This window comes from Paramormyrops kingsleyae, chromosome 14 (genome assembly GCF_048594095.1).
Source record: "Paramormyrops kingsleyae isolate MSU_618 chromosome 14, PKINGS_0.4, whole genome shotgun sequence".
Taxonomy (NCBI): domain Eukaryota; kingdom Metazoa; phylum Chordata; class Actinopteri; order Osteoglossiformes; family Mormyridae; genus Paramormyrops; species Paramormyrops kingsleyae.
The window spans coordinates 21,442,849-21,503,796 of NC_132810.1; the positions used below are offsets into that span (position 1 = coordinate 21,442,849).

Consider the following 60,948-nt stretch of genomic DNA (forward strand, 5'->3'; position numbering starts at 1 on the left):
TTGGTTTTATCATGTTGCAGTCTATTAGGCAACATTCCGCATAAGATGGGCTTAGATTTGGAAATACATTACATCTACATTTCAGTGGTAACCGATAAGGTGATGATGATCATCATCTTTCTTTATTATGGTTAGCACTACCTCAACTAAAGCGGCGTCTCTTCGGAGCTGTCATTTTCTTAAATGAGCCGTGGCAATGTTTCAAATGAGCTTCTAACCTAGACAAACGCCTTTATTTTCAAAGCGATCACCTTGTACCCAAACCATTTGAAACTAAGGAGCCATTTGTCCTACGATTACATACAACAAGCTCTTCGGCGCCGCGTTTGCGGGACTCATGTTTCGCGCTGTAGGGGATTTTAAAAAAGTGACGTGAGTGGCAGTGTGTGTGTGTGTGTGCGGGAGGCAGAGCGGCAGAGAGATGCGACAGAGTTGCGAAATTGCAGGCGCGGCTCGAAATGGCTGTTATTTCAAATAGCGTACCATATTTTAAACTAATCGGTTAACCGGTTTCAACCGGCTACTGAGGCTCGGTGGTCGGTCAAGAAATTTTTTAGTTTTCGCCATCCCTAGCCAGAATAATCACATCTGAGGTGGCTCCCCTTCACTGCCAAGCTTAATGTCAACTACATACGTGTCAGTGTGTCATGGACAGCAAGATGGAGTTGGCAAAAAGGGAATTTCCCCATGGGGATCAATAAAAGTGTCATTATTATGATTATTATTATTATTGTACTAGAAAACTTATACTGTAATGAGTTGATGTGACTCAGAGACTGCCCCCACCCTGAATTTCCACCCCAAAGCACAAATTAACAGGAACAAGGTAAGTGGTCATATATCAGATTTCACGTTTCTCTCACTTTGGTGCTAGACCAAGATGCCCCCAGAAATGACAATCGTTCTTATCCACCAATATTTCCATCATTTATGCAGTATAGGGTTATAGACATTCTAGAAGTAGTGGTTCTCAACCTTCTTTGCACTGTGACCGATTTTTACCATGCCAGCTCAGTCACAACTCTGTATCAAGTATAGGTTTAAATTAACGCTATGATCAGTGCAGTGCACTCTGCAGCTTACACCAATCAACGCCTGTTGCACAAATCTGATTGGATGTGCCAGTGAATTTTAAATTTAGCATCTGCGGTTTGGCTTCTTGGATTGGTTGAGTGTTCACTAGTTTCGTGTTAAGCATTTGCAGACCCGAGACCCGTTTATATAAGTTAACTCTAGGATCGGGGCTGGGAAATCTGATCGTGGATCAGCCTAGGAGCTTGCTGGTTTTAAAATACTTACATTTCCAATTCTGCCACGTGCCCCTTTCAGAAATTGCTGGGTCGTGACACATGGGTTGAGAATCGCTGTTCTATAATATATCTCTGGAAGAACAGGGCAGCGGACATCCTGGAAGGTTGCTTGACCATCACAAAGCACAAGAAAAAATATGCAAACTACAGGCACAGAGCTGTAGTTGGGGGTTTGGTAGGTAGGACTCCACCCTGGAGATATGAGGTATCTGTGTTACCATCTGCACCACACTTAAACTAAATTATTAAATGTTTAACCATGGTTAGAATATAACTGAACAGATACATCACAACTATTCAAAACTTAAATTTAAACAAAATTAAACGATTTACCATGGCTAGAATATAATTGAATAGATACAACATAAACAGCTTTTCCAAACTTAAACTAAACTTAAAAGAAATTGTCTACCATGGCTGGAGTATAAATGAACAGATATGATGCAAATGACTATTACAATTAACCATCTGCTCATCCATCCAGCTGCTTATCTCGAGCAGGGTTGCTAATATATGACGATTACAGCCAAGTTTAGTTCACTATATTGCTATAATATATTTTTGTCTTGCTTCACCAGCGAATATGCGTAAAAAATGCCACTCAGCTTCAGTAACAGGAAGCGGTCAGGTGATGGCCAGGATACTCCCTTTCCTTCCTGTGTCCTCGAAGCCTTTAACAGGCTACTTCACTGGATAGTTTAAGGAGATAAAATGCATTCTTTGTGACCGTTAAATGTGAATAACGAGTAACAGCATAATTAAAATTTATTTTCAACGATTAGACATACTTTTTTTTCTGTGCCGCAGACCATAATAACGGAATATAAAATATATACAGCGAATGCAGTAATTTATACTAATTAAAATATACAGAATCAACATAAAAACTGAAACAGATACAACAGTCAATTAAAAATCTGTCTCGTATATGCCACTGATGTTTTACTTTTTCGATACTTTTCAATCTTGTGAGAAACGCAGGTCATCGGGATAAACCAAATTTTACCGGTCACTTTAGTTGCACTATTTACGTCACTCGGGAGATAACGACTAGTACAATTATTGCCCACCGTAGTATAATCACTTCTCTACCATCACCATTATTGTAAAACAATAAAAAATACAAACTGGTCAGTTTGCCACAGGTACTTACTGCTGAAGGTATCCGGGCTAATTAAATCGTGGCTGTAATTAGCAATGTGGTGCCCCATACACATTTCGCCTCGCGCCTTCTGCCCCCTCAGAAGATGGCGCATACGTTTTGTGGTTTGCTATCTATTTGTTAGTTTGTTTAGACAAATGGATTTATCACGATTTCAAAATGTACAACTGTTTATGCAAAAGGAATAATGTGCAAATACAGAATAATCAAGTCCAGCGTTACAAAAGCTTCACACACAGGCTTGTCTTCCAGCTGGCTTTACCTCGTTTACGCTGTACTACAGCGACACCTATTGTTCTTCTCCGGTACTCTCCTCCAAGCATACGCAACGAAATTTGTGTGTCGAGCCCCTACAATTAGCCCCTTTTTATCCATTTAGGAGATACGTTTATCCAAAGTAGGGTCAGCCAGTTGCTAGATCAGTTCTAAACTGGATTACACATTATTTATATTGAACATCATTTAAATGTGATTTGTAGGCATCAGCTTGCATATCGTCCATTTCAAAGTAGAAAAAACTTAATTCAGAATATAATTGTGTAAACGTCTGATGAATGAGTATGACACATTTCCTTTTCGGGGATTTATGGAATAGAGGAGGTGTTTAAGCGGGTGGATATATTTATCACTTCTGTTTATTTGTTTGCCTGCATGTGGGGGACATCCAGTGCCCGATGTTCTAACCTCATGAATCAACGGCAGGCGCTCTGTGATTGTATAAACGCTTATGGAAGATGCATGCACTTCCCCCTGACTGATATACAGTGTGTATATACAAGTAATTGATTGCCTCTATTCATGCTGGTTAAACAAATAACATGCTTAGATTTTACAAGTGCAACAATCTTGGCTCTTATTCGTGTAGCCTCTTGAGATCCAGGGGAGAAATAAATCATATTGATTTAAAAATTTTGATTTGAAAGGAAGAGGAGGTTATCAAGGTCACATCTGCAGACATGTAACTTCATATTAAAGCTCTAACTGTCCTCTTTAAGAAACAACAGGAATTTACAGAGTGGCATGTACAGTATGAGATATGAGCAAAAACATAATGTCCTCTACAGGGGACAAAGATGAATTGCTGGACCTCAGGAGGTTATTGTTCAGTGCCCAGTGTGTTGGAGTAGAGTGTGTAACTGATTTCTAAAGAAACACTCCAGTTAATACTCAGGTAGTTATAGTTATTTATTCTGGTTTGCTGTTCTTTTGATAACCTCATTTATTTTTACTGCTGCTTGTGGTTCAGTCGCAGGTGACTGGAAACTGGAGGCCTTACAGGAATACAAAGAATATATTATTAAATGTTTGTACACTGCCTTGTGTAGAAGGGAAAAACATTTTGTGGGTGCAAAGGTCTGAGTGCAGGGGCCCTGAGGGTGTTGTGTGGCTCCGTGGGTTTGGTTGCTGATCAGAGGGTCATTAGTTCAAATCCTGGGGTCAGCGGAGTAGTTCCACCCTTTTAGTAAGGTACTTGACCCCCAGGGACTCTAAGGAGTGTCCGGTATTTTGTTCTTTCATGTATCTGATAATTAAATGTAGATGCATTCTTTGTGGAGTGAAGGTTGCAAGCAGAGTGTGAATTACCCCTCCATAATTGGGGGGTACTGCCTTCATAACACTTCTATGACCATTAGGGTCCGCTACCGTATCAATACGAATAGTCGCCACCAGGATCAATGTTAAGAGTGTAAGATGCGCTAGGGGGGGTATTTATTAACATGTATGCAACACACGGTCATGGTCTGGACATGCGACACAATGAGAATCAATACAGAAGATCTCATTATCCTTATCCCTATACAAAAGAATTTGGTTTTGATAACTCCCAGGAATTATCCTAGGAGAAGTATACTAGTAAAAGTAATAAGCCTATACATTTACAAACAGCCTGGTCTGGTCCAGCAGTCTGGTGTTATTCCTGCCCTCTCAGTCCCCCCAGCTCCAACAGCCTTCAGAAATAAATATTTGCCTATTAGGCTAATATCTGTCTTGATGATACAGTAGATCTTAAAGTACAGCCTAATTTCTAACTCACCTCTTGGTCCTGCACACTGTCCTCATCCTGCCATCTTCCTGCTGCCTGCTCACTGTCCTGCACACTGTCCTGATCCTGCCATCTCCCTGCTGCCTGCACACTGTCCTGCACACTGTCCTCATCCTGCCATCTTCCTGCTGCCTGCTCACTGTCCTGCACACTGTCCTCATCCTGCCATCTTCCTGCTGCCTGCTCACTGTCCTGCACACTGTCCTCATCCTGCCATCTCCCTGCTGCCTGCTCACTGTCCTCATCCTGCCATCTTCCTGCTGCCTGCTCACTGTCCTGCACACTGTCCTCATCCTGCCATCTCCCTGCTGCCTGCTCACTGTCCTGCACACTGTCCTCATCCTGCCATCTACCTGCTGCCTGCTCACTGTCCTGCACACTGTCCTCATCCTGCCATCTCCCTGCTGCCTGCTCACTGTCCTGCACACTGTCCTCATCCTGCCATCTACCTGCTGCCTGCTCACTGTCCTGCACACTGTCCTCATCCTGCCATCTCCCTGCTGCCTGCACACTGTCCTCATCCTGCCATCTCCCTGCTGCCTGCTCACTGTCCTCATCCTGCCATCTTCCTGCTGCCTGCTCACTGTCCTGCACACTGTCCTCATCCTGCCATCTCCCTGCTGCCTGCTCACTGTCCTGCACACTGTCCTCATCCTGCCATCTCCCTGCTGCCTGCTCACTGTCCTACACACTGTCCTCATCCTGCCATCTCCCTGCTGCCTGCTCACTGTCCTGCACACTGTCCTCATCCTGCCATCTTCCTGCTGCCTGCTCACTGTCCTGCACACTGTCCTCATCCTGCCATCTTCCTGCTGTCTGCTCACTGTCCTTCACACTGTCCTCATCCTGCCATCTTCCTGCTGCCTGCTCACTGTCCTGCACACTGTCCTCATCCTGCCATCTTCCTGCTGTCTGCTCACTGTCCTTCACACTGTCCTCATCCTGCCATCTCCCTGCTGCCTGCTCACTGTCCTTCACACTGTCCTCATCCTGCCATCTTCCTGCTGCCTGCTCACTGTCCTGCACACTGTCCTCATCCTGCCATCTTCCTGCTGTCTGCTCACTGTCCTTCACACTGTCCTCATCCTGCCATCTCCCTGCTGCCTGCTCACTGTCCTTCACACTGTCCTCATCCTGCCATCTTCCTGCTGCCTGCGCGCTGTCCTGCACACTGTCCTCATCCTGCCATCTCCCTGCTGCCTGCTCACTGTCCTGCACACTGTCCTCATCCTGCCATCTTCCTGCTGCCTGCTCACTGTCCTGCACACTGTCCTCATCCTGCCATCTTCCTGCTGTCTGCTCACTGTCCTTCACACTGTCCTCATCCTGCCATCTCCCTGCTGCCTGCTCACTGTCCTTCACACTGTCCTCATCCTGCCATCTTCCTGCTGCCTGCGCGCTGTCCTGCACACTGTCCTCATCCTGCCATCTCCCTGCTGCCTGCACACTGTCCTCATCCTGCCATCTCCCTGCTGCCTGCGCGCTGTCCTGCACACTGTCCTCATCCTGCCATCTTCCTGCTGCCTGCGCGCTGTCCTGCACACTGTCCTCATCCTGCCATCTCCCTGCTGCCTGCTCCTGTGCCTCTCCTGCCTTCTGCTGTCCACCACTTTCCTTCATACACATTAACAGTTTGCAAAACTGCACCTAAACTTTTTGTGTAATGTTCTGTAGCTCTTAACACTAATATTTCCTACTTGTTCTTCTTTTACCACCAAAAAAGTGTCTGATGTCTCCATCTTTCCTTTTCCTCATAGTGTGTCTGTGAATAAAATCTAATCTATATTTAACAAAACAGTATCTGGGTTATCAGATGAAGCTTCTAAAAATGTCTATAAATATGAAATTGTGGAATGCCGAATCAATACCACTAAAATTCAAATAATAGGGCTTATTATTTGCTAGCTAGTTTTTTTTACGTTGCCCCTATAGGTTTCACTTATAGTAATGTTTTTTCAGAGCATAACGTTAGACTTTCTTATGCGTTAACATTAGCCTAATAAACATTAAAGTGGCGAATTAATTTCAGAAAGGCACAATTTATTCGTGATAAAATGAGAATGGAAACATAGGGAGTTCATCTCCTTGGAAAATGACCATGATCGATTTTATCTCACCAAATAAGCCTGATTTAAATAGAGAACTTAGCTTATCTTGCTAGTTAATGTAACTAACGTTGACTGTACCAGTGTTCTGTCGAGTTGAGCTACTTTGTCGAGGTAAGCTATATGGTTAGGGCTATCAATTAGCACTACGGTAGCTTACCTCGACAAAGTAGCTCAACTCGACAGAATCGCATGTCCAGAACATGACCGTGTGTTGCATACATGTTAGTAAATACCCCCCTAGCGCATCTTGCACTCTTAACATTGATCCTGGTGTCGACTATTCGTATTGACGCGGTAGCGGACCATAATGGTCATAGAAGTGTTATGAAGGCAGCATTGGCGGAGCGGGGGGGTGGCTTACTGGGCTTAAGCCCGGGTTGTTGTTTCAGAAGCCCAGGGTCTTTTGGAGTGTAATTTATTTCATAGTTAGATGCCTGACTGACAACTGTATAAAACAAAAACTACACACAATATTCGAAGCACATAGCGCACAGTCGTAAATTCCCCATAATTTTGGTATGATCCGAGCTCAGGCACTTGGCGACTGAGCACAGCACTTACGCATGTGAGCGAGGGGGGAGAAGCTGCTGCCTGCGATTTTGCTGTAGGAGAAGTGCAGACAGGCAGACAGAGGAGAGCTTAAGTTTGACCAGGTACCAAAGCAAATCATTCGTACTGTACAAATAGCTAATGTAAATATGACGCTGACAAAAGATTGATATCAAACTGATCACTTGACCCATATTACGTTACTTGCTCTTCGAGTGAATCAAGAAATGGCGAAATGAAAAGCCGAACAACAATGCTGTTTTTTTAGAGAGTCTTAGGTTACATGTGTGTTTATTTCATATTTTCAGTTGTTACCCTCCACGGCTAAATAAAGCACTCTAAATCGGTTTCAGTTATGTACTGGTGTACACAACAATGGACATAAGGGGCTTCTTTCACAGAAAAAAACTCAGGTAAATGTTATTTTATATATTATGCTTTGTATGTTGTTCAATATATTTCTATGCAAAAAAAGAGGAATTTCAATACACAGCGGTATATTCACAGTTGAAACCAAATATTTACATACACTTTAGGGAAAAAACATAAAAACATTTTTTTTTACTGTTAAACATCAATTTAGAGTAAACTTTTTTGTTTTATATAAATAAATATTGAAATATCTTTTGAATTAGTTAAATGTCAGAATAAAGAGAGAGAGAGAGAGATGTCTATTTTTTATCACTTTCATCAAATTTAGGAGTATATATACACTAAGTGTATTGTGTCTTTAAGAAAACTCCAGACGATTCCATTCTGAGCTTAAGAAGCTTCTGATAGGTTAGGCAGAGTCACAGCCTAATAAATCTTCAACTTCACAGCACGTTTTTGCAGTCATTTCTAACTAATGGGAGTTTGGCCCATCCTCTTGGGAAGATTTCATAATAAGGGTGTCGGAAACACAGAGGAAATATCTTCTTTAAAAACATTACTACACTTTTCTATAGATGACAATTCCTAATCTGCAATCACAGTGTTGCTTTTCCTTTTTTATTGGTTATAACTGTCAAAGAACTTGGTTCCCTGAAGGTTTTCTACTATACCATTCTGGACTTAATATATCTTATGGAGTTTGGCCTGTTGCTGCAGCAGGTGATTATTGCACATTACTGGACATAATCTGTCTGGAAATGGTATCAGGATTCCCTGAGAGTGTAATAGCAAGACTGATTCATAGGTTTTCTATGGATGTGACGCAACAAAAACCAAGGCAGGTCTATACCAGTCAAGGACCTGGAAGGTTTGCAACAGATACTGAAATAAAATGTGCCTATAGGAAACAGTACTGTAATATTGCATTCTCAGCTCTTTTAAGAAAGACACATAGATGACTGATGGATTTTGATAACCTTGACTAACATGAAATAGTGATTTCCATTGTAGGGTCTATTAGTTACAATACTATGCAACATCATTGCCTGGCATTTTGGAAACCATTTACAGAGGTCAGTATAGCAACCAGCAAAAACCTGCAGAACCAGTCTGAGGTGTAGGGAAGAGCACTAGGGCCACCTAAAAGGACAAAAAATAAAACATTTTATGATTAAAGTCAAAAGTTTTGAGATCAAAGTCGAAAAGTTTAAGATTAAAGCTGAAATAAACTTTTGAGAAAAAAGTTGAATGTTGAAAGTTGAAAGCTCACCACTAACACATAATTGCACTGGTATACATTTATTAGAAGCTCCACAACCAATAAATATTCAATATTGTCTGGTGTGTTGTTAGATGTTTTTAATCTTCCGAGGTTAAATCAATGACTTCCTCTCCTGCAGCTCTGAAGACCCATTTGCTTCAATCCCAAACACACCCACACCTTTACTACCACTTTTGTGCTTATCTTCTTATCATTTCTTGTGTCCATTTAACAAAAAAGCTCTGAACACTATACAGTATTTATGACAGTATTATATATTTTGTACTGTACAATCCAAAGGCGCATGTTTCTTAGTTTTTAATATGATTTTACACTGCACTGTTGCCTTGTCAAACAATGAGCAAACAAAAGACAATAAACTGTCAAAAAATATCACCAGATTCATGCACCATCAGTATCACGTGCTTTGAAGTCACTGTTGCTCAGTGCTATATATATATATATATATATATATATATATATATATATATATATAGCAATAATTAATAAAACGTAGTAAGTAACAATATCCATATTATGATGTGCATATACGAGAATGGTGCTATTTTTGGAAAAGTGTGAAAATCATAATTTTCAGTGTAAACAATTGTATACATAGTTTCCAGCTTCTGGTGAAATACCTCTCAGGAGTGTTGTACGTGGTTTAGCAAGAGCACGGCATGATGATCTGTGTTGGGTGTGTTAGGGAACAGTAAGAGGGAAAAACAAGTTTTAAAAAATGGGGAAGCGTCCAGTTACAAAATAAAAACGAACTGATTTGTGTATAACGTTAAAACGAGGGATCAGTATCTATTATTACCCCTCGAAGCCCCAGTAACAAAACCTCAATGATACTTATTCTTCCACAGTAATACAGCTTTGTTCCTCATGCTTGCTCCATGAAAGATACATGTGGTCAGGAAGAAAATCCGTTAAACAATTTCTATAAGTATTTGTCAGAGCAATAATCACTTATTCAATTGAAACTGCAGGGCAGATTATCATTCCTTTTACCCTTGGGTGTATAGCTCAGCATCAACATGTCATAAACGAGTCATTCAAACATGAAAGCTTTAAGTCTTTGGTAAAAATGGGAATCCTGTCTGTCCTCATTGCTTAATTGAACGGGAAGTGAATAACTGTGAAATTATTTTTGACGCATTGTAATAACCAATATCGTAACAAAATGTTCACTTGACTGTTTGTTTATGTGATGTACTTCCTGTTAACTAGTATATAATTTTAGAAAGCAACAAACAATTAACATAAAAATATAGTGAACTCTTCACCTTGTCTGAAGTCTATTGACAAGCAATGTCTAACATATCTACACATATCTCCCACACAGATATTTATTTTTACTAAGTGTCTTATTTTTTTGACTGACTCATTCAGTTCTGTTTTTTTTTTTTTTTTTTTTTTTGCCATTTTGCTATTAATTGCAATTGTAATCACTGGCTCTCAATGGGATACTAATGTCACGCCCGGTGTTCGTCCGATCCTCGTGTGTGCCACGTCCCCCTCGTTACCTCGTGTTAATTCCGATCGTACTGTATATATTCACCTGTTGCCTGTTAACTTGTTCAACTTGTCCTGTGTATTTAGTCTGCGTCTAAGTCAGTATTCCCCAGATCTGTCATTGATGTTCGTCGCTGTTAGCCCCGTTCGTCTAAATAAACCCTTTATTTTTGGATTCTGGTCTGCCTGCCCTGTCATTCCCCGCTTCCTGCATGCTCGCCGGATAGCGGTCACGACAACTAAACACAAATGTTTGGTGTTTTATGTTATTGCAAAGGCGTTACTAATTAAACAGTACGAAATGATGCTTGTCAATGAACCTTTTAGATCAGAACAGCTCTTCAAGAACTTAATTTGGGTTACAGTTTATTAATACTTGAAATTAATGTTTTACTTTAAAACTCCTGGTTGTTTCTAATGTGATATATAGTTTTTGTAAATTAATGAAGTCATGATTTTTGTTATAAACCGAATATATATTGGCAGTATTTTTTACTAAATTAAGCAAGCGTCTTTCCGTGAGCACTGCTGGATTCAACTTTTCAGTTTAACTGAGATAATATGTATTGCTTTTTTCGGTAACACGTTACTTGAAGCAGTCTACATAGGGGTGATATGTAATCGTCATAAGAATGACATGACACCTGTCAAGCACCTTAATTGACAACATCACTGTTGTCATAATGTGTCATTCGGTTTTTGGAACTGAATGACACATTATGACAACAGTCATAAACATCAATTATGTGTCATTAATGTGCATGACACGTGTCATGTCATTCTTATGATGGTTACTTGTCACCCTTATGTAGTGTTGCCTTTTTTCATTTTTTATTTACCTGTATCAATCCATCCATCTCACAACCATGTATTTTGGACATAAACATTCACCAGTCACTTTATTAGGAGCACCAATACTCCGGGTCACCTGAGCATGGCAGTCTGAATTCTTCATGGCACGTGCCCAAGAAAGTCCCGGAAACATTGCTTACACCAGAGATTCTGACATGACTGCATCACATCATCTCTGCAGATTTGCAAGCAGCACATGTAGTCACGCTGCGAATCTTCCTTTCCACCGTATCCTAAAGGCTCCATTGTATTCCGATCGAGTGACTGAATGACTGTGGAGGCGACTGCAGTACACTGAACTCATTGCATTGTTGACATATACAGAACCATTCTGAGAGGACTTGTGCATTGTGAAATGGTGTATTGTCCTACTGGACATAATGATTAGATCATGGGTTAACTGCAGTAGGGATGAACATGGTCAGCAATAATACTCAGGCTGTAGCATATAAATGATGCTCAGCTGATATTTGGTTTTGATATTGGTATTGACTGGTGAGTCCATGAGATTTAATTTCTGATTTTAATTTTTTCTCACTTTTATTTTCATTTTCTAATTTGTTAAGTATACTATGCCTATTTTCTGTCACTTTGCCTTTCTATTGCTGTTGTAACACTCAAATTTCCCTCCCTCCCTCCCTATCTATCTATCTATCTATCTATCTATCTATTTAAACACTTTACTTTAAAAACAGCCACTTAACTATTAATAAACTGTTAGTAATCATTTGATAACATTAATATATATAAGGATTTATTCACAAATTTAGAAATGTACTACAATTACATTTTGCAACTGGCATTTACAAAACAGCTTGGAAATATGCATAAAGACAATGTGTTATTAAGCATGCCTGTCTTGCCCAGGTCCTTAGTTTGTTACTTAGTGTTTTGTTTACTTTATTCTTATTTATCCCAGTTTGTTTTTGACCCCTCGTGGCCTGTTTTGTGATTTTTCCCAATGTGTGTTTTAGTTTCTTTAATAAACCCTTTTGTCTTGGAGCCGTAAGTGTATCATTGCCGTTTCCCCGCCTGCGTTATGTCCTGCCGTGACGTCATAATTGAACGTTCACAAGCTCTTTAGTAAATACTTTCTGAGAGACAGATACTAGGTATCTTTGTAATATATTTCTAAATTTAATGTCAAGAGAATCTTCTTATTTACTAAAACAGTGGCAAGATACGGTATGGAATTGGCTAATGTATGAAACTGATCACGTTTGTTAATTATTGTAAGTTATATGAAGATCAGATGACATTTTATGACTAATCAGAAAACTAAGTAATTCCAAAGCGTTTACATATTTATTTTTGCCACTTTATATTATCAAATGATTAGTAACAGTTAATAGGAAAGGTGCAGATCTTTAAGGCCAATGTATAACTAATTCCTTTGTATGCTTACTAATGTGTTTTTAGTTACAAGTAATTTACAAGTACTATTCTTTGTGAGACAGGGGAAAGATATCTTTTAAGATATTTAAGATATCTACTTAAATTTGTTTTTAAGTGAATATTTTTATTTAATCATCAATCCATTTTCTATACCCGCATACCCCGTGCAAATGATTAGGAACAGTTTATAAATAGCTAAGAACCATACCTTAAACTATAGGTTTTACCATATGCACAAATAAATACACAAATACAAATTTGCAATTTACAGTTAAAACCAATTGGCTAGGCCATAGCTATTTTTAACCTTCCCGTCTTAGGTAGCACAGGAAACAATTACTGATTACTTCAGTAAGATCCTTGTGCTGAAACTGTAAAGCTGTAATTGAGTAAGACTAGAGATTTGACACAATTGCACAGTATAAACACTAAGGCTGACGTAAAAAAAACCTGATACATCATCTGAGAGGCGGAGCAAGTTCTGCAAGCTAAAGTCTGTTTGTCAAAGGTGCTATAAAACACTCCCTCAAGCTCAGGTGGAGCTTCAGACAAGGACACGGGAGTGAGGAGCTTTTCCTTTTGTTTTTCCTTAAGGTTTGAAGGAATCCGAACTGCGGTCCATTTTTTTGAAATCAGAAAACCAAACTTGTACAAAATGTAAGTATATGTAACAATAGGAAAACCTCTGTTTGTGATTTCCCATATTTTTTGTAAAAAGTAAAATATTATACACCTTTGCAGGTCTTGATAAAAGGAAATTAATTTAATATGCGTTTAGAAAATAGTTTTATCAAATGTTTATTTTGAAAAATAGTAGAATTTGTATTTGCCTGTGATCGTTTCAGATAGATAGTTTAATATTTAACATTTAGTGCATTTACATGTACTAAATGAAAATTGTCTATAGCTAAATTGCACTTGAATTGTTAGTGTGACCCATTTTTGAATATTTTCAACAGAATTTGTATGCAAAGATGCCTCCCCCCGGTGTGTGTTTGAACATAATCAAGGACCGGAACCAGGAGCGTGGGATGGGCACTGTGACTGACCCTTTGAAATTTCGTGGCCAAGACTTCTACTGGCTACGGGACCAGTTTCTGAAGAACAGACAGAGGTTTATTGACAGCACATTTCCCCCAGACAGTAGAATCATTGGCCCTAAACTGTTGTCATCCAAGATGATGGCAAAAGTAGAATGGAAAAGACCACATGTAAGTAAAGTCTTTCTTAGAAATGTCTGATATCATCTGTTTCAAGAGTAAGAACTGTAGCAACAGACCAGACGGTACACTGGAAGTTCATTAGCTATAATAGTAAGGAGGACACAATAAAATACTGGTGATTTTGCTTTTAATTCCAAAGAAAAATAATGTGGACATCAGAGGTGGATGGTCCATAGAGCTGGTGGTCCTAGTGCCTCCTCTGTTTTAGAGATGTCCACAACTTTGAATAACTCATTGCTAGCAGGTTATTGTCATTTAAAATCACGTTATTTCTTTTCTTTGGAAAAAAAAAACATTATTGTAATATTGTAAAACTGATTATCTTACTGCCTCATTGCTTTAGCTACCCACCACCACAGTTTGACATTGTACCAAATGGAAATCATGAAATTATTAAATCAGTTTTATTTTAGACAACTAAATAAACATTGAGTCACAACATCATCTCTCTGCTTAAACAAATATCTGACTTAATTTCCTGTTTATAAACTACAACCAATTTAGCACAATGTTCTAACGGGTACAATGTCTGGAAGTATTCTGAGTAACACAACTGTATGCTAGCCGGTGCTCTAATAAAAATAGAAATTTTAAGATGTGAGTATGATGTTAATCAAAGAGATCATGTACTGTCAAATGCTATAGCTGTTTGTCTTAACTGTACAGCAATTTGTATTTTTATTTAGATTCTTACTGATAAAAAGCGTTGATTCTTTCAGAAAATGGTAGCATCTCCATGCTTATTTGTGGATGGAGTTTCAAGATTTGACATCGCTCAAGGATGTTTGGGTAATAAGATTTTGCTATTATTATTATTATTCAGTGGAATGAGCGCAGTAGAAATTAGTATTTCACCAGTAGTAATAATTAGAATTAATATAGACTACAGTTACTTATCTATAAATAACAATACACTAATTAATTCCTCTTCCTGGCACTCTATCAGTATAGGGTCACACTGAGCATATATGTATCAATTAGGGGTTTGTATCTCCTCCCAGGAATCTGTTCCCTCCCAACCACCAGATATATAAGCAAAATAAGCTTATAAATTTGAAAACCTCCCCCCACGAAACTTGCTGTACTCCCCATATTCATGTCTAGCTACAGGATTGGCATAACAAACAACGCTTTGATTGAATGCTTATGTATTTTCTAACGAACATCCTTTGGGCCTCTGTTTGTTTGCAGGTGACTGCTGGTTTCTGGCGTCTGTCGGAGCGCTAACATGTCAACCGCAGATGCTGCAACAGGTGGTGCCGAATGACCAAGGATTTCAGAGAGATTATGCTGGGATATTTCACTTCAGGGTAACAGGCTTAAAGCCGTACTGTTTGCACATATTACTGCAAGATGATCTTATTAAAAGCAATGTCCATCATGTCTATTATTACTCACATTTTTATTCAGTTCTGGAGATTTGGAGCGTGGGTGGATGTCGTGATCGACGATAAGCTGCCAACAATTGATGGAAATTTAATCTTTGTTCATCCAACAACTAAAAATGAGTTCTGGGCTGCCTTGCTAGAAAAGGCCTACGCCAAGTAGGTCACCTTGGATTCCGTACCACTCGAATGCCTGGTGTTTCTATATCACAGAAAGCAACCCTTAGTCTAATGAAAAAACAATTGGCACTGGCTAAATACTGGCTAAATACTGGCTAACCTTTCAATTTGCATGTATTTGTCTCAGAGTGTGTGGGTCATACTCAGACCTGAAAGCTGGGAATGTGTCAGAAGCCATGATGGACTTCACTGGAGGGATCCATGTGATGTATAATCTGAAGGAAGCACCCCCAAATCTTTGGGATCTCATGAACAGGGCTGTGAAATTTAAGTCCCTAATGGGGTGTGGGACTGCTCAAGGGGTGAGTGTTCAAGTGCAGCTATTTTTTTCTTATTTGTCTCTGTTATAAATGCAGGATCACACCCAACCTGCCATGTTTAGAATTCAAAGGTGAAATGCTCTCCTCCGGTTTGGAAAAGCATGCTCATTTTATTTTGATACATTGTATAAAATCATGTTATTGATTTCAGGCAACTCCTGAAAATGTGGAATTACCCAATGGGATAGTGCAGGGTCATGCCTATGCTATCACTGGAGTTGTGAAGGTATGTTGGTATTAAAAATGCAGGAAAAATGAACAACTTATAAATAGATATTAATGATTTATTGGTAACACTTTACTTGATGTGGCACACAGATACTTAGTACAAATAATGAACAAATCATGAACAAATATAGTGACTACTTGAGATTAATGATGCATCACGGTTTATTAATGATGAATTAACATCAGACCGGTAACTAAGACTTACTTTGTGATTAATCAATACATAAGTAATAGTATATTACTGTATTAGTACCCAAGTCGTACACAACGCGGAATCGCATTTGTATTTCTGCGACTTTCTTTCGGACAAAAAAGCACTACGCGAAATACGACGCGATATGGCCTTAGCGAGAAACTACTCGCACGCAAGACCAGCTATCGAAATGGATACGATTTGTTAACGAATTGGTTCTAGATCTTTTCTCGGAATCTCCCGGAACCCTGACAGCTGACAGCTGCTCCGTGACACCAGCCCTCCTTCTCCAAACATTCCAGATTAGCTCTGGGGCCGGTAGCATATTGGACAACTTAACTATGACACCTGACGTTTCATTTCTCCTTAGCTGACGGATTTATTTAAGGGTGTTGCACAGAATTCCTTAAAATGTTTCCTTAGTTAAGGAAAAACCTTAAGGGACTTACTGCATTTAAAGAGATTTTACAGTAGCAGAATTATACCGTTTCCATGGAGCCTGGTTGGTCGATTGCACTCTCGCGCGCGCTCTGTTAAACACAATGTCCGTGAGGGAGTCGCTATCAGCATGCGGGAGACTCCCGTAACTTCTCTGAAAGGTAGAATGTCTGAAATGTGAAAGAGTCGAGCTTTTTTGTACATCCACGCATTGCACACGTCAAAGTTTTAGATTCTAAAAATCTAAAAACATCTGGCAACTTATAATATGAAAACATCAACGTTTTATAATTCACTTACATTTGCTTCGGTCTTCTAGACTGTACTCATGTTAACTTCGTTTGGCGTACTGTAAGTTACTAAGTTTTAGAATCGCATTCCTCTAACCCTGTGTTTCCCATTGGATATTGTGATTTTAGTGAACATGAGGTTTTTCCGGGAAAGCGTTAGTCGCTTTATAGCAGGACTATACACACAAAGATGTGGTGGCTTAGTTGGTAGCATTATAGCCTCACGTAGTTACTGGCCCGGCTCGTTATGTGTGCACTTCCTCCTCATTGTCTGTGTGTTTGCGTGTGCACTCTTCTTGTACAAATGGGTGGATATATCACATGTCTAACAAATGCAGGTCATGAGCCATGGGAGACCTGTGAATCTGGTTCGAATCTGGAATCCATGGGGTAGAGGAGAATGGAATGGAGACTGGAGTGACGAGTGAGTATGTGTATATGTGTATATATAAATATAAAATAAGATAGAACTATGACATATAATATTATATAATAATAATTATTGTGGTATGTGGATATAGATAAACTAGGCATACAGTGGTATGTATTTAATTTTAGCTTGGACGATGAGCACCATGCTGTCATAGGATTATTAATGTCAATATCTAATTATCTAATATTATTAGTTTCTTTGATTATTTAAATTCATAATTGCACAAAAATGATGCAACGCTTATTTTTTTAATTCATAATTGCACAAAAATGATGCAAATAATAGATCCTTATAGTTGTAGCAAAAAGTGCATTCTGTATTTTGTAAATCAGATCTTCATCGTGGAATACAGTTACTGTAGAAAATAAGATGAGCTGCTTGCAGATCTGTAAGGATGGAGAATTCTGGTAAGACTTTCTGAAAGAAAATGGCACTGATCTAAAAGAAAATGACACTGATCTAAAAATCTAATTGTGTAATATGCCTCTACATACATGTGTCAACAATCACTTTTTCATTAAAAGTTATAATCTAAATTTTAAAAAAGGAGAAACTCAATTAACAATGAATTATTTTGTTACCTGTTACCTGAACAGATGAATGAGATGGTTGTACGTTTTCCAGGATGTCTATGAAGGATTTTACAATGAACTTTGAAGAGGTGGATATTTGCTGTCGCACTCCGGAGTTTCTTGACGATTCTCCCAGTCAGTGGGGTTCCTCCTGTCACTCGGGCAAATGGGTTGCTGGGATGACAGCAGGTGGATGCATAAAGTTTAGAGGTATCTGATATGAACACATTGCTCAACTCAACTTACTTGCCTTCTCGAAAAACCAAAACAACCACTGATGTTTACATTGAGATTATGCCAGGAAAATGAACATTGCATGACAATTGATTTATTTAGTCTCATAATAATAGCAAGGATATGAAGGTTTCTCAATTATGGTGAAAATCATAATCACAATTAATTTGGTTAATATTCAGATCGCGATTATTTAATATGATTACTTATTGACATTGGAAATATAGTGCATTTATTGAAAAAATGGATTTCATTCAACTCAAAAATATAATTAAACTGAGAAACAAATAAAAGGGGCTTAGAAAGGGGGGGGGGCGTTGGATTTATAGCAAAACAATAAGACAAAACAGGAACATCATTGGGAATGAAATGACACAATAATCATTTTATCTAAATTATTTTGTTTGAGAATAGTTGGAAGCCAAAATTGTAATGTAAATTCAATTAATTGGCCAGCTCTAAAGGACATACACATTTGATCTAGTTGTTTCTGGGCATTTCCTAAAATATTATCTTCAAATGCTGTACAGAGACATTCTGGATGAATCCGCAGTATCAAGTCAGAGTGACATCTGGAACCAAGGGCAGTGATCATCCTGGCTCCACCAACATGGTGGTATCTCTCCTGCAGAAACCAGACAATGGGAGTCGGTCCCTTTCACCCAATCATTATATTGGTTTCACTTTGTTTGCGGTTAGTAATTTTCTTCCTTGCAAAGTTTAATTTTACTCCTAGCGCCATGAATTATTAGCAGACAAAAATGTGCTTAACTTTTATACCAAAGTAATTTGTGCTTCAGGTACTATGATGTAGTTCGTCATAGCTTGTATTATGGCAATTTATTTTTGAAGGATGTAAAATTAAAGAAAATCATTATGTGCTTTCATTATTGTGCTGATGCTCTAATTTTACACTGACACCATTGTAATATCTGTTTATTGTACAGGTACCACCAGAGGTAAGTAAGCTTTTTTGTCATGTTGGCAAAATGTTTCCATGTTTATACTACAAGTACATGTGTCACCTAACTTATGTTTGTATGTTATACATACTATACATTTTTATTTACCTTCCAGTTGCGGGACGCCAAAGGGAAATTTTCAGCATCATTCTTCAACAGCAGCAGCCCAATATCAGTAACGAAACCTTTCATGAATGTTCGAGAAACTACCCAAGTCTTCTATTTACCTCCCGGGGAGTATGTTATTGTGCCCTCGACGTACAACCCAGAAGAAACTGCTTCCTTCCTCTTGATGATTTTCTCAAAGATGCAGACCTCTGTTGGGTGAGTTTCCTTTTGTGACTCATTTGCATTTAAATTGCATCCATTAAGAAACGGTAATAATTTGGTTTAGGTCTACACCATAATGAAGGTGTACAGTATATCATGACAACTACTGGGCTGCACTTTGTGATTAAGCAAATAATAAATATACTAAAATACTATAATAAAAATACTGTGTCAGTTGGACTTCATTGAAAGTATGACTAAACATGAAAGATTAAATTCTCCATGGACTTTGGATTTGTTTCATTTACAAAGAATATATTGCGCTTATTTTATAATTGATACTGCATAATAGATAGCACACATAGAGATATTATTGTTTTACAAAGATTGCCTTAACTCGTATCAAGCTCGCTTAATTGGATATTGATAACAGTGAGACATTTATCATCCTTGAGACAAAGAAAACCTCTGTTGCCGCTTGTCAAAAACAGAATCAGTTTATGGCTGTGAAAAATGCGTTAATCAGGGTTTTTTGCAAATAAATAACAATTGCTCTAATGGTATCCAGAATGTTTCAAAGATTTTTTTTTTTTTTTAGTGACAGCTCAGCTGAGAACAACATGACCATCAACAAGGTACAGCTCAGCGCTCCGTCTTTTTATGGGAGTTCTGGCTACACAGTAGAAATGTGTCAGATTTATGCTGCGCTGCATCAGTTAATCCACTGTCAAACATGCTCCCGCTGAGCCTGGGGCATGAGGCTTACCTGCCTACTGCTTGCCATGTCATGTGGCTTTAATGTGGCTAGACCAGTTTGGTGGTGACTATGCCAAATCCCAGATTACTGTCCAAGGGCAAACTGCCAGGTTGTCAGGCGCTAATTCACTTGGGCCAAAAGTTCTAGGGGCAAATGGAACTTCTCCAGTTTTATATGTAGGCTGGCTGATACACCTGAGCATGTCTTTATAGAACAACATGCAGGCTAACCAGATTCACAAAGGGAGATTCAGTCGGCCAGAGGGAGAGTGGTTCACTGCCTTGCTTTTTAACTTAATAATTTCCAGGAACTTGAGATCTATTGCATGAGTTGGACAGAAGGTGTAGATGAACAGCAGAGTTCAAAGCAGTAGAAGGAGGTTTATTAAGAGAAATGCCACATTAATAAAGGCCAGCTGGTTTTCATTAACTGAGAAATTTGTGGACACAGATCCTTGATGATTGATTGACATGGAATTACGAAATCAGTGAATCCCAGTCAACCCACTGATTTATAGTACCTAGTGTTTCCTGACAGTTCTGTATAAATTCTACCTGCCGTATAACTGAAACTTAAGATTTCTAATTTTTTTCAGAAAATCTATTCCAGCTATGCCCCAACTGAGCACGAATCAGTGTTTGCTCAATACTCTGATAAGGTACTTTATTTAAGTCCACAAGCATGCAATTAGATTGTGTGAAAGGTATTCAAACATACAATGTAAATAAATATAGCTTATATATAAAAATCAAACTTTGCTTTTTGTTCTTTGATTGAACAAGCTCAAGGAAGTTGATGCGGAACAACTACAGAAACTTCTGAATGAGAATGTGGTCACAGGTACGATCTTAATCTATTACGGCAAATGGCAGGGCTATTAAAGTACAGCTCCAGAGAGCTAAGTACAGTAGGATTTACTTTCAGCCAGTTACTCAAACCATGGCTTTTTTTGTCTGTTAGGACCCTGTCTAGGCTCTTAATTATGTTTTGAATGATCGAAGACTTGGGTCTGCAGGACCACAAGTGAACAACCATGAATTTATCATTGTGACATTTTCCCCTAGAAAAGGGGCTTCAGAACCAGAGTAAATCAGAAAAATATCAAGTGAAGCTTTTTGTATAGTAATATATTTTTGTATAATAGTAATTGTGTCTCTGATCTGGGTGTAGCGTACCCTGTGGGGTTATGCTGTATTGTACTTTAAGAAACATACTATGGCAGCGAAGATACGTTGTTAAAGTAATCATGATACAATGCTTTATTTTTTCCAGACATGTCATCAGGTGGCTTTGGTTTGGAAATGTGCAGAAGTATTGTAGCGATGATGGATGTATCCTTTATCTCTGTAGTATGAAAACATCCATAGCTTCTAATCTCTCTTCCTATTCTTTGCTTTTTAGCTAGCTACTTATTTATAACTGAATTCTAATTATTATACTGATTTTTTCATACTGTAAGAATTAACCCGTGCACTCATTAAATAATATTTTTAAGTGTGGGCCTGCAGATTTTTTCCTGGCTTTCAAACCACTATGCCAAGCTTGTTGGGAATATTCCCTTAACTGGTTCGTCCACAGCTTTCAGTCACTGGAACACTGAAAAACGCAGAGTTCTCACGTTTGTGGAAACGTGTTCAGGCTTACAGGGTATATAATCCTCCATAGAGCCACATATCTCACACAAACACCAACCTTGCATTTTGCATGCACGGCTGCTATTTATAAATATTTTTAATGCTTCACAGGACGTTTTCATCAGGAAGGATGTTTCTCGTACTGGAAAGTTGTCCTTGCAAGAACTGCGGAGTGCAATTCAAGCCGCAGGTGCCTCCGACATCTAATCGAATTGAGGCTGTGTTTAATTTTCAGGAAATATGCTTATGTTTCTTGTTTTTAAATTTTTTTTTAAAGACATGGTACTTTATTTGCCTTTATATGAGTACAGGCTGGGGTCAGAGTGCAGAGACAGCCACAGGCCCTGGGCACAAGCCCAACCACTTCATATAGTGTGACCTGAAACTGCTAGAGAACCTCCTATAATTCCAATTACTTTCTGACTTGAAGGCCATCGTAGGCGGAGTTTGATGTTTGCATCTTGTTTACCTTATGATTTAACGCACGCATCTGATGCATACATAAGCTATTATTTTGTCTACCTATAGGGTACCAACAAACCTCTAATGCAAAGACGCAAAGTGCCAGCACAGAGCACAATTATAACCTCACTACACCCTCGATTTACTGACCTTTGATGGTAAACTATTGCATTCAAACAACTAACCAAAACAGACAACTGCTAAATCCATTCAATTTGTTAGCTATACAGGTAAAACACTTACATCGCAATTTAGCCAATGCAGGAGGGGTCGTCTTTTTCCAGACAGGCATAGGTGTCCAAATTGCCAATTAATTGCAATTTTGATTCAGGCGATTGGCCCCCCCAAACTCTGCCCATGAAAGCCATTTGTTTGTAGTTTGCTTGTGTCAACACCCTGTGCTTTTTACACTAGCATTTCTGCCTTGCTTTGCCAGGCGTCACCGTGAGCGATGACCTGCTGAACCTGGTGGCCTTGCGCCATGGCAGCTCTTCCAGGGAAATCACTATGGAGAGCTTCATCTTCCTCATGCTGCGTCTGGACAGCTTGAACAGTGAGTTCCTCCTCAGAACTGCTACATATGCATTTCCCCCCATTATTTACTCTTGTTACTTCTTTAATATAAATACTAGGCCCCAGCCAGGAAATTTTATGGCCAAGATCAGCACATTTTATCATTGCTCTGGGGGAACTTCGATAAAGGATGACACAGTTCAAGTCTTATCCTGATAATTTTATCACTGACATTTCAAGAAGAGAAGAAATAATAGGTAGCATATTGAACTGTTCAAGCAGTCTGACTTTCTCAGCCCCGTCTGGTCTCTGTCTAACATCCATCATTTGAGAAACTTCCAGTGATTAGCAATATCAAGTGTTTAGTTGTGGCACTTTCGCAACCAAGTACTGTGGTCACTTAGTTCAAAATGACAAACAATCAAACTGACACGCGTGCCACGTATTTGCGCGTTTCTCTATGCAAAGCAATGCAGGGTTGCCGACTTTAGTCAGCTTACTGGAGTGAGATTTTCAATTCGAGACAAGTCACACACATGCACACGCATTTACATGTATGTAACAATTTTATCACCTTGTTATTAGTCTGTAACGTTTGCAAACTACCCCAATGCTGTTGATGCAGCTAATTTTAGGTTTGTAATGGAATAATACAGTTTTGCTGTAAGATTTCTTGCGTGAGAGTCTGAAAGCCTGAGTGCCACGGAAGATGCGTGAGAGTTGGCAACCCTGCAATTGTGGTCTATTGTGTGTGTGTGTGTGTATGTGGGGGGTGGGGACTTGCTGGATGACATTTTGAAGCGTTGTTGTAAAATCTTCAACACAAAAGTGTTTTGTTTCCGAGTAGCCCAATCTTAGACTAGACAAATTGTTTTGCTTCTGACCGGTACAGCAGCTAAGCAACCCACCAGGAATTCTCCCGAGTCTGATAAATCCTGTTGGCACATTACAGCCTTTTTGCATAATTGTATTTATTTCTGGTACAAAGACCTAATTTCTAATGTTTATTATTTAAATATGTCACTGACTATTTTTTGTCCCATTGTCTTTCTGTTTCTTGCCGTAAAGCCCGAATCTCCCTCTAGTGATTGATAAAGTTTTTTCTGTTTTTCCATTAATCACTATCACAAGGGCACAATGGTTACAGCGGTTAAGTTATGACCAGTTTTGGAGGTTAAATATGTAAAGGATAATGGACTCCAAGCCATGCATTGTAAGTTTTTAAACACACTGCTGTGTAGCCAAAGAAATGTAAATATAAATACTGAGCTATTGTCTTATTAATTTACCTTTCTGTACCTCCACGTATTCAGCTCCATCATGGGTAAAATTTACCAATTATTAAAACCAGACTAGCGTACCATCTTGTTTAGGCAGGTTAAACAGAACTGTAAAGTATGACTGGACTACAAGTGCATTACATCAGTAAATAATTTTGATAATTAATCACTGATCACAGGTCCTGGTCACCAGAAGTGTTGTCTATGAGACCTTAACCATTTTCTTGGTTTTTCATTTTTGTTAAATAACATTAGTTAGAATCAAAGATCGTAATCGTGCATTAATTTACTACTGTGGTTTACCTAGCTGGCCCTGTGTACATGGATACAGAAAATTACTCAACACCCTTCTGATTCGAGAGTTTGACCACATGGTGGTATAAATCGATTTTTATCCACTAGACATTATAGGATGGCAAGTGTCAAATAAATGGAGTTTTAGAAACTGCCATTTTATGGCACAAAAATGAATGCACAGAACTACTAATGCTTAGTAGATACTAGTACTTGCATTTATGCGTGTAATTTTGGTGAATATGACATAATATGTGGAATCATTTTCTCACAGAAATATTCAAGAACCTGTCAGATGGGAAAGGCATGTACCTCAAAGAAAAAGAGGTAATGGTATTTTGGGGGGCTTAGTAGTTGGCAGTATTGGTTACAAAGATGGGTAGGTTAATGGAAATTTCTGCTAAACTATAACCAATTTTTTTCTCTATTTTCAGTGGCTGTATCTCAACATCTACTCCTGAGCAGTATTTTATAAGGCAGACAGTGTGGAATTAAGGTCTAAGTGAAGAGCAAATTTCCAAAACTCATTCAGTCCACAGGATATATATTGGAGGAAATGTAATGAAAGTTCTGTTTTCTTCTTGAAGTTGGATTAGTGAGTTAGTGAGTTTTGGTTCTCAATATTGATAAGGAAGCCTGACTTTAGGTCATTAGTGATCTCAATTCAAAAACTACAAAAATTGATATTGAATTTTGGAAATTTACTCTTCAATTAAAAACTCATGTTTTTATTATTGTTATCGTGACTAATTATTGTGCTATTGTATTAATTTGTATAAATGTAATGTTTCAGTTTAATGGGATGTTATTTGTGAGAAGACAGATGATATCATCCATCTCTAAACTGTCTGTCCTGGCCAGGTTTGCCAAGATAAAATTACTTTTTGATATATAAACTTAATATTATTTCCACTGATGACAGATGACATAATCTATTTTTAAATTGCCTGTCCTGGTCTGGGATGTCAAGACATAATTACTTTTTTACATCTTAATGTGTTTTTCAGATTCTGTGTACTTTGATAGTCTGTTCAATGTTTGGATGATTTTTTAAATAAACTTCACAACAATCAACAATCCTCCTCACTGTAGGCATTTCTGTCTGATACTCTGTGGTTGCAAACAGCAATTGAGCATATATGTTATGCTTTATGTGCTTTATGAAGACGGTAATTGCAGTATAACCATCCCGGGAGGGTATATCCCAGGGCACACGGCCTAACTACAGACAACACAGGGACACCGAATCACGGATTGGGAGAGCATGGGGGGGTCATGAGGTCGCTGGAAAGGGGCGTGTGGCTCCCGATATCTTTGTAAGTGGATGAAAGTCCAAGCCTTTGAATCCTGGCTCTCCCTGTCTTGCTGTATGGCTGTGAGACATGAACGCTGTCCAGTGAGCTGAGACAAAGACTGGACTCCTTTGGTACCGTGTCTCTTCAGAGAATCCTGAGGTACTGCTGGTTTGACTTTGTGTTGAACAAGCGGTTACTACAGGAGTCCCGAATGAGGCACATTACCTGCATTGTGAGGGAGCTTCAGTTACGGCACTACAGACATGTGGCTTGATTGCCTGTGATCCAGGGAGTCCTTATTGCTGAGGACCCAAGCGGCTGGACCAGGCCAAGGGGACACCCACGTAACCTCAGGCTGCAGCAGATAGATGGCTATTTCCGGAGGGTGGGACTGGACCACATGTTGGCCTGGAGGGTTGCCAGCCAGGGTCTCTGAGGTGGGCAACACATGCTGCTCAACCTGACTTGACCTGTTGAATTAGTTTGAAAAGAGGCTTCTAAAGAAACGCATCATATTTATCCAATGATCTAAAGAAACGCATCACATTTATCCAATAATCTAAAGAAACGCATCACATTTATCCAATGATCTAAAGAAACGCATCACATTTATCCAATTTATTAAACAAGTTTGGGCTTATTTTGTAAATTCCATACAACCATGGTCGTGTATGCGAGACAGAAGATGATAAATGTGAACGTGTGTTGGAGGGGCCTCATGCCTCATCCATCCCTAGCAGTGTTTACCGGATCCTGTTGCTGTGGTTTTCCTCCAGATCTACAGACTTTTTCAGAGGGACTGTTCAAGAACACTGCCGTGATGTTTTCATCTGACAGACGCCGGACATGGACTGAAGTGTTAGACCTGCAGATCTGTTATCTGTTAGTAGACAGTGTATGAACTGGCTCCTTTTGAACTAATTTGTTTTGAGGGGTTGACGGATTCCTTGCTTTATTAACCATGTAATGTGTTTAATTAATGATGAATGGAGGGGTCATGGGAAATTATGTATTTTTAATACGGTAATATGGTGCCATCAGGTTTTTTTTTGTTGTTGTAAGCAAAGACAGTTTTCTAGAATATCTTTAGGATGGTGTAGAAAATAAGAATACATTATCTTTGTGGAGGGTCTCAGACAGGTTAAGACACTGGCACAAACACATTTTCACAGATCAAAGAGCACTCATCATTTTCATTTTCTCTTGATCCATATAGCTATTATACTTTGAAGTTAATCACTGCAGAACTCAATTGCCTCCAAAGTTGGTCGTTACCAATTAAATCCAACAACTACTGTATATCCCATGGTACTTTATGATTTCATAAGATAATTTTAATGAAATACGCAATTAATATGTTTTGCTTTTACAGGGCAGTTCTGCCTAAAGCTGTTGAGTCAATCACTGCAACCATAAGAATGAACCGAAAATCTGAACACCGAACAACAACAACGTTAGCAACTTACAGAGTTTGAACCATACAATTGAGCAAAAAGTTACTACTGAAAGCTTTGGGAAACAGAGGGTTAGTAAGATATGCACTATTGTTTCTAGGGGAGAATTCTTTTGCATACTGCAGTGAGATGAATAAAATGCATAGAAATGAAAACAGTGCAAATACAAAGTGCCAAGACAACGCAAACAATATTGCGTAACATTGTTTCTCTTGGGCTGAAAAAGCCCTACCCGAGGAGAGGAATGCCCGTCATTCCCGCCCAAAAGGGATTTAACTTAATCTGCAAAGAACAGGCATTAAGAGCAACAATAAAGGCAATAATTGCCTCCTCGTGTCACCCATGTCACAGCAGAGTGTGACTGGAATGGAGAGAATTTCCAGATTCATAAGTTCATCTCGAATGACAGTTTATATCCAGGGGTGCTTTAATGAATGTTTGTACCTGGCCTGTATTTTCACATATGGACCAATATACAATTTAATGCGGACCACGCAACTGATTCCTCCGAACATTTTTTAAAATCTTAGCATCGCAACCCCCCCCCCCCCCAACGGCCACACTGATTACTTTTTGAAACAGAACAATAGTTAATGTAGCTTCGTAAAGAACTTGGCTACATCTGTATATCACCCAGACACATTTGTAGATCTATCACAAATCACAGGTCAAACTGTCACTCAGTGGGGCAATAACTTAAATACAAACTAAGTAAAACTTTTAAGTGTTATTTGCATTTGAGCGGCATGAAAACACCATTCAACTGATCAGAGTAATCCACACATGAAAATAAGTTAAGCTATTAACTGAAAGTAGTAACAACCTAAGGACGAACTGTGTTTTATAGCAGCCAAACAATAACGAACAAAAACCATTCCAGCGTGTCCCGCATCCAGTGTTGGCCTGAGGATCAACAGGAAGCACTCAGGGAGATCCTGGAGGGTCAAAGTGGCAATAAAAATGACCCATTTATATTTATTTTTCATAATAGGGAGGACATGGAAACCTTCCTCTCTAATTGTGTTGATGGGATGGGTCTTAAACTTCATGCCATGTTTGCGTAATACGAATTGTTTTCCTCATTCTTTTATTCTGTTCATTATACTGCTTTTTCCGCATTCGTTCTAATTTATTTATACATCAATACACTACCTACAAATGAAATGTTGTTTGCCAAATTATGTATAGTGATTTATTTATGTAGGAAATACTTCTGTTATTCTAAGATAATGTATGTGGAGAAAAGGTGTGAGAGAAGCATAATTTTTAAATTTAAGGCCAGGACTTTGAAAAAGGCCCGGTTGATTGTGTGTGACCCTAGCCATCCCTTATCGAGGGAGTTCATGCTGCTTCCATCTGGCCGGAGATATAAATTACCAAACTGTAGGACAAATAGGTTTAAAAATTCTTTTATTCCAAGTGCCATTGGTTTGGTAAATTAACGTGACCTTTTACTGTAAAAATGTTCTCTGTTGTCTGTTTATTAAGTGTTGCTGGCTGTAAAACAAATTGCCCCCCAGGGGATAACAATAAAGTTCAACAACAACAGTGTTTCATAACGTTTGTTTTGTTTAGTCCATCATCTGTGCTCTAGCTCAGCTGACAGGTGTGTCCACACAGGAAGCAGAGAACTTGCTTGCTAGTCTTCAGCACAGCAGAAGGTAAGAGTTGCAGGAAAAGACCTGCAAGGTTAAATGGTGCCTGTAACATTGTTAACTGTGTACTTTTTTTTGTCTGTTCTAGTGAAATTGAAGACTTTGACCCGAGAATAACCTGTCAAATGAAAAAGGACGGTATGTTGTAGGACTGTACATTTTTGTTATTGCTTTTCACTTTTCTAAGTGTTTTTTTTCTTGTCTCAAATGAGAATTTTTACTTTACACTATTTGCAATAATAATTTATATATAAAGCAAGTACTGACTACCCTCATAGTGTTTTTGTTCTTCACTTATTCTTCACTTTCCACAACTGCACACAACCTGAAGATAAATTGACCTTGAACTCACCACTGCTAATGCTATCTGCACACTGACCTAATATTTTATTATTTTCTTGTATTGCTTTTGTATTTGCATTTCCAGTATTTCTTCTCTCATTGTTTCATTCCTTATATACATCTGAGCTATATATAATGCACCATTTCAGGTTGACACAGTGATAATTTTGTTTTGCTCACACTATGAAGATCTTGATAACTTCTCAAAACATAATAAGCATATTTAGGGAGGGCCACAGTTCAGGACTGTTTCTAAGAAGCAGTACTGACAGTGAGTCTTTTAAGCATGGACACTCAGTGTAAGACAAAATATATGGGAAATGTATTGTTAGTTAAATATACACAGCATACAAAACACTATGGACAGTATTTAAATATTGAAGACACAGCCCACAAATGGATCAACATCCACTTTTCAGTCTGTTTATTGGGAATACTGCAGTTGAACTTATTTCCCACTGGGTTCTCAAGTCCGTGGAAATGCAGGCCGGCTCTTGCTGGTTCCCAACTTCAGCACCAGCCCCAGTGCCAGCACTGGTACCAGTGGAGTGGAAAAGGGGCCAAAGATATCTATGGCTGTGTGTCTCAGTGGATCTGTGATGTCACTTCCTGCGTGTCAGTGGACGTGACTCTCAGTGGATCTGCAGCCAGACTGTATTGGCCGATACGGGTGAATCTGTGAACATACCTGAATATTAATGGCAGTTACGATTGCACTTGTAAAAATGGATATAAGATGGTTGATGGAAAATGTCAAGATAGAGATGAATGCATTGAACACAATTGCCCTCAGCAATGTTTAAATTCAGAAGGGTCTTTCTTGTGTTACTGCGTTGTAGGCTATAATAGGTCAAGTAACGGGCTGAGCTGTGTGGATATTGATGAGTGCATTAACAGTCCTTGCGAAGGAAACTGCATTAATACAATTGGTAGTTATAAATGCTTTTGCGAAGGGAATTATAAACTGGCAACCAACGGAATCACCTGCATACCTCTTCAAGGCTTGAACACGATTCCCACGAAAATGTCCCCAGCAGGGGAGAAAGAAAGTCAAGATAGTAAGAGTGTGAATTTAAATGTTACAACAGACCATGAGTTATTTAAAGACACACATTCTTTTGGCATGTACGACGAATCTACGACTATTAGATACGAAGTGAAATCCAGTTACACAGCTAATAACAGTTTGTTCTCACCGACGCTGGAAGCACCCTATTCAAACAGAAGTGTACTGGGGAAAAACTCGTTTACTGATACGTGGATGTTTGTGAGCATTATGAGCTCAGTCGCTGGGCTTGTAATATTAATCATTGTCATTTTGATTGTCGTAGCCTGCTTTTATAATTGTGAGAAAAGCAAAAAGAAGAAAAACCTAACCCCAGATAACTATTGCTGGGTGTCATTCGACTGACAAAAACACACAGTAATAAAAAAACAAGGTACACAACGGAAATGCCAGCCAGTGACAGAATTTGTCCTGTTAATTCATGTTTAAATCAAAATTATCAAATTGGGTTACAAAGGGAAATAATTCTGACTGAATCATTGCTGAAGTGCTGTTAAATATTTTGTGCATTTTTGTATTATGTCATCACAGTGTCATCTGCATATTAAACCATGTTCTGTATGATCACAATAGGTCTTCTATATCTGGTTCGCTCTAATGTCACTTTTCATATCGGTAATATCGATGTCCATCGAAAAACAAAAGTTAACACTTCTGTAAGGACACAGTTTTTTATTTTGAGCGTATTATAATATAGCTAATTACAGGCCTAATTATTTTCAAATGATGATTACTAATCTGTAAATGTTAGTTTATTTAAAATGTTATTTTAATTAAAGACCAAATCCCACTATACAAGCATGGGTAAAAATTAGCCAGTCTAGCCTGCACAGCAGCTTATATTCTTCCTTGATGTGTTGGAAGCACTATGGGATCTACTGCTCGGAGCTAAAGGGGACTTCTGGATTGGTTTGCGGCTACCAGACAAGAAATGCAGCAACATCTCGTCTGAGATGAGATGCAAGCACACAATTCACCAACTGGAAGGACAACATCTCAGTCTGCTCCCCACGTTGCATCTCCGTCTCCAGCGATCTGAAATGGACTGAGAGACCCTGTCAGGATAAAGCGAGTGGATTCATATGCGAGAACATCTACGTCATATGTGCATCTGTACTCCATCCGAGTACCGAAATCTCGCCTATAACTTGCGTTGTGGAAAATGCTGACTGCGGGCACCAGAACAAATCTGCCAAACTCCAATCAACATGCATCTGTCAAAATCCCACGATCAAAAAGACGTCTTTTCTGTGCCAATGCAAAGATGGTTATAAAATGATTGCTGGTAAGTGTAAGGACATCGACGAATGCCTTAAATCTCCATGCCAACATGTGTTCAAATACACCAGGCAGCTATACCTGCAAGTGTCGAGATGGGTTTGTTCCTAAGAAGAATGACCGAATGAAGTGTGAACAACATTGCGATAAAAATGCATGCCCCGCTGTTTGCAAACATAAGGCAGGCAAGCTACCAGAATGTACCTGCCCGGCGGGATACAAACTTGAGCCTTCGGTTCGGAGGAACCGTTATGCTTATTTTTTAACGATGCAGACAACGCCTTGTATAACAGGTCGACTCCCTTTTTCACTCAGGATATCAGAAGCAGTTCACCTTTCCTAACGCTTAAACCAAGCTTCCTGACACTTCCTTTGTTCTCCGTAATAGTTATTGTTTTTTTTCTAAAAACATAATTCGTAGAATATTCGTGCTGGATTGGCTTATACCTTTAAGAACGTTTGAATATAGAACCCTTTATTATTTGGCTTGTTATTGCCTACATCGATTAGGATGTATATGTTGATATCTTCCAGTGTATCGAGATGTTCTCACTACAATCAAAGTTACTTAGTTTGGAGAAATCGCCTATAATCACGGGTAATTACCGACTTCTGCAGAATGATAAGTGGCCCTCAACGTTGGACTTCTGCATAAATACTTTTTATTAGGGCTTAATAATCTTACATTGACAGCTTTATGCTTGTGATGCATCATTTGACTCACCTGAATGCTGCTATAGTCTGTTAAAATAAATGTAACTGTAATCCTAATCTTAGTTTACTGTAATGTCTGTGATTGCCTAGATCTTTAAATTTTTGATTGAGCTGTTGAGCAAACGGATGGCCTGATTATTTTAAACCCAATGCATAGCGCATAAGGTAGGGGACACCATGGATGGGATCCCTGTCCCCCCCCCCCCCCCCCCCACACACACACACACACGCACACATTTCTACGGGAAAACCCTAATCCCAACTATAACAACTGTAACCCAACCCAGCCCTAACCTTAACCACAAGTAAACAAACAAAATTCAAGACTTTTCACATTGTTAGTTTTTTGATTACATATGTGAAGTTACAATGCTGTTTACTGAGCCACCGCCCTACACAATCAGTCATTCTAGATGCAAATAATTTAGTTGTTTTCAAAATGAACCATTAAAAAAAAATCTGATTAATACCTGAGCTCAATTTTAAGATATTAATCTGTAGAATCATCAGAAGTGAGTAATGAGTCAAGTGGCTGACTCACTTCCCAAATGGCTCTGCTGGCTTTGTCAGAATAATCACATCTGAGGTGGCTCCCCTTCACTGCCAAGCTTAATGTCAACTACATACGTGTCAGTGTGTCATGGACAGCAAGATGGAGTTGGCGAAAAGGGAATTTCCCCATGGGGGTCAACAAAAGTGTCATTATTATGATTATTATTATTATTATTGTACTAGAAAATATATACTGTAATGAGTTGATGTGACTCAGAGACTGCCCCCCACCCTGAATTTCCACCCCAAAGCACAAATTAACAGGAACAAGGTAAGTGGTCATATATCAGATTTCACGTTCCTCTCACTTTGGTGCTAGACCAAGATGCCCCCAGAAATGACAATCGTTATTATCCACCAATATTTCCATCATTTATGCAGTATAGGGTTATAGACATTCTAGAAGTAGTGGTTCTCAACCTTCTTTGCACTGCGACCGATTTTTACCATGCCAGCTCAGTCACAACTCTGTATCAAGTATAGGTTTAAATTAACGCTATGATCAGTGCAGTGCACTCTGCAGCTTACATCAATCAATTCCTGTTGCACAAATCCGATTGGATGTGCCAGTGAATTTTAAATTTAGCATCTGCAGTTTGGCTTCTTGGATTGGTTGAGTGTTCACTAATTTCGTGTTAAGCATTTGCAGACCCGAGACCCGTTTATATAAGTTAACTCTAGGATCGGGGCTGGGAAATCTGATCGTGGATCAGCCTAGGAGCTTGCTGGTTTTAAAATACTTACATTTCCAATTCTGCCACGTGCCCCTTTCAGAAATTGCTGGGTCGTGACACATGGGTTGAGAATCGCTGTTCTATAATATATCCCTGGAAGAACAGGGCAGCGGACATCCTGGAAGGTTGCTTGACCATCACAAAGCACAAGAAAAAAATGCAAACTACAGGCACAGAGCTGTAGTTGGGGGTTTGGTAGGTAGGACTCCACCCTGGAGATATGAGGTATCTGTGTTACCATCTGCACCACACTTAAACTAAATTATTAAATGTTTAACCATGGTTAGAATATAACTGAACAGATACATCACAACTATTCAAAACTTAAATTTAAACAAAATTAAACGATTTACCATGGCTAGAATATAATTGAATAGATACAACATAAACAGCTTTTCCAAACTTAAACTAAACTTAAAAGAAATTGTCTACCATGGCTGGAGTATAAATGAACAGATATGATGCAAATGACTATTACAATTAACCATCTGCTCATCCATCCAGCTGCTTATCTCGAGCAGGGTTGCTAATATATGACGATTACAGCCAAGTTTAGTTCACTATATTGCTATAATATATTTTTGTCTTGCTTCACCAGCGAATATGCGTAAAAAATGCCACTCAGCTTCAGTAATAGGAAGCGGTCAGGTGATGGCCAGGATACTCCCTTTCCTTCCTGTGTCCTCGAAGCCTTTAACAGGCTACTTCACTGGATAGTTTAAGGAGATAAAATGCATTCTTTGTGACCGTTAAATGTGAATAACGAGTAACAGCATAATTTTAATTTATTTTCAACGATTAGACATACTTTTTTTTCTGTGCCGCAGACCATAATAACGGAATATAAAATATATACAGCGAATGCAGTAATTTATACTAATTAAAATATACAGAATCAACATAAAAACTGAAACAGATACAACAGTCAATTAAAAATCTGTTTCGTATATGCCACTGATGTTTTACTTTTTCGATACTTTTCAATCTTGTGAGAAACGCAGGTCATCGGGATAAACCAAATTTTACCGGTCACAGTTTAGTTGCACTTTAATTTACGTCGCTCGGGAGATAACGACTAGTACAATTATTGCCCACCGTAGTATAATCACTTCTCTACCATCACCATTATTGTAAAACAATAAAAAAATACAAACTGGTCAGTTTGCCACAGGTACTTACTGCTGAAGGTATCCGGGCTAATTAAATCGTGGCTGTAATTAGCAATGTGGTGCCCCATACACATTTTGCCTCGCGCCTTCTGCCCCCTCAGAAGATGGCGCATACGTTTTGTGGTTTGCTATCTATTTGTTAGTTTGTTTAGACAAATGGATTTATCACGATTTCAAAATGTACAACTGTTTATGCAAAAGGAATAATGTGCAAATACAGAATAATCAAGTCCAGCGTTACAAAAGCTTCACACACAGGCTTGTCTTCCAGCTGGCTTTACCTCGTTCACGCTGTACTACAGCGACACCTATTGTTCTGCTCCGGTACTCTCCTCCAAGCATACGCAACGAAATTTGTGTGTCGAGCCCCTACAATTAGCCCCTTTTTATCCATTTAGGAGATACGTTTATCCAAAGCAGGGTCAGCCAGTTGCTAGATCAGTTCTAAACTGGATTACACATTATTTATATTGAACATCATTTAAATGTGATTTGTAGGCATCAGCTTGCATATCGTCCATTTCAAAGTAGAAAAAACTTAATTCAGAATATAATTGTCTAAACGTCTCATGAATGAGTATGACACATTTCCTTTTCGGGGATTTATGGAATAGAGGAGGTGTTTAAGCGGGTGGATATATTTATCACTTCTGTTTATTTGTTTGCCTGCATGTGGGGGCATCCAGTGCCCGATGTTCTAACCTCATGAATCAACGGCAGGCGCTCTGTGATTGTATAAACGCTTATGGAAGATGCATGCACTTCCCCCTGACTGTTAAACAGTGTGTATATACTGTACAAGTAATTGATTGCCTCTATTCATGCTGGTTAAACAAATAACATGCTTAGATTTTACAAGTGCAACAATCTTGGCTCTTATTCATGTAGCCTCTTGAGATCCAGGGGAGAAATAAATCATATTGATTTAAAAATTTTGATTTGAAAGGAAGAGGAGGTTATCAAGGTCACATCTGCAGACATGTAACTTCATATTAAAGCTCTAACTGTCCTCTTTAAGAAACAACAGGAATTTACAGAGTGGCATGTACAGTATGAGATATGAGCAAAAAACATGATGTCCTCTACAGGGCACAAAGATGAATTGCTGGACCTCAGGAGGTTATTGTTCAGTGCCCAGTGTGTTGGAGTAGAGTGTGTAACTGATATCTAAAGAAACACTCCAGTTAATACTCAGGTAGTTATAGTTATTTATTCTGGTTTGCTGTTCTTTTGATAACCTCATTTATTTTTACTGCTGCTTGTGGTTCAGTCGCAGGTGACTGGAAACTGGAGGCCTTACAGGAATACAAAGAATATATTATTAAATGTTTGTACACTGCCTTGTGTAGAAGGGAAAAATATTTTGTGGGTGCAAAGGTCTGAGTGCAGGGGCCCTGAGGGTGTTGTGTGGCCCCGTGGGCTTGGTTGCTGATCGGAGGGTCATTAGTTCAAATCCTGGGGTCAGCGGAGTAGTTCCACCCTTTTACCCCTTAGTAAGGTACTTGACCCCCAGGGACTCCAAGGAGTGGCCGGTATTTTGTTCTTTCATGTATCTGATAATTAAATGTAGATGCATTCTTTGTGGAGTGAAGGCTTCAAGTTGAGACATGACAGGTTCAGAAGTGATTTGGCATGGGAGAAACAGCTGCATTTTTGCAGCTCTTCATTAAATAAACAGAACAGACTGTATACCTATCACCCATCCTTTCAACTATAATCTGTCATCTCCTTTTGGTTTTTCTGTTTATCCTCTTCAGTGTCACTTGTATCTGAGTATCAGTGCCATTAAACTAGACATATTTATGTGTAAATGCAAAAGGGTGTTTCCTTAGTGTTACATTTGTTATATTTATAATTTTGCTTTATGTCTATGTGTAAAGTCAAGAGAAATAAAGACGATCAATGAACTTAATGCAAAAAGAAATTACACATTTTATTAATTTTTTCACAGCTTTGTACCAGTTAATTTAATTTAAAGCATTTGTGAACAGTAGACCTATACTTAGACTAATTCACTTACATCTTGACTCTAAAGAAAAGTTTGTTGCCCCAGTTAACCTTTGCAGATATTGAGTGATTAAAATGTTCCTTCTCAATTACTCAGCAACATGGTAAAAGGAACATAGTGCAGGATCCAAATACAATTTGTGTGGAAGGGCTTCACATTAAAAGGGAATGAAAATGCAGTTGTCTGTCAGTATTGCAAAGCAGAACTTAGATATCAACAAAACATGACTGCAATGCAAATACAATACGGACTCATCAAATAATGTGAAGGTATACATACAGACATACTGTATGTCATTTAGCCTAAGTAGCCTAGACTGTCTCTCATCACTTTGACTTAAATAATTTTGCTTAATTTACTTTCTACAATTCATATATTTCCAAATAATTGCTGCTAAAGCTAAGATTAGATCCTTCCCTTTGTGGCATAATCTTACATAATATGATACGTAATATCCATCCATCACCGTAAACGCTTAACCCCAACAGGGGTCCCAGGGGGGACCGGAGCCTATATGTAATAGCCATATAATATTATTTTTTGAGTACAATATCACCTTGAGATATTTTAAGTTTTCGTGATATTTGGGAGTTGAAAATTAACTATATAGCCAAATTTGGGTTACCACCTAATCCATGTCAGGGAGGACACTTTGAGCTAGGACAGGATGGGTAAACTACCATTTCAATCAAAGGGAATTGGATTTCATGGGAAAGACTGGGTTCCACTCTCCTACAATCATGAATATGCCACTAACATTAATTTGAAACAACTGGATGAGTCTAAAAAGGTTTTAGCATAACTTACTCTTGGTTTCACGCTCAAATTTAACATGCAAACGTGCACCTTTTGCACATGTTAATGTGTAGCAATGTGTTAACCCAAACAAAATGAGCCACTCACCAGGAACCTTTTCTATATGACCTTATTGCTATTTGCCAATTCATGGCACTGTTTTGTCTATAAACTCATGCAAGAGAACAAAAATGCACGCGGTAACATAAGCAATGTGTACGGACCACGTATCTGTGAAATATACCTAACATTTCCTTGCAGAAAGGTGAAACGTAGCTCCTATGTCGTATTCGTCTTGATGGTAAGGTGGTGAGGAAGGCAGGTGTATCCTATTTTGCACTGATCTATGGAAGGCTGGAAGGGAACAATCTTAACGTTAACATGTACAAAATGTGCACGTCAATTTTGAGCTAATGCGTTTTGACCCTTTTGCCCTTCCATATTATAGCGTAATGCAATACTCACGTGCAGGGGCGGATTAACGCACAGGCTAGATATGGCTTAAGCCTAGGGGCCCCACGTGTGCCAGCCTGCAAGGGGGCCCCCATTGGCGCGGAGGGGGGTGGGGTTGGGGGGCCCACAGACTACTGTAGCCTAGGGGCCTCTGTGCACCTTAATCCGCCCCTGCTCACGTGTTTGTGTAGATACTGGTGTAAACAAACCTACTGCACTAATCGTATAAAACCACGGTTGCCAACTCTTGTGCATCTGGCATGACACTCAAGCTTTCACGGTTACACAAGAAATCTTACAGAAAATCTATATTATTCCATTATAAACTTAAATTAGGTTTATCAAAAGCATTGGGGTAATATGCAAACCATGCACACTGTTTACAGATATGTGAATGCATGTAAATGTGTGTGCATATGTGTGCAGAATTGTCTCGAATTGAAAATCTCACAGCAGCCTTAGCACAGCAGTAAGTTCACTCTATGATGTTTTCACAATGGCAAAATTACCCTCCACTATAATGATAAGACATACTGTATGCCCGGATTGACTTGCATCCTTACTTTCAGGATGTGTCCCGGACATAATTGAATACCTGTACTTGGTACTTAGATATTTAGAACATTTCACATCTTTGACATGTAATCGACATTTAACAGATGTGCTTCATTTACCTCATTTCAATGGAAAAGCTTTGCCGGCATTTATATAATCCATTTTCCAGAAAATAAATACCTTGTATTTTATGTCACTTCATGTCTGAAGTACTTGCAGAAAAAAGGTGAAGGAAAGCTGAAAATGATGACATGGTCTTTATGATAATCACATGACCTCAATTACTTTGAATTTATAATGTGATTAAATAGATCAGAAGGTCAAATACGTCCAAGTAGAGCAATCAATTGTTGGTACTTCTCCAAGAATATTGTCCCATGTTCTATCTTGTAAGAATTTATTTTTGTAATGACTGCTTTGTTTATTTACAATGACAAACATTCTATTGTGCATATTATACTACAAATTCCTATAGACAATGTCTACACTATAATGGAAGTTTGGCCCATCCTCTTGGGAAGATTTCATAATAAGGGTGTCGGAAACACAGAGGAAATATCTTCTTTAAAAACATTACTACACTTTTCTATACTGTAGATGACAATTCCTAAACTGCAATCACAATGTTGCTTTTCCTTTTTTATTGGTTATAACTGTCAAAGAACTTGGTTCCCTGAAAGTTTTCTACTATACCATTCTGGACCTTGTATATCTTATGGAGTTTGGCCTGTTGCTACAGCAGGTAATTATTGCACATTACTGGACATAATCTGTCTGGAAATGGTATCAGGATTCCCTGAGAGTGTAATAGCAAGACTGATTCATAGGTTTTCTATGGATGTGACACAACAAAAACCAAGGCAGGTCTATACCAGTCAAGGACCTGGAAGGTTTGCAACAGGTACTGAAAAACAATGTGCCTATAGGAAACAGTACTGTAATATTGCATTCTCAGTTCTTTTAAGAAAGACACATAGATGACTGATGGATTTTGATGAACTAGACCAACATGAAATAGTGATTTCCATTGTAGGGTTTATTTAGTTACAATACTATGCAACATCATTGCCTGGCATTTTGGAAACCATTTACAGAGGTCAGTATAGCAACCAGCAAAAACCTGCAGAACCAGTCTGATGTGTAGGGAAGAGCACTAGGGCCACCTAAAAGGACAAAAAATAAAACATTTTATGATTAAAGTCAAAAGTTTTGAGATCAAAGTCGAAAAGTTTAAGATTAAAGCTGAAATAAACTTTTGAGAAAAAAGTTGAATGTTGAAAGTTGAAAGGTCACCACTAACACATAATTGCACTGGTATACATTTATTAGAAGCTCCACAACCAATAAATATTCAATATTGTCTGGTGTGTTGTTAGATGTTTTTAATCTTCCGAGGTTAAATCAATGACTTCCTCTCCTTCAGCTCTGAAGACCCATTTGCTTCAATCCCAAACACACCCACACCTTTACTACCACTTTTGTGCTTATCTTCTTGTCATTTCTTTGTCCATTTAACAAAAAAGCTCTGAACACTATAAGGTATTTATGACAGTATTATATATTTTGTACTGTACAATCCAAAGGCGCATGTTCCTTAGTTTTTAATATGATTTTACACTGCACTGTTGCCTTGTCAGACAATGAGCAAATAAAATACAATAAACTGTCAAAAAATATCACCAGATTCATGCACCATCAGTATCACGTGCTTTGAAGTCACTGTTGCTCAGTGCTCTTATGGAATTGGCTAATGTGTTATTGGGTGAAACTGATCACGTTTGTTAATTATTGTAAGTTATATGAAGATCAGATGGCATTTTAAGACTAATCAGAAAACTAAGTAATTCCAAAGCGTTTACATATTTTTTTTTGCCACTGTATATTATCAAATGATTAGTAACAGTTAATAGGAAAGGAGCAGATCTTTAAGGCCAATGTATAACTAATTCCTTTGTATGCTTTCTAATTTGTTTTTAGTTACAAGTAATTTACAAGTACTATTCTTTGTGAGACAGGGGAAAGATATCTTTGTAATACATTTCTAAATTTGTTTTTAAGTGAATATTTTTATTTAATCATCAATCCATTTTCTATACCCGCATACCCCGTGCAAATGATTGGGAACAGTTTATAAATAGCTAAGAACCATACCTTAAACTATAGGTTTCACCATATGTACAAATAAATACACAAATACAAATTTGCAATTTACAGTTAAAACCAATTGGCTAGGCCATAGCTATTTTTAATCTTCCTGTCTTAGGTAGCACAGGAAACAATTACTGATTACTTCAGTTAGATGCTTGTGCTGAAACTGTAAAGCTGTAATTGAAGTAAGATTGGAGATTTGACACAATTACACAGTATAAACACTAAGGCTGACATAGAAAAACCTGACTCATCACCTGAGAGGCGGAGCAAGTTCTGCAAGCTAAAGTCTGTTTGTCAAAGGTGCTATAAAACACTCCCTCAGGCTCAGGTGGAGCTTTAGATAAGGACACGGGAGTGAGGAGCTTCTCCTTTTGTTTTTCCTTAAGGTTTGAAGGAATCCGAACAATTTTTTTGAAATCAGAAAACCAAACTTGTATAAAATGTAAGTACTGTATGCCTATTAAAAATAAGAAAACCTCTGTTTGTGATTTCCCATATTTTTTGTAAAAAGTAACTGCCAAAAACTAGTACAAAATATTTTACACCTTTGCAGGTCTTGATAAAAGGAAATAAATTCAATGTATATTTAGAAAATAGTTTTATCAAATGTTTATTTTGAAAACTAGTAGAATTTGTATTTGCCTGTGATAATTTCAAATAGGTAGTTTAATATTTAACATTTAGTGCATTTATATGTACTAAATGAAAATTGTTGATAGCTTAATTGCACTTGAATTGTTAGTGTGACCCATTTTTGAATGTTTTCAACAGAATTTGTATGCAAAGATGCCTCCCCCCGGTGTGTGTTTGAACATAATCAAGGACCGGAACCAGGAGCGTGGGATGGGCACTGTGACTGACCCTGTGAAGTTTCGTGGCCAAGACTTCTACTGGCTACGGGACCAGTTTCTGAAGAACAGACAGAGGTTTATTGATGGCACATTTCCCCCAGACAGTAGTATCATTGGCCCTAAACTGCTTAAACCTGAGGACATGGCAAGAGTAGAATGGAAAAGACCACATGTAAGTAAAGTCTTTCTTAGAAATGTCTGATATCATCTGTTTCAAGAGTAAGAACTGTAGCAACAGACCAGACGGTACACTGGAAGTTCTTTAGCTATAATAGTAAGGAGGACACAATAAAATACTGGTGATTTTGCTTTTAATTCCAAAGAAAAATAATGTGGACATCAGAGGTGGGTGGTCCATAGAGCTGGTGGTCCTAGTGCCTCCTCTGTTTTAGAGATGTCCACAACTTTGAATAACTCATTGCTAGCAGGTTATTGTCATTTAAAATCACGTTATTTCTTTTCTTTGGAAAAAAAAAATCATTTTTGTAATATTGTAAAATTGATTATCTTACCGCCTCATTGCTTTAGCTACCCACCACCACAGTTTGACATTGTACCAAATGGAAATCATGAAATTATTAAATCAGTTTTATTTCAGACAACTAAATAAACATTGAGTCACAACATCATCTCTCTGCTTAAACAAATATCTGACTTAATTTCCTGTTTATAAACTACAACCAATTTAGCACACTGTTCTAACAGGTACAATGTCTGGAAGTATTCTGAGTAACACAACTGTATGCTAGCCGGTGCTCTAATAAAAATAGAAATTTTAAGATGTGAGTATGATGTTAATCAAAGAGATCATGTACTGTCAAATGCTATAACTGTTTGTCTTAACTGTACAGCAATTTGTATTTTTATTTAGATTCTTACTGATAAAAAGCGTTGATTCTTTCAGAAAATGGTAGCATCTCCATGCTTATTTGTGGATGGAGTTTCAAGATTTGACATCGCTCAAGGATGTTTGGGTAATAAGATTTTGCTATTATTATTATTATTATTATTATTATTATTATTATTCAGTGGAATGAGCTCAGTAGAAATTAGTATTTCACCAGTAGTAATAATTAGAATTATTATAGACTACAGTTACTTATCTATAAATAACAATACACTAATTCATTCCTCTTCCTGGCACTCTATCAGTATAGGGTCACACTGAGCATATATGTATCAATTAGGGGTTTGTATCTCCTCCCAGGAATCTGTTCCCTCCCAACCACCAGATATGTATCCACGTAGTAAAATAAGCTTATAAATTTGAACCCCCCCCCACGAAATTTGCTGCACTCCCCATATTCATGTCTGGCTACAGGATTGGCATAACAAACAACGCTTTGATTGAATGCTTATGTATTTTCTAACGAACATCCTTTGGGCCTCTGTTTGTTTGCAGGTGACTGCTGGTTTCTGGCGTCTGTCGGAGCATTAACATTTCAACCGCAGATGCTGCAAAAGGTGGTGCCGAATGACCAAGGATTTCACAGAGATTATGCTGGGATATTTCATTTCAGGGTAACAGGCTTAAAGTCGTACTGTTTGCAAATATTACTGCAAGATGATCTTGTTAAAAACAATGTCCATCATGTCTATTATTACTCACATTTTTATTCAGTTCTGGAGATTTGGAGCGTGGGTGGATGTCGTGATCGACGATAAGCTGCCAACAATTGATGGAAACTTAATCTTTGTTCATCCAACAACTAAAAATGAGTTCTGGGCTGCCTTGCTAGAAAAGGCCTACGCCAAGTAGGTCACCTTGGATTCCGTACCACTCGAATGCCTGGTTTATCTATATCACAGAAAGCAACCCTTAGTCTAATGAAAAAACAATTGGCACTGGCTAAATACTGGCTAACCTTTCAATTTGCATGTATGTCTCAGAGTGTGTGGGTCATACTCAGACCTGAAAGCTGGGAATGTGTCAGAAGCCATGATGGACTTCACTGGAGGGATCCATGTGATGTATATGCTGAAGGAAGCACCCCCAAATCTTTGGGATCTCATGAACAGGGCTGTGAAATTTAAGTCCCTAATGGGGTGTGGGACTGCTCAAGGGGTGAGTGTTCAAGTGCAGCTATTTTTTTCTTATTTGTCTCTGTTATAAATGCAGGATCACACCCAACCTGCCATGTTTAGAATTCAAAGGTGAAATGCTCTCCTCCGGTTTGGAAAAGCATGCTCATTTTATTTTTATACATTGTATAAAATCATGTTATTGATTTCAGGCAACTCCTGAAAATGTGGAATTACCCAATGGGATAGTGCAGGGCCATGCCTATGCTATCACTGGAGTTGCACAGGTATGTTGGTATTAAAAATGCAGGAAAAATGAACAACTTATAAATAGATATTAATGATTTATTGGTAATACTTTACTTGATGTGGCACACAGATACTTAGTACAAATAATGAACAAATCATGAACAAATATAGATGCATATATAGATATAGAACATTCTAAATATAGAACATTAAAGATGCATCACGGTTCATTAATGATGAACAAGCATGACATCAATATTTCACTTGAGTTATTCATTACTTGCTCACTAATTCAGGTTTACAGAATTAACAGATATAGTATCAAATATAGCAACTGCTTGAGATAAAATATGCGTCACTATTTATTAATGATGGATTAACATCAGATCGGTAACTAAGACTTACTTTGTGATTAATCGATACATAAGTAATAGTATATTACTTTATTATTTGAGCCCAGTCAAGTAAAGGGCAATTTATCAAATGTGCGTGTGTGTATGTGTGTTCGTATATTATACATATTTTTTTTACAACACAGTTATTACTGTGACACCACAAATCTGTTCTAACGCGACTGATGTATTAGTACCCAAGTCGAACACAATCGCATTTGTATTTCCGTGACTTTCTGTCGGACAAAAAAGCACTACGTTAAATACAATGCGATATGGCCTTAGCGAGAAACTTGCACGCAAGACCAGCTATCGAAATGGATCCGATTTGTTAACAAATTGGTTCTAGATCTTTTCCCGGAAGCTCCGAGACCCCTGACAGCTAACAACTGCTCCGTGACACCAGCTCTCCTTTTCCAAACATTCCAGATTAGCTCTGGGGCCGGTAGCATTGGACAACTTAAGTATGTACACCTGACGTTTCATTTCTCCTTAGCTGAGGGATTTATTTAAGTTGTTGCACAGAATTCCTTAAAATGTTTCCTTAGTTAAGGAAGAACCTTAAGGGACTTAAAGAGATTTTACAGTAGCAGAATTATACCGTTTCCATGGAGCCTGGTTGGTCGATTGCACTCTCGCGCGCGCTCTGTTAAACACAATGTCCGTGAGGGAGTCGCTATCAGCACGTGGGAGACTCCCGTAACTCCTCTGAGAGGTAGGATGTCTGAAATGTGAAAGAGTCGAGCTTTTTTGTACATCCATTTTGTACATTGCACACGTCAAAGTCTTAGATTCTAAAAATCTAAAAACATCTGGCAAATTATAATATAAAACATCAACGTTTTATACAGTAATTCACTTACATTTGCTTCTTCTAGACTGTACCCATGTGAACTTCGTTTAACGTAAGTTACTAAGTTTTAGAGTCGCATTCCTCTAACCCTGTGTTTCCCATTGGATATTACGATTTTAGTGAACATGAGGTTTTTCCGGGAAAGTGTTAGTCGCGTTGTAGCAGGACTATACACACACACACACACACACACATGTAGGGTAAACATATCCTTATGGGAACTGCTCGTTCATTTCAATGGGAAAAATGCTAACGCTAACTATGACAACCTTAACTCCTACCCTGCCCTAACCATAACCATAAGTAACCTAACAAAATACAAGAGTTTTTGCATTTTTAGTTTTTTCATAGCAGTCACCGATTTTTATAAAATAGAGTTTTCCCTTATGGGGACGGATATTTATCACGTTATGGGGACATTATGCCCCCATAAGGATAGGTAAACCCGCTCGCACACACACACACACACACACACAGACAGTAGTGGTGGCTTATGCTACGTTCACACTGCGAGCGGCGAGAGCGTCAAAGCGACCGGAAGTCATTCATTCTCTATGGGAGGGAGCGTCGGGAGGCGTCGAGGAGCGGCGCGGCGCGGCGCGTCGCGATCTGAGCGGCGGGAGCGTCAGACAGAAGTTGAATCCAGTCAACTTTATGGTAATGAGCTGTGACGCGGTTGGGCGGCAACCAATGGGAATGTAGAGATGCTCCGCTAAAGAGAGCGCCGCAGAACATAAGCGTGTAAACTTTTGTTCCGACCCAACCGTTCCTAGGCACAATGGAGGAGAGACTTATTATTGCTGTGGCCGGGTACCCAGTTATATATGATGTGTCTCTGTTTGCATACAGGGACATAAATAAAAAAAATGAGGCATGGACTAGAGTGTCCGAAACAATCGGTGTTCCAGGTGAGATGGTGAAGTGCATAATATATTTTTTTGTGAAAAAGGAAGGAGATCAGTAGTAATTTTGGCGCCATAGCAGAGAAAACAGTGCAAATTGTCCGTAATGTTAAACCTATTTATAGCATTAGTGTTTGTCAAAACATAATTATGTGTTTTAGTAGAACTGTCGTGAAACATTTTAAGTACTATTTATGTTAACTAAAGAAACAAAGCACAAGCAACTACTTGGCGATCATCCATTGTGATCCAAGGTAAATTTAAAAAGAAGCGCTACACTATTTATAGGTAACATTTTCCCTCCAGAACGCTTGATTTTAAGTGGGAATGCAAATAACTGGCTCACAACAATATTTATTTGACAAATTATGTCCTATCAGGAGTCGGTGCAAAGATATAAGCTACACGTTTCTCACAAGTTCAAGCTCTCACAAGTTCTCAGAGCCTGGCATTCAGAGCGGCCTTGTCCCCGCCCACTCTATGACGTCAGAGAGCGTCTCCGGCGTTGGGTAGCGTCGCGTTCAGGGCGGCGGGAGCGACGGCTGGCGTCTTTGACGCTCGCGGTGTGAACGTAGCATTAGTTGGTAGCATTATAGCGTCACATAGTTACTGGCCCGGCTTGTTATGTGTGCACTTCCTCCTCATTGTCTGTGTGTTTGCGTGTGCACTCTTCTTGTAGAAATGGGTGGATATTTCACATGTCTAACAAATGCAGGTCATGAGCCATGGAAGACCTGTGAATCTGGTTCGAATCTGGAATCCATGGGGTAGAGGAGAATGGAATGGAGACTGGAGTGATAGGTGAGTATGTGTATATGTGTATATATAAATATACAAGATTTATATATAAACATAAGATAAAACTATGATATATAATATTATATAATAATAATTATTATATATCAGTGGTAGGTATTTCATTTTGCCTTGGACGATGAGCACCATGCTGTCGTAGAATTATTAATGTCACTATCTAATTATCTAATATTATTAGTTTCTTTGATTATGAATGATTCTTATTTTTTTATTCATAATTGCACAAAAATTATGCAAATAATAGATCCTTATAGTTGTAGCAAAAAGTGCATTCTGTATTTTGTATATCAGATCTTCATCGTGGAATACAGTCACTGTAGAAGATAGGACAAGCTGCTTGCAGATCTGTGACAATGGAGAATTCTGGTAAGACTTTCTGAAAGAAAATGGCACTGATCTAAAAGAAAATGACACTGATCTAAAAATCTAATTGTGTAATATGCCTCATACATACATGTGTCAACAATCACTTTTTCCAATAAAAGTTATCATCTAAATTAAAAAAAAGGAGAAACTCAATTAACAATAAATTATTTTGTTACCTGTTACCTGAACAGATGAATGAGATGGTTGTACATTTTCCAGGATGTCTATGATGGATTTTACAATGAACTTTGAAGATGTGGATATTTGCTGTTGCACTCCGGAGTTTCTTGACGATTCTCCCAGTCAGTGGGGTTCCTCCTGTCACTCGGGCAAATGGGTTGCTGGGACGACAGCAGGTGGATACATAAAGTTTAGAGGTATCTGATATGAACACATTGCTCTACTCAACTTACTTGACTTCTTGAAAAACCAAAACAACCACAAAGGCGTTTACATTGAGATTATGCCAGGAAAATGAACATTGCATGACAATTGATTTATTTAGTCTCATAATAATGGCAAGGATATGAAGGTTTCTCAATTATGGCGAAAATCATAATCACAATTAATTTGGTTAATATTCAGATCGCGATTATTTAATATGATTACTTGACATTGGAAATATCCTGCATTTATTGAAAAAATGGATTTCATTCAACTCAAAAATATAATTAAACTGAGAAACTGTCAGCTTGCGAGTCGGCGAGCAGGGATGCAGAGGCGAGAGCAGCCAGGAGGACGGACAAAACGGGGTTTATTGGGGTACAAAGCAGACGGAGACTCACACATGGGACTTTGACGATGACAGATCTGGGGAAAACTACTCAAGACGTGGACTAAATACAAGAGACTAGGTAAACGGAACAGGCGACAGGTGAGAACAATCAGGGTAAAACAGGAGGTAATGAGGTGGGCGTGGCACACAGTAGGAGCGGACGGAGCGGGGTGTGACAGAAACAAATAAAAGGGGCTGGAAAGGGGGGCACTGGATTTATAGCAAAACAATAAGACAAAACAGGAACATCATTGGGAATGAAATGACACAATAATCATTTTATCTAAATTATTTTGTTTGAGAATAGTTGTAAGCCAAAATTGTAATGTAAATTCAATTAATTGGCCAGCTCTAAAGGACATACACATTTGATCTAGTTGTTTCTGGGCATTTCCTAAAATATTATCTTCAAATGCTGTACAGAGACATTCTGGATGAATCCGCAGTATCAAGTCAGAGTGACATGTGGAACCAAGGGCAGTGATCATCCTGATTCCACCAACATGGTGGTATCTCTCCTGCAGAAACCAGACAATGGGAGTCGGTCCCTTTCACCCAATCATTATATTGGTTTCACTTTGTTTGCGGTTAGTAATTTTCTTCCTTGCAATGTTTAATTTTACTCCTAGCGCCATGAATTATTAGCAGACGAAAATGTGCTTAACTTTTATACCAAAGTAATTTGTGCTTCAGGTACTATGATGTAGTTCGTCATAGCTTGTATTATGGCAATTTATTTTTGAAGGATGCAAAATTAAAAAAATTCATTATGTGCTTTCATTATTGTGCTGATGCTCTAATTTTACACTGACACCATTGTAATATCTGTTTATTGTACAGGTACCACCAGAGGTAAGTAAGCTTTTTTGTCATGTTGGCAAAATGTTTCCATGTTTATACTACAAGTACATGTGTCACCTAACTTATGTTTGTATGTTATACATACTATACATTTTTATTTACCTTCCAGTTGCGGGATGCCAAAGGGAAATTTCCAGCATCATTCTTCAACAGCAGCAGCCCAATATCAGTAACGAAAGCTTTCATGAATGTTCGAGAAACTACCCAAGTCTTCTTTTTACCTCCCGGGGAGTTTGTTATTGTGCCCTCGACGTTTAACCCAGAAGAAACGGCTTCCTTCCTCTTGATGATTTTCTCAAAGATGCAGACCTCTGTTGGGTGAGTTTCCTTTTGTGACTCATTTGCATTTAAATTGCATCCATTAAGAAACGGTAATAATTTGGTTTACGTCTACACCATAATGAAGGTGTACAGTATACCATGACAACTACTGGGCTGCACTTTGTGATTAAGCAAATAATAAATATACTAAAATACTATAATAAAAATATTGTGTCAGTTGGACTTCATTGAAAGTATGACTAAACATGAAAGATTAAATTCTCCATGGACTTTGGATTTGTTTGATTTACAACACAGAATATATTGCGCTTATTTTATAATTGATACTGCATAATAGATAGCACACATAGAGATATTATTGATTTCCAAAGACTGCCTTAACTCGTATCAAGCTCGCTTAATTGGATATTGATAAAAGTGAGACATTTATCATCCTTGAGACAAAGAAAACCTCTGTTGCCGCTTGTCAAAAACAGAATCAGTTTATGGCTGTGAAAAATGCGTTAATCAGGGTTTTTTGCAAATAAATAACAATTGCTCAAATGGTATCCAGAATGTTTCAAAGATTTTAATTTTTTTTTAGTGACAGCTCAGCTGAGAACCACATGACCATCAATAAGGTACAGCTCAGCGCTCCGTCCTTTTATGGGAGTTCTGGCTACACAGTAGAAATGTGTCAGATTTATGCTGCGATGCATCAGTTAATCCACTGTCAAACATGCTCCCGCTGAGCCTGGGGCATGAGGCTTACCTGCCTACTGCTTGCCATGTCCTGTGGCTTTAATGTGGCTAGACCAGTTTGGTGGTGACTATGCCAAATCCCAGATTACCGTCCAAGGGCAAACTGCCAGGTTGTCAGGCGCTAATGCACTTGGGCCAAAAGTTCTACGGGCAAATTAACATCTCCAGTTATATATGTAGGCTGGCTGATAAACCTGAGCATGTATTTATAGAACAACATGCAGGCTAACCATATTCACAAAGGGAGATTCAGTCGGCCAGAGGGAGAGTGGTTCACTGCCTTGCTTTTTAACTTAATAATTTCCAGGAACTTGAGATCTATTGCATGAGTTGGACAGAAGGTGTAGATGAACAGCAGAGTTCAAAGCAGCAGAAGGAGGTTTATTAAGAGAAATGCCACATTAATAAAGGCCAGCTGGTTTTCATTAACTGAGAAATTTGTGGACACAGATCCTTGATGATTGATTGACATGGAATTACGAAATCAGTGAATCCCAGTCATGTCCTCTCATTGCCCAACCCACTGATTTATAGTACCTAGTGTTTCCTGACAGTTCTGTATAAATTCTACCTGCCGTATAACTGAAACTTAAGATTTCTAATTTCTTTCAGAAAATCTATTCCGACTATGCCCCAACTGAGCACGAATCTGTGTTTGCTCCATACTCTGATAAGGTACTGTATTTAAGTCCACAAGCATGCAATTATATTGTGTGAAAGGTATTCAAACATACAAATGTAATTAAATATAGCTTATATATAAAAATCAAATTTTGCTTTTTGTTCTTTGATTGAACAAGCTCAAGGAAGTTGATGCGGAACAACTACAGAAACTTCTGAATGAGAATGTGGTCACAGGTACGATCTTAATCTATTACGGCAAATGGCAGGGCTATTAAATTACAGCTCCAGAGAGCTAAGTACAGTAGGATTTACTTTCAGCCAGTTACTCAAACCATGGGTTTTTTTTTGTCTGTTAGGACCCTGTCTAGGCTCTTAATTATGTGTTGAATGATCGAAGACTTGGGTCTGCAGGACCACAAGTGAACAACCATGAATTTATCATTGTGACATTTTCCCCTAGAAAAGGGGCTTCAGAACCAGAGTAAATCAGAAAAATAACAAGTGAAGCTTTTTGTACAGTAATATATTTTTGTATAATAGTAATTGTGTCTCTGATCTGGGTGTAGCGTACCCTGTGGGGTTATGCTGTATTGTACTTTAAGAAACATACTATGGCAGCGAAGATACGTTGTTAAAGTAATCATGATACAATGCTTTATTTTTTCCAGACATGTCATCAGGTGGCTTTGGTTTGGAAATGTGCAGAAGTATTGTAGCGATGATGGATGTATCCTTTATCTCTGTAGTATGAAAACATCCATAGCTTCTAATCTCTCTTCCTATTCTTTGCTTTTTAGCTAGCTACTTATTTATAACTGAATTCTAATTATTATACTGATTTTTTCATACTGTAAGAATTAACCCGTGCACTCATTAAATAATATTTTTAAGTGTGGGCCTGCAGAATTTTTCCTGGCTTTCAAACCACTATGCCAAGCTTGTCAGGAATATTCCCTTAACTGGTTCGTCCACAGCTTTCAGTCACTGGAACACTGAAAAACGCAGAGTTCTCACGTTTGTGGAAACGTGTTCAGGCTTACAAGGTATGTAATCCTCTGTAGATCCACATATCTCACACAAACACCAACCTTGCATTTTGCATGCACGGCTGCTATTTATAAATATTTTTATTGCTTCACAGGACGTTTTCATCAGGAAGGATGTTTCTCGTACTGGAAAGTTGTCCTTGCAAGAACTGCGGAATGCAATTCAAACCGCAGGTGCCCCCGACATCTAATCGATTTGAGACTGTGTTTAATTTTCAGGAAATATGCTTATGTTTCTTGTTTTTTTTTTTTTTTTTAAAGACACGGTACTTTATTTGCCTTTATATGAGTACAGGCTGGGGTCAGAGTGCAGAGACAGCCACAGGCCCTGGGCACAAGCCCAACCACTTCAGATAGTGTGACCTGAAACTGCTAGAGAACCTCCTATAATTCCAATTGCTTTCTGACTTGAAGGCCATCGTAGGCGGAGTTTGATGTTTGCACTTGATGGGGGAAAAAAAAAATCCCCACATCTTGTTTACCTTATGATTTAACGCACACATCTGATGCATACATAAGCTATTATTTTGTCTACCTATAGGGTACCAACAAACCTCTAATGCAAAAGTGCAAAGTGCCAGCACAGAGCACAATTATAACCTCACTACACCCTCGATTTACTGACCTTTGATGGTAAACTGTTGCATTCAAACAACTAACCAAAACAGACAACTGCTAAATCCATGCAATTTGTTAGCTATACAGGTAAAACACTTACATCACAATTTAGCCAATGCAGGGTCGTCTTTTTCCAGACTGGCATAGGTGTCCAAATTGCCAATTAACTGCAATTTTGATTCAGGCGATTGGCCCCCCCAAACTCTGCCCATGAAAGCCATTTGTTTGTAGTTTGCTTGTGTCAACACCCTGTGCTTTTTACACTAGCATTTCTGCCTTGCTTTGCCAGGCGTCACCGTGAGCGATGACCTGCTGAACCTGGTGGCCTTGCGCCATGGCAGCTCTTCCAGGGAAATCACTCTGGAGAGCTTCATCTTCCTCATGCTGCGTCTGCACAGCTTGAACAGTGAGTTCCTCCTCAGAACTGCTACATATGCATTTCCCCCCATTATTTACTCTTGTTACTTCTTTAATATAAATACTAGGCCCCAGCCAGGAAATTTTATGGCCAAGACTGGAGTGAGATTTTCAATTCGAGACAAGTCACACACATGCACACACATTTACATGTATGTAACAATTTTATCACCTTGTTATTAGTCTGTAGCATTTGAAAACTACCCCAATGCTGTTGATGCAGCTAATTTTAGGTTTGTAATGGAATAATACAGTTTTGCTGTAAGATTTCTTGCGTGAGAGTCTGAAAGCCTGAGTGCTACGGAAGATGCGTGAGAGTTGGCAACCCTGCAATTGTGGTCTATTGTGTGTGTGTGTGTATGTGTGGGGGGGGGGGGGGGACTTGCTGGATAACATTTTGAAGCGTTGTTGTAAAATCTTTAACACAAAAGTGTTTTGTTTTCGAGTGGCCCAATCTTAGACTAGACAAATTGTTTTGTTTCTGACCGGTACAGCAGCTAAGCAACCCACCAGGAATTCTCCCGAGTCTGATAAATCCTGTTGGCACATTACAGGCTTTTTGCATAATTGTATTTATTTCTGGTACAAAGTAAGACCTAATTTGTAATGTTTATTATTTAAATATGTCACTGACTATTTTTTGTCCCATTGTCTTTCTGTTTCTTGCCGTAAAACCCGAATCTCCCTCTAGTGATTGATAAAGTTTTTTCTGTTTTTCCATTAATCACTATCACAAGGGCACAATGGTTACCGTGGTTAAGTTATGACCAGTTTTGGAGGTTAAATATGTAAAGGATAATGGACTCCAATGCATTATAAGTTTTTAAACACACTGCTGTGTAGCCAAAGAAATGTAAATATAAATACTGAGCTATTGTCTTATTAATTTACCTTTCTGTACCTCCACGTATTCAGCTCCATCATGGGTAAAATTTACCAATTATTAAAACCAGACTAGCGTACCATCTTGTTTAGGCAGGTTAAACAGAACTGTAAAGTATGACTGGACTACAAGTGCATTACATCAGTAAATTATTTTGATAATTAATCACTGATCACAGGTCCTGGTCACCAGAAGTGTTGTCTATGAGACCTTTACCATTTTCTTGGTTTTTCATTTTTGTTAAATAACATTAGTTAGAATCAAAGATCGTAATCGTGCATTAATTTACTACTGTGGTTTACCTAGCTGGCACTGTGTACATGGATACAGAAAATTACTCAACGCCCTTCTGATTCGAGAGTTTGACCACATGGTGGTATAAATCGATTTTTATCCACTAGACATTTTAGGATGGCAAGTGTCAAATAAATGGAGTTTTAGAAAAATGAATGCACAGAACTACTAATGCTTAGTAAATACTAGTACTTGCATTTATGCGTGTAATTTTGGTGAATATGACATAATATGTGGAATCATTTTCTCACAGAAATATTCAAGAACCTGTCAGATGGGAAAGGCATGTACCTCAAAGAAAAAGAGGTAATGCTATTTTGGGGGGCTTAGTAGTTGGCAGTATTGGTTACAAAGATGGGTAGGTTAATGGAAATATCTGCTAAACTATAACCAATTTGTTTCTCTATTTTCAGTGGCTGTATCTCAACATCTACTCCTGAGTAGTCTTTTATAAGGCAGACAGTGGGGAAATTACAGTGATACCGTGCATATTTACACTAACTGAATACATATATTTAGACAGTGAAAATACATTTAGACAATGATAGACAGTAATTATTATTATGTAATAAAATACATTTTAAAATAAAGATTATATAAAGATTATAAAGATAATATTAATAATAAACCATTAATATGTTTACTTATAATAATATTGTTGTGCCGAGCGGGGACGGAACGGAGACAAAGGCGCAGACGTCAGGGTATCGGGGAATACGGGGTTTAATTACAGGCAGGGCTGGACTGGTAATCTGGCATACCGGGCAAATGCCCGGTGGGCCGACGCACTTGGGGGCTGGTCGATATATTATATGATTTTTTTTTTTTTTTTTTTAAAAACCTGTAAAATCCCTACAACAAACTCAAAATATAATACATAGTAATGTTTTGAAGTCAAACTAAGCTGTTCCTTTTGTATTTAATGGTTTTCTGTTTGAGGGATTTGCAAAAAACTGCAGTGCATGTTTTCTTATGGGGAAAGTTCGATCACAACTAAAACTTCTTAGAATTCGATCCAGAGTTCTGAACGGATTAAATTCGAGTTCTGAGGTACCACTATACATTTAATATTATTTCCACTGATGACAGATGACATAATCTATTTTTTAATTGCCTGTCCTAGTCTGGGATGTCAAGACATAATTACTTTTTTTACATCTTAATGTATTTTTCAGATTCTGTGTACTTTGATAGTCTGTTCAATGTTTGGATGATTTTTTAAATAAACTTCACAACAATCAACAATCCTCCTCACTGCAGGCATTTCTGTCTGATACTCTGTGGTTGCAAACAGCAATTTAGCATATATGTTATGCTTTATGTCCCATAACATTGAGGACAGCAATTGCAGTATAACCATCCCGGGAGGGTATATCCCAGGGCACACGTCCTCACACTACAGACAACACAGGGACACCCAATCACGGATTGGGAGAGCATGGGGGGGTCATGAGGTCGCTGGAAAAGGGCGTGTGGTGTTCCCGATATCTTTGTAAGTGGATGAAAGTCTAAGCCTTTGAATCCTGGCTCTCCCTGTCTTGCTGTATGGCTGTGAGACATGAACGCTGTCCAGTGAGATGAGACAAAGACTGGACTCCTTTGGTACCGTGTCTCTTCGGAGAATCCTGAGCTATTGCTGGTTTGACAGATGCCGTACATGGACTGAAGTGTTAGACCTGCAGATCTGTTATCTGTTAGTAGATAGTGTATGAACTGGCTCCTTTTGAATTTGTTTGTTTTGATAAGATAAAGATAAGAATACATTATCTTTGTGGAGGGTCTCAGACAGGTTGAGACATTGGCACAAACACATTTTCACAGATCAAAGAGCACTCATCATTTTCATTTTCTCTTGATTCATATAGCTATTATACTTTGAAGTTAATCACTACAGAACTCAATTGCCTCCAAAGTTGGTCGTTACCAACTAAATCCAACAACTATATCCCATCGTACGTTATGATTTCATAAGATAATTTTAATGAAATACGCAGTTAATATGTTTTGCTTTTACAGGGCAGTTCTGCCTAAAGCTGTTGAGTCAATCACTGCAACCATAAGAATGAACCGAAAATTTGAACACCGAACAACAACAACGTTAGCAACTTACAGAGTTTGAACCATGCAATTGAGCAAAAAGTTACTATTGAAAGCTTTGGGAAACAGAGGGTTAGTACGATATGCACTATTGTTTCTAGGGGAGAATTCTTTTGCATACTGCAGTGAGATGAATAAAATGCATAGAAATTAAAACAGTGCAAATACAAAGTGCCAAAACAACGCAAACAATATTGCGTAACATTGTTTCTCTTGGGCTGAAAAAGCCCTACCCGAGGAGAGGAATGCCCGTCATTCCCGCCCAAAAGGGATTTAACTTAATCTGCAAAGAACAGGCATTAAGAGCAACAATAAAGACAATAATTGCCTCCTCGTGTCACCCATGTCACAGCAGAGTGTGACTGGAATGGAGAGAATTTCCAGATTCATAAGTTCATCTCGAATGACAGTTTATATCCAGGGGTTCTTTAATGAATGTTTGTACCTGGCCTGAAGCCCAGGGCCTCCGGAAAAAAGGGGCCTCGATCAACCATGTTTATTGAATTTCTTAGAGTTGCCACCCATCATGTGTTTTATGGGATGGTCTTGTTTTGAATTAAAATGCTGTGTCCCGTTCTGAACTATTACGGGACGTGATTTGCCCTGTATTTTCACATATGGACCAATATACAATTTAATGCGGACCACGCAACTGATTCCTCCAAACATTTTTTTAAATCTTAGCATCACAATTTTGGCCACTATAATGTAGAACACAGTATCTTTGCACTCACTCACCAATAAAATAAGTTAACGTACAGTATAACAATTAATTGTGATACGTTATATTCACCCACCCATTTGATGTTTAAAATTGGTCAGAATAAAAAAAAATACTGTGGTGTATGATTTCTCAATAAATGTATCATGTGACATGAATTTAACTAGATCATAAAATCTTTTTATGCTTTGGAAAACATCCCAGAAAATGTTACTGCTACACTTAGTAGAAGGCACAAATGTCATGATGAAATAATATGTGTGATTAAAGCCTGCGGCCTGCAGACAGGTGTGATGTGTGGAGGGATATTAGCAGCTATCCTTTTGTTCGATTGAACAAGGTGCTTTTTCCTTTCTTGAAAGGACATTTGCGATGAGATGTCACAGAAGCAGTGCCAGTCAACCTATAAGGTGACATAGGCAGCTGCCATCTTTCGCTGATAGTGAAGCTTGCGTAGAATTCCACAGGGATTTTGTTTTTGACTTTTTGAGCCCACCATAGTAGTGGTGTACTTATTACAGTCTCTTCATTTTTTTTTTGTTTGTTTGATCAAAATGCCAGTGCCAGAAACTAAAAATTGTATTTTAACTTAATGATCATTTTCCCAGCTTTGGTCTCAAGTAATAGGGCCGTACGGCAAGAAATTTCTTATAGTCGATATGGAAACGAAACGGGATAAATATTTTATTGTAAATATTTAGAGAAGGAAAGGATTAAACGGGAAGATGGCAGGGGAGATGATGAGGGGATGAAGGGGAGACAGAGGAAATGTGAGTCAGTTGCATTGGTGACATTTATTCCTACTAATTCCTAAAGACATAAATCATCTTAAACAGGCAACAAGCAACGAGAATCTGAAATCAGGTCCCCCCCACTCCACTCCAAGGACTTTCTGTATGCCCCCCCCCCCCCCAAACAACTGCCTGTTTACAGTACTGCTAAAAAGAATATATTATTGCACTACTACACTTTGAATCACTATTCAACTATTCTGTACATCTATACTGTATATATTATTCATTTTATTTTATTATTTATCTATATAATATGTAGCACTGATGGGTGAGCACATATAGTCTACATGTGAACAATAACAATAAAGATATTCTATTCTATTCTATTCTATTCTATTCTATGTTCTTACTGGCAAAATATGTGAGAATGGTATTTGTGCTTGAAATGCAACAAATGTATCCTTGTGTGACTTTAAAAGTAAATTCAGAGCAACTTTATCTGATGAAACCACTGCCAAATGATTATGCAGGCTGTAGCATGCAGCTTTCTGAAAAACTTCAAGGCTGCAAAGCCTTTTTTTTTTCTTTACCTCTGCCATTGTAAGCTGACACTCAAGCTAAGAATTTCACAGCCCCTACAACTTGGTTGGCACTGAAAATTAAGGGTAAATCTACAAACCCTATTTTAACCTCCTGAGACCCGACCTATTCATTTATGTCCATTGTAGTGGACATTGTATTTTTGCATTTATTTTTCCACTGATGTTGGGAAACGTATTTACAGTGCCTGACAAAAGTCTTGTCGCTTATCCAAGTTGTAGGAACAACAAATAATAACTTGACCTGTAGTTAATCAGTTGGAATCAGAAATGGCTTATGAGAAAAGGCAAAGTCCTCTAGATTATGCTTATTATACCAAAATAAAGTCTTGCATCATTCATTGAGTTTTGTCATGTAATTAGGACAGAAAGGTCAACTTTTGCCTGGACAAAAGTCTTGTCATATGCAAAAATAATGTAGAAATTATACATATACTTCATTTAGAATACACAAACATGCTACAATAACATCAGAACATAAAGTCATGGTGCCTTGGAAAAAAAAAATTCATAATGTGTATGACTCCCATGAGCTTGGAGGACCACATCCATACGTCTTGGCAATGACTGAAATAACTTGTTGATGAAGTCATCAGGAATGGCAAAGAAAGCAGTTTTGCAGGACTCCCAGGGTTCGTCTAGATTCTTTGGTTTCGTCTTCCAAGCCTCCTCCTTCATCTTACCCCAGACATGCTCAATAATGTTCATGTCTGGTGACTGGGCTGGCCAATCCTGGAGCACCTTGATCCTCTTCAGTTTCAGGAACTTCAATGTGGAGGCTGAAGTATGAGAAGGAGCGCCATCCTTCTGCAGAATTTGCCCCCTCTTATGGTTTGGAATGTAATGGGCAGCAAGAATATCTTGATACTTCAGGCTGTTGATGTTACCATCCACTCTGCAGATCTCTCGAACACCCCCATGGATGTAACCCCAAACCATGATTTTTCCTCCACCAAACTTGACTGTTTTCTGGGTGAATTTTGAGTTCATGCGGGTTCCAACAGGTCTCCTGCAGTATTTGCGGCATTTGGTATGTAGTTCAATGCATGATTCATCAGAAAAATCAACCTTCTGCCACTTTGCCTCTGTCCATCCTTGCTGCAAGCTGTGGGCCTTGGCAAATTCAACATGCTTTTTTTGTTGTGTTCTTGTTAATGCTGGTTTCTGAGCACTAATTTGACCATGGAGACCACTGCGTGCGAGAATTCGAGAATCTGTTCTTGTAGACACAGCGGTTTCTGGTGACCAGTTCTGATGTAGCTCTGCTGCAGTTGAAAAAGGGTTGGCCCTGGACTTTCGAAGCAACAAACGGTCCTCTCAAAGAGTTGTCTTACGGGGTCTGCCTGACCTGGGCTTGTCATGAACATCACCAGTTTTTTTATATCTTTTTTTAATCCTCTCCACTTGATGTTTGGATACATTAACGATGTCTGCCACCTCAGCAGCAGACTTGGTCTGTGGTTGAATCTTTGGCATGTTGTCAGAAGTTAGGTTGCACTTCAAGTGAAGGTCTGGTGTGCTGGGGTTCTTTTTATACACACCTGGGATTATGTTCATTACAATATTTGTCACAGGTGAACCTCTAATTTGTGATTGGTTGAATAATTAAAAGACATGACAAGACTTTTGTCCTTGCAACAGGTGTTATGGACTTTAACAAGCTGTGAACATCAGGACACTTTTTGACTGTTTCATTTTGCACCCAGTTATTAATATGAAAGCCCTTGGCATTAAATTGATCCATTCATTGTAACAATTGATTGATTAGAAATAAAGTTATATGCCTTTTTAAGTTACTATGTCCTTATGTGACAAGACTTTTGTCAATGACTGTATTCTTGTTGTGCACTAAAGTGGACATGCTGTGAAATTAAAATAAGAATAAATTTGAAAAAAATCTAAATTGTAAGATGTCTTATTTCCTCCAAAGACAAATAACCTACAATTGAAGGACACTTTTTTCCTTGGGTCTCAGGAGGTTAAAGATACATCATTAAAAGTATTTCTGCTAATGTGAGCTACTTTGCCTTCCTTTTCGTCAGAAATATAGATACTAACATAATTATATTCTTGACACTTGGCGTTCTCATGTAATTCATGAAAGTTGCAGTGAGTTAAGCAGGTTTCCTAAGATCTGTTTGTGAAAGCGCCTCTCAGTCTGGGCATCTAAGCAACTGGACCACGAGCTTCTGCAGAAGTAACAGTGATTAACTGTTGCTGTGTTTCTTCCAGATATTACTTCCATTGACACTGGTGGTATGGAAAATATGAAAGACACCTCAGTAGCCGCTGTATGCAAAGATACCTTTACCTTTCATGCCCATAATTCAAGGCTCACCAAACAGCTCTACCTTGTCATCTCTTTGATGACACTTTAAATAGAACAATAAACTGAGTACATTTCTCTCATTTCCTATATCCTTCACTGACCTGCAGGACCAGGCTCATACTTTCCTGACTTACTGTTACTTTTGTAGAAAAAAATAATGTCTACATATTATACAAAATGAATACAATGCATACGTTTATTCATGTATGAACACTTTCTGCCCTCTACTGGACATTTCTCAAAATTACATTCTGTTTGTAATTACTCAGAAAATCCGGGAGAGGGCAGCCTAAGAGAAGTAACCGTGCATTAGTGCAGATTGGCCCGATATTTGACAGTTCTACCATTTAAAACTAACCTAAACATTTTTAAACCATCATGAGCATTGCATGCTCGCATCACTCTGTATCTTAGTTGTGCTTTTAATTTTTAATATATTTCGTTTTTACATACTGTATTATCATAAGATGTGTACTGTGTCTTATTAGTTAGTTGCTTTATATCAGGGGTGGTGAACGTGATGCATGGAGGGCAGGTGCGGGTGCTGGTTTTTGGAATGACCTCTCAATCAGCCAATAACAGTGGGTCCCCAGGACTGGAGTTGTCAACTACTGCTTTATTATTGGCTGACTGAGAGGTCATTCCAAAAACCTGCACTGACACTGGGTTTCCAGGGATCAGATTCCCCATCCCTGCCCAATATGTATCAGGAAGGAAGCAATGAGTCATTAAATAATTATATAATCTGTAGTTTTGTGGGGATTTTGAACAAACCTTAAGAAATCCCAGTAAAAATCTATTCCTGCTGAAAAGATTCAAGCGGCATATTGTATATATCATGTAATATAAAACTTTGCATAGTGGCTCAATTCCAGTTTTATTTTATTTAATCTAATGCTAACAGGCTAAACTGCTTTTAACTGAAGAAAAAATGTCAGTTAATTTAAAAACTTTGAAATAAAAAAAAACACGTACTGAACATAGGTACAGATCTGAAGAGTCTATAGCTGATGCCA

At 38.5% G+C, this 60,948-nt stretch overlaps 2 protein-coding genes, 2 long non-coding RNA genes and 1 pseudogene across 6 annotated transcripts in view; 3 read left to right on the forward strand and 2 right to left on the reverse strand.

The window, feature by feature from the left end:
* LOC140578322 (uncharacterized) overlaps positions 1-2,729 on the reverse strand; it is a 13,132-nt gene extending 10,403 nt beyond the window's left edge. For both annotated transcript variants that reach the window (XR_011982421.1, XR_011982420.1), the window contains exons 1-2: positions 2,464-2,729; positions 1,300-1,999 (exon numbers count right to left, since the gene is read on the reverse strand). This is a non-coding gene — a long non-coding RNA (uncharacterized lncRNA). The remainder of the gene's footprint in view (positions 1-1,299; positions 2,000-2,463) is intronic.
* Positions 2,730-13,101: 10,372 nt separating this feature from the next.
* Positions 13,102-25,318, forward strand: LOC140578320 (calpain-1 catalytic subunit-like). Its single transcript, XM_072698826.1, has 22 exons — positions 13,102-13,228; positions 13,531-13,782; positions 14,514-14,583; positions 14,986-15,104; positions 15,205-15,338; positions 15,487-15,661; positions 15,831-15,905; positions 17,167-17,252; positions 17,594-17,668; positions 17,886-18,043; positions 18,598-18,761; positions 19,015-19,026; positions 19,145-19,353; positions 19,898-19,934; positions 20,652-20,714; positions 20,839-20,896; positions 21,329-21,387; positions 21,635-21,703; positions 21,802-21,880; positions 22,589-22,705; positions 24,514-24,566; positions 24,674-25,318. The coding sequence occupies exons 2-22, from the start codon at positions 13,546-13,548 to the stop codon at positions 24,698-24,700; spliced, it is 2,076 nt and encodes a 691-aa protein (XP_072554927.1). The 5' UTR covers positions 13,102-13,228; positions 13,531-13,545; the 3' UTR covers positions 24,701-25,318.
* A 3,881-nt stretch (positions 25,319-29,199) lies between these two features.
* On the reverse strand, positions 29,200-34,848 carry LOC140578323 (uncharacterized). 2 transcript variants are annotated; one of them, XR_011982423.1, is made up of 3 exons: positions 34,780-34,848; positions 33,340-34,038; positions 29,200-29,661 (listed from the first exon to the last, which is right to left on the reverse strand). It is a non-coding gene; the product is annotated as an uncharacterized lncRNA (long non-coding RNA). The 2 variants fall into 2 exon arrangements; XR_011982422.1 differs by having other exon boundaries at positions 34,509-34,834.
* LOC140578372 (thrombomodulin-like) lies at positions 30,010-31,672 on the forward strand (annotated as a pseudogene).
* Positions 34,849-40,865: 6,017 nt separating the features above from the next.
* LOC111857887 (calpain-1 catalytic subunit-like) lies at positions 40,866-54,283 on the forward strand. The gene is made up of 22 exons (XM_072698823.1): positions 40,866-40,902; positions 41,232-41,483; positions 42,216-42,285; positions 42,714-42,832; positions 42,933-43,066; positions 43,202-43,376; positions 43,546-43,620; positions 46,445-46,530; positions 46,837-46,911; positions 47,131-47,288; positions 48,110-48,273; positions 48,527-48,538; positions 48,657-48,865; positions 49,413-49,449; positions 50,183-50,245; positions 50,371-50,428; positions 50,863-50,921; positions 51,169-51,237; positions 51,336-51,414; positions 52,148-52,264; positions 53,706-53,758; positions 53,866-54,283. The coding sequence occupies exons 2-22, from the start codon at positions 41,247-41,249 to the stop codon at positions 53,890-53,892; spliced, it is 2,076 nt and encodes a 691-aa protein (XP_072554924.1). The 5' UTR covers positions 40,866-40,902; positions 41,232-41,246; the 3' UTR covers positions 53,893-54,283.
* The last annotated feature ends 6,665 nt before the right edge of the window (positions 54,284-60,948 follow it).

Excerpts from the sequence above, each read along its gene's own strand:
- LOC140578320 (XM_072698826.1), top strand. The coding sequence starts at position 13,546 with ATGCCTCCCCCCGGTGTGTGTTTGAACATAATCAAGGACCGGAACCAG. Across the intron at positions 15,105-15,204 it reads CTGGGATATTTCACTTCAGG|TTCTGGAGATTTGGAGCGTG; the intron begins GTAACAGGCTTA and ends ATTTTTATTCAG. Across the intron at positions 15,662-15,830 it reads GGTGTGGGACTGCTCAAGGG|GCAACTCCTGAAAATGTGGA; the intron begins GTGAGTGTTCAA and ends TATTGATTTCAG.
- LOC111857887 (XM_072698823.1), top strand. The coding sequence starts at position 41,247 with ATGCCTCCCCCCGGTGTGTGTTTGAACATAATCAAGGACCGGAACCAG. Across the intron at positions 43,067-43,201 it reads CTAGAAAAGGCCTACGCCAA|AGTGTGTGGGTCATACTCAG; the intron begins GTAGGTCACCTT and ends TGTATGTCTCAG. Across the intron at positions 49,450-50,182 it reads ACCACATGACCATCAATAAG|AAAATCTATTCCGACTATGC; the intron begins GTACAGCTCAGC and ends AATTTCTTTCAG.